This window comes from Dermacentor albipictus, chromosome 2 (assembly GCF_038994185.2).
Source record: "Dermacentor albipictus isolate Rhodes 1998 colony chromosome 2, USDA_Dalb.pri_finalv2, whole genome shotgun sequence".
Taxonomy (NCBI): domain Eukaryota; kingdom Metazoa; phylum Arthropoda; class Arachnida; order Ixodida; family Ixodidae; genus Dermacentor; species Dermacentor albipictus.
Genome location: NC_091822.1, coordinates 54,030,814 through 54,093,375, shown reverse-complemented (window position 1 = coordinate 54,093,375; position 62,562 = coordinate 54,030,814). Strand labels below are relative to the sequence as shown.

Here is a 62,562-nt window from a genome sequence, read left to right as displayed (position 1 = left end):
CTGGCGATCCTGATCTCTTGTTTCTTTGCCCGGCTATTTATCATTATGTTCATCTTCTGCATAATAATATTCAACCCCACTCTTACAGTCTCTCTGTTAAGGTCTCCAATCATTTGTCGTAACTCGTCTGCATTGTTGTTGAATAGAACAATGTCATCGGCAAACCGAAGGTTGCTGAGATATCTGCCGTCGATCTTTACTCCTAAGCCTTTCCAGTTTAATAGCTTGAATTCTTCTAAGCACGCAGTGAATAGCTTTGGAGAAATTGTGTCTCCCTGTCTGACCCTTCTCTATAGGTATCTCCCTGTTTTTCTTGTGTAGAATTAAGGTAGCTGCAGAACCTCTGTAGATATTCTTACGCGAAGGACGAGTCGGTAAGACGAGAAGCTATTTACAGAATATATTTACAACAACGGTTGCAGCGCTGACCGGTTAGATTCACAGCGCGAGCCCAGTTCGTTCTTCCTCCTCTTTTCTGGAGTGATGGCGCCTACGCGCCTCGTTCAAACAAACAAATACCACACGCATGTAGCAATATTTTCTAAGCTTTTTACGTAAGCGTTCTGTACTCCTTGATTACGCAGTGCCTCTATGATTGCTGGTATCTCTACTGAATCAAATGCCTTTTCGTAATCTATATAAGCCACATAGAGAGGCTTATTGTACTCTGCAGATTTCGCGATAACCTGATTGATGACATGGATGTGATCCATTGTAAAGTATTTCTTCCTAACGCCAGCCTGTTCCCTTGGTTGACAAAATCCAGTGTTGCCCTTATTCTATTGGAGATTATTTTGGTAAATATTTTATATAATACTGGGAGCAAGCTAATGGTCCCATAATTTTTCAATTCTTTGACGTCTCCTGTTTTGTGGATTAGTATAATGTCTGCATTCTTCCAGTTTTCTGGGACCCTTGCAGTCGATAGACACTTCGTATAAAGATCCGCCAGTTTTCCAAGCATTATGTCTTCTCCATCTTTGATTAAATCAACTGTTTCCACCTTCTCCTCCCGCTCTTCATCGTTTCATGTCTTGCAGGGCACTTCTGACCTCATCGCTAGTTATAGGAGAGTTTCTGCATCCTGTTCACTACTGTTTCTAAGTGAGGTATCGTGACTCCTCTGGGTACTGTATACAGGTCAGCTTAGAATTTTTCCGCTGCTTTTACTATATCTTCGAGATTGCTGATGATATTATCCTTCTTATCTTTTAGTGCATACATCATGGTTTGTCCTATGCCAGGTTTCTTTTTTACTGATTTCAGGATGCGTTCATTTTTTACGGCTTCTTCAGTCTTTCCCATGTTATAGTTTCGAATATAAGTGATTTTCGCCTTGTTGATCAGTTTTGACAGTTCCGCGAATTTCGTAACGCTGTGTGGCCGCCAGTCCCATACAACCGCGTAGAGCGCAGGACTCTGCGATTCTAGACGTACTGCGCTCACCGCGAAAGGTTAGAAAAACACCCACATAAGCACAGCAGAGAAGTGGCTACGTGAGGCGGTTCGACCATTAACTATAATAGCGTCATTCAAAACAAGTAATTGTTCTCCACTTCCGGCGGCGTTTTCCCTACTTCCTTTTGAAATAAAAAGATGTCGATCCATAAATATTGTCATAAACAACGGTTAACTTTTTTATTATTAGCTTTTGCTTGCAGTTTGGTTGTTGCCTTGGCTCTCTCCCTTAGTAGATCGCTTAATTTCTCAACTCTTTGCGTTTTTTGTTTCCAGTTGCCAATTTTGCCCGAAAAGTGCTATACAATTAGTAAAAAACAGACGAGGTAACGGGCGACAGTCATCTTGCTTATGGGTTTAAGGGTTATTGCAGGCTTTCATGATGGACGCTCTTTCACATTATTTTATTTCCCACCTTATCTAACCCATATCACGTGTATATGGTTCCGGGCATCTGCCAGCGTCGCGGCGAGCCGTAACCCAAGGAAATAATGAAGCAAAGGGATAAGTTAAACGCAATTGGCGTTTTCTCCGGCCGCAACTCGTTCCATGAGGGTACAGACCAGCTGAGTAACAGCCGCATCCCTCTCCTGGCCTCAGGATCAGCCTAAACAAAGAAGGTTGAACTAACAAAAGTAACAGCTATGCGCGTGACGGTTGAATAGATGGTGACAACTGAACGCATCTCGAGTTAATCGCGCGGGTGCGGAATCTATGAGAAAACTGTCCTTCACATTACAAGAGATGCCGATAACTACCGCCATCTAAAAGGAGTGAAAAAGGCAGCATAATGCTGACCGATGAACAGCTGCCAAGTCTCAACATTGATCCGGCGGCGCTTTAGGAATGTGTGAGAAGTGGTGGCGTGGGTGGGGAGGGGGGGTGGGGGGGGGGGGTATGCCACTTGATTTCGGGGGGGGCCCGGGCCCCCCCGGGCCCCCCCCTGGGTACGTGCCTGTGTCTAGAGCAGTTTTACAAAACCATCCCCCAATCTGTGAAACTGTGGGTGCAAGACAGAGGTAATGTAAACACTGTGGAAAGGGCGGCTGAATTAGCCGAAGAGTACGCAACCCGTAGAAAGTTGAACGCCGAGGAGGGAAACTGGGACGGTCGAAATGGACCGCGGAAACCATTTCCGTTCAAAAAGGGTGCGCAAACTAGACGATCCGAGCCTGTAGACATGGCGGAAAAGCCCGCAGAAAAGAGCGAGGAGAAACTTAACGGAGAAACCGCACAAAAAGAACAGAAAAGAAAATTCGAATCTGTTAGACCAATTCGCTGTTACAAATGCCACAAACTGGGACATATAGCTGTAAACTGCGAGAAGTCTAGCGTAGTTTTTTCCTACGTGGAGGAAAAAGATGAGAATATGGAACTTTTAAGTCCATATCTCCACGACCTGCAAGTTAATGGAAAACCATGCCGAGTGCTAAGAGACAGTGCCGCCACGCTGGACATTGTCCATCCGTCTTACGTGATGGTAGATGACTTCACCGGAGAAGTAGCATGGATAAAACAGGTTGTAGAAGAACGCAGCGTGTGTCTGCCCATGGCCAAAGTCAAAATCAGTGGACCATTCGGGGAGCTAGAGACTGAGGCTGCAGTTTCCAAATTTTTGTCACTGCAGTATCCCTACATCTTTTCGAATCGTTCGAATCAGTTATTGCGTGACAGAGGGCTCAAACTGGGAGAGGGCATAGTACAGGCATTGACCCGAGGCCAAGCTCGTAAGATCGCGGCGCTTTCGGCTGAAAATGCTCAAGCTCCTCCAGCGGAAGCAGAAAAGGGGATAACTTCAATACCCGAATCCGAGCTAGGCCCGAGGGACAAAAGAACAGTTGAGGAGAGCCTGCCAGCTGACCAGCTCAATGAGAGCGTAGCACTAGAGTGTCAGAGTTCTAGCCTGCAGGAAGAGCAAGCAGACGCGCTCACAAGCGAGACAGGGTCGTTATTATCACCGGCCTCAAAGAACTTTGATCAACTCTTACGCGTGGATAGAGAGTCACTGGCAGCTGAGCAAAAGAATGATGAGAGCTTAGCTAAATTACGTGACACAGCTAAAGAAGGCATTGCTAGGCGCAACGTAACGATACATGAGAGAGGAGGATTGTTGTATCGGCATTACAGAGATCGAAAGGGTAGGATTTTAGATCAGTTAGTCATACCTACTAAGTATAGGGAGGACCTTTTGAGTCTTTGTCATGGAAATGGGTGCTCCGGCCACCTAGGCATAAACAAATCAAAGGAAAGATTGCTTATGGAATACTACTGGCCTGGCTGTTTCAAAGATGTAGAAAACTTTGTAAGATCATGCGACGCCTGCCAGCGTTCTGGTAAACCAGGAGAGACATGGAAAGCTCCACTGAAGGTAGTGCCCTTAATAACAGAGCCTTTCAGACGACTTGTAATAGACACGGTAGGGCCTCTTCCAAAAACAAAATCAGGCTACAAGTACTTGTTTACCATGCTGTGTCCGGCTACCAAGTTTCCAGAAGCAATCCCTTTGAAAGAGCTCAGCTCCACCGAAGTAGTAGACGCGCTTTTGACAGTGTTTGCACGAGTTGGGTTTCCAGCCGAAATTCAGGCAGATCAAGGGTCAGTATTCACGAGCGCACTGACTTCCACATTCTTGCAAAAGTGCGGGGTAAAGTTAATACACAGTTCTGTCTATCACCCTCAGTCAAACAGTGTAGAGAGGTGGCATTCGGTGCTTAAGCGAGTTTTGCATGCGCTCTGTTACGAGCACAAGGAGGACTGGGAGAACTGTCTGCCGGCAACGTTGTTTGCTTTGCGAACGGTTCCACATGAGGCGACAGGGTTCTCACCAGCAGAACTAGTGTATGGGAGGACACTCCGTTCTCCACTGAGAATGTTAAGAGAGATGTGGGAGGAAAGAGGGGAGAGTCCAACAGTGGTTGAATATGTGCTAAATTTACTGGAACGGCTAAGCGCAATCCAAGAACTAGTCGGAAAGAACATGGCAATAGCTCAAAAGAACGCCAAAGTCTATTACGACCAGAATGCGAGGCTTCGTACGTTTAAAGTCGACTTAACGATGAAAGCGGAAAAGTGTAGGTTTGGTTGTTCGCAGGTTACTTATCTGGGCCATGTTGTCGGTCGGCTGAGCTGAAAATAGCTACGATTGGAGAATTTTCTCAGCCGCGCACGAAAACGGACCTTCGTTCATTTTTGGGACTTGTGAGGTACTATCAACGGTACATTCCGAATTACTCGCAATTGGCAAGTCCATTAATAGACGCCCTCCGAAAGGGAGCACCGAGTAACGTACACTGGGATAAGGACAAAGAGAACGTTTTCCAAAGTTTGAAAACGCTATTGGTTTCTCGCCCTGTGCTTCGCGCGCCAGACTACACAAAGGAATTCATAGTTCAATGCGACGCAAGCGACAGAGGTATGGGCGCGGTACTTAGTCAGGTCGGCGACGATAACGAGGAGCATCCTATCCTCTACGCCAGCCGTAAACTAAATGTAAGAGAGGAAGCCTACAGCGCTTCAGAGAAGGAATGCGCTTGTTTGGTTTGGGCCGCCCAGAAGTTGTCGTGTTACTTGTACGGAGCGAAGTTCATCTTCGAGACCGACCACTGTCCTCTGACGTGGCTCAATCAAATGTCACACAAAAACGGCCGCTTGCTCCGATGGAGCCTCACTCTCCAAGAGTACAACTTCTCCGTTAGATATAAGAAGGGAAAGTTGCATAGCAATGCGGATAGTTTGAGCAGGCTAATTTGAATTCTGCGTTTGGGGGTCCCGCCTAAATTTTAGGGTTACTAGTGTTAATTTTATTAAGCGAAGAAGATCCCCTCTCATTTAGCAGGATTCCCTCCATGATTGCTGAATGTGTCAGCAGGAATTTGCTTCAGAAATTGGCATAGCGAAATGCAGCCTTTTTTTTGCTTCTGCACTTATGTTGTTGTTTTTTTGAAGCCTAGCGAGTCTAAAGTAGGAGCCAATGCACGTCATCTCGGCGCAGAGCCGTGTTGTGGGGTTCATTTTGCAGTTGCCTGTCCTTGGATGTTTAGGGGCGGTGACATCAATGCACAAGTGGTCGCTGCGAGCCAAGACATCAATCCCCCCCCCCCCCCCCTGACCAGCAGCCGTTCTCTTCCTGCCTAGCGGTTGTCAGCGCTAGACAGTCGAGATTTTTCGGGCCATGGAGGCGCTGTTAAGGATGGCGAGCTACAAGGCAAAATTGCCACCCAATTACGACAAGGGGGCAAGACGCGCATTCCGCACTCTCCGTTGCTACAGCTAGGAGGCGTTCGAAGAAGCGGCCTTTGCGCTGTTAAGAATGGCGAGCTGCAAAGAAAGATTGCCACCCGATTACGACAAGGGGGGCAAGACGCGCATTCCGCACCCTCTCCGTCACTGCAGCTAGGAGGCGTTCGAAGAAGCGGCCTTTGTGCTGAAAACCGCCTCCTGCCTCCAGCCCCATCGACATTGTGACGGGACGAGTTCGCTGTGTGAACAATGGTTTCGGAGTTCCCCAACGTGGACCTGATATGACACGCATGGACAAGCTGCCGTGGGGAAGCCGTATTTTGGTGCTTCTCATGCTCGTCCAGGCGCAAGACAACGAGCTACTCACGATGGGCGCCGATACTTCGCGGAACGGCACCCCTCCAACGCCGGCGTCAGGCATCAGAACGCGGTTGCCCCGGCGGACCGAGTGTATAAAAACTGTTGTTGTGTGAATGCTGGGGACACTTCTCTTGAGCAGTCATGTTAGACTGATTCACTTCTCTTGAGCAGTCATGTTAAACTGATTCACTTCTCTCATGCAGTCATGTTGGACTGATACTCTTTTTCTCAAGCAGTCATGTTAGACTCATTTAATTTCTGTAAAGAAACCCTTTTTCCTCGTTCTCGATGAGAAACAGTTCTTCACTTCATCAACGATCTCAGCGTAAATAAGTTGGACGACGGCATGGGCCAGCTACCTTCGAATTCATGCCGTACTCCAATCTTGGCAAAGGACCACGAGCGATGGGATTGAGCCCCCAATCCTGACACCGTCTATTCCGTTAAGCGGACGATTACCGTTGTCGTCAATGCTGTTAAATTGTAGTGTTCGGGCCACCTCGTCATGGCTAGCTTCACCAGCGTAGTAGAGTAAATAAAAGAGAAGTCTTCACCACAAACGCCACTCCTGGCGTTGGAACCAGTGCCACTTCAGCAACGTTCATTTAGCAATCAGCTTCGCTAACCACTGCGCTCTCACGCAACTTTTTTTTTTTGTATTAGTATATGGAAGTCAGATGTAGAGCTCTGCAATATAACACTCTGGCAAACATAGAGTTGCGTCCGACAAAGACATCAACTCTGACGGCTGCTCTTACACCATAAACACACCAACTATTACGCTACAGTTTCAGGGAAAAATCACCTCGTAGACCTAAGAGTTTCAGCGTGTCTGTCATGCACTGGCGGTGCCGAGCAATTTAGTGCAAGGTTTGACGCTGAACAAAGACTCCGAGAGCGGTGGCGTTCGCGCATGTATTTCGGAGGCCCGAACAAGCGATACCACAGCGGACGAGGACGACATTAAGTGCATCGCATAGGATTCGTTCCTGTCAAGATGGCGATGTGTGGGCGTGCACTTCATAGTCATCGGGCTCGCGAAAACGGAACCGGCTGCACAAAACAAGGCGTCCACGACAACGGTGATGGCCCTCAAACATTGTTTCTGCAAAACAATCTACAGAGCATGGATGGCCGCGACGCCAGCAACGACGTCGCAGCGATAACGCCACTTAGTTTGCGCAGTAGCTCACAGGATGCGCAGCCGCCCAGTTGAGAATAATAAAGAAAGGTAAATGAAAGTGGGCGAAAATAGAACGTGTCGCCGGTGGGAGCCGAACGCACAACCATCGAATTAAGCGTGCAGCCTAGTGCCCTTGTTGGCACTCCCTTGGTCTCCCACCTATTTATATATAAGTGATGGACAGTACAGAGAAATGACCTTTCGACCACTCCACAACGTGCGGTATGCGTGTCACCTCTGCACCTAATACACTGGACGCGCGATCGCCAGTCGCGTTGCACGATAAAACGGTATGCGTCCCACTTGCGCGGCTCATACAACACAGACACCGGTGGCGGTGCGATCCGAGCTTTCCGCGCGTGGTGCAGGGCGACCCCGTTAGAGGCCGCCGCCGGAACTGTGCACATGCTCGCCGCCTAATCGCGCGCAAGCAATTAGAAAGGGCCGTAAAGAGACAGAGAGAATAAGGGACTCTCTCTCTCTCTCTCTCGGCAAGCTCGCGAACAAAGTCGAGTGCGCGAAAACCGACAGCGGCGCCGCTGCTCCCGTTCCGCGCGTACCTCGTCACATGCGGAAGCGGAGAAAGCGCGCGCTCTATCCGGGCTCCGGCAATGTGTGTGTGCGCGCGCGCGCACCTTAACGGCGTCGCCCTTTCCTTTCCCAAGACGCACGCCGTCTATAATTGTGGATCACTCTGCGTATCACTCTGCCGCTCTTATGTGAACGGCTCGGCTGGACCAGTGACGCGAGCAACGTAGCACACAGCGTATACCTCGTGATTTCGGTTCTCGGCGCAAGAGGCTGTCTGTAACTCACACCCTTAAGGTGTCCGTTACATTAATTACATCCTAAGGGTGTGGGTTAGGACACATTTACAGCCTTGTTTGCTTTTCAAGGAGTAAATTATTTTTCAGCGTACCACTCGAGCATTGGCTGCCGCAAGACCGCTGGCAGTATTAAATAAATAAATAAATAAATAAATAAATAAATAAATAAATAAATAGTAGAAATCTTGCATTATTTATTACTTAATTTGCTTGCTTTGTTCTAGATGTTCTTCTGTTTAGAGCTGCACAGATGTTCAACAACTTATATATTTCAGAACAGTAGTGTATATTACGTATTAATATTATTGTTACTACAAGAAATGTATTATTAGCCTTGCTCCTGCTGCGTATCTTTCTATACTCTTGTGGGAGGCGCGCGAAGCCGTCCAGCCACGATGCAGCGGAATCGCTTCCGACAGCGCGGCAGCGCACGTCGACCGCGTTGGCGCGTTCGATCCTCGCGCCACCAGCAGCCCTCCGTTTCGTCGCCGGATCTGGAGGCGATAGTGGCGCCGCTACTGGTTACCTAAATCGGCAAGGCATGGTGTGAAAAACTTTATTCAGGTCCTTCAGGTCGCGCTAGATTACTAGCCCGAAGCGGGCCGCCCCCACGTAGGGACCGAAAGCCTCTGGGCCGCTTCGCGGTCCCGACGGACTGCCCATGTCTCTTCTTTCTAGTTCGGGGCTACGAAGAGCCGCGTCCCAACGCTCTTTGGTGTTGTCCTTGTCGCTTCGTATCTAACATACTGAGTGTTGCTGTTTCACACGTAACTTTACTTATTTTGCTCTTGTGTTATTACATGTACTGACCCATGCTGCAATGTCTCTTAATGAGATTACAGCATATATAAATAAATAAAATAAACTAACACAACACGTGTTGCGTCATTTCTTTCTTTATGCGCTCATTTATTCTTCGTATGCAGAAATGGCCTCGACTCAGAAAGGAAGCACGTAGAGAGGCATCATAATCCGGTGGCCATATATTCACTCAGACTTTTACTTTCTCTTCCTTCGATTTTTCGCGGAAATGGGGCAGATATAACGGTCATCATCATCATCAGCCTGGTTGCGCCTATTGGAAGGCAAATGCCTCTCCCATACATCTCCAACTACCCCGGTCATGTACTAATTGTGGCCATGTCGTCCCTGCAAACGTTTTAATCTCAACCACCCACCTAACTTTCTGCCGCCCTCTGCTACGCTTCCCTTCCCTTGGAATCCAGTCCGTAACCCTTAATGACCATCGGTTATCTTCCCTCCTCATTACATGTCCTGCCCATGCCCATTTCTTTTTCTTGATTTCAACTGAGGTGTCAGTAACTCGCGTTTGTTCCCTCACCCAATCTGCTCTTTTCTTATCCCTTAACGTCACACTCATCATTCTTCTTTCCATAGCTCGTTGCGTCGTCCTCAATTTAAGTAGAACTCTTTTCGTAAGCCTCCAGGTTTCTGCCCCGTTCGTGAGTACTGGTAAGACACAGCTGTTATATACTTTTCTCTTGAGGGATAATGGCAACCTGCTGTTCATGATCTGAGGATGCCTGCCAAACACACCCCAGCCCATTCTTCTGATTATTTCAGTTTCATGATCCGGTTTCGCGGTCACTACCTGCCCTAAGTAGGTGTATTCCCTTACCACTTCCAGTGCCTCACTAACTATCGTAAACTGCTGTTCTCGAGAAATTGCTGTTTTGTTGTTGCAACCTGCTGTTCTCGAGGTTGCTCGAGAAATTTAGCGGGTATAATGCTTTTGTGACATCGTACTTGGTAATTCACTTTGTGGCCAGGAGCGAGGGCAGCCGCGTGAGCTAAGCTCCGTCAAAATAGCGTCAAACATTCTCGAGGCCCTCTGCTCTGCTGTAGAATGGCGTTTTCTGGTTATTTGTTCCAGAGTGCCTAAACACGAATAAAACTGGACAAAGTTACGCCTTTATTTATACTAATCGGGACACCCCTATTCTCGAAAAGAAACGTGTGCAATCATTGCATTCTAGCGGCGCTAACATATGGGGCAGAAACTTGGAGGTTAACGAAGAAGCTTGCGAAGTTAAGGACCGCCCAGCGAGAGGCGGTACGAAGAATATTAGACGCAACGTTAAGTGACATGAAGACAGCGGTGTGGATCAGGGAGCAAACGGGGATAGCCGATATTCTAGTTGACATTAAGAGAAAAAAAATCGACCTGGGCAGTCCATGTAATACGTAGGGTAGATAACCGGTGGACCATTGGAGTTACAGAATGGGCGCCAAGGGAAGGGAAGCGCAGTCGAGGACGGCAGAGAATTAAGGGCTCTGAGGAAATAAGGAAATTTGCAGCCACCACTTGAAATCAGCTAGCGCATTGCAGGAGTAATTGGAGACCGCTGCGATAGGCCTTCGTACTCCAGAGTAAATAAAAAAACGATAATGTTATGATGGTGTTCATGATCATGATGATAATGATAAATCGCAACCCCTGCCAGGCCCCATATACAGACGTATGTCTCCGTCAATTTCTAGAACTAAGTTTAAAGAAATCACAAAAGAAATCTTCCACGCGTAATTGCCGCAAGTAACAGTTTCTCCACGTTTCAATGTCACACATACATTCATTCGTTTATCTTTTCATTACCCGCCGTGGTTGCTTACTGGCTATGGTGTTGGGCTGCTAAACACGAGGTCGCGGGATCGAATCCCGGCCACGGCGGCCGCATTTCGATGGGGGTGAAAACACCTGTGTACTAAGATTTAGGTGCACGTTAAAGAACCATAGGTGGTCCAAATTTCCGGAGTTCCACTACGGCGTGCATCACAATCAGAAAGTTGTTTTGGCACGTAATTGCACAATTGCCCATAATTGAATAAAAAATAAAATTACCTTTTCGTGTACCATTGCAAACAGTTTTCTGCCCCTACATGTTATATACATACACTTTATTTTTGTGGTTTTCATCACAATTAAGTTACATACAGCTCTTTTTTACAGCATTTACCTCCCCGAAATCTTGCAGTTCCTGTCGGATCTATCGTTGTCGAAGCCAAGAACTCACAGGTGATTCGCCCAACAAATCTTTCGGTTGAAGAATAGCAGCGAAAGAAAATGAAAAGCCCGATAGACTTAAAGGAAAAGTGAAGAATAATATTAAACTGAGTTAATAAGCGTACTATTATAACAGCGCACTGAAAACGAGAACAATTGCATAGACACAGCACAAGCGGTGAGTATCAACTGGAAAATTTATTGAGGAAACGAGATAATATGCTCTTCAACTGCGCATGCGTCTGCAAGGCAACGAAAGACAATGACCGGGCATTGCAGTTGCATAAATTAACGCGAAATAAATATATACGAGAAAAAGACGTACTTAGATGGTCAGGGGCTATCAATTCTGTTTTGGTGTGTCGACTGGGTATGTGTGGTCAGACAAGTGGTGAAACATGACAGATAGTGAGGACGACATTAAGCGTTCCCAACAGCTTGCTCGAAGAGGGCGTAGAAGGAAACGCTCTCCTGAACATAGCTGCGTACGGGCTGAAAGGGGTAAGTGCTGTTTAGACCAAAAATATTTCTACAACGTTGTCTGAAAAATAGTAGAGATATTTGGCGAACATATCAGCAAACAATTAACAAGCACTCAACATGGGAAGCACACAACGTACAATAAGCAAACGTCTGCGTTCCTGTTCCTCTGGAAATCGTTTGCGATACGATTGTCAGAATCTAAGAATAACGGGCAAATAAAGCAACATCCTTTTCACCGATTGGGAAGAATCTGCAATGTGACTGGTGACTTAATCACCTCCCGTGTATACGTTGCCTAGCACCGGTAGGGCACAATGTAATTGCGGCCGAAATGATGCATTGCTATTACACTTCATAGACAAAATAAGTATGCCAATACATCTGGACAGGAATCGAAAAGCTCTAGGCGATACCGGTTGTCAGAAATAAAGCGAACAATGTTAGGGGCCGCACCATAATAACACTGCGCTCCTGAGGTCAACGAACAAAAGTGTGGCGACCGCGTATGCTAAAGAAACGATTGTGCGCAGCGCTATTATTCCTGTTACAAAGGTATAACGCGTGACTGCGCTCACGTGAGCAAGGTCGGCCGCTCACTGCACCGGCCGCACAACAGGTTTCGAGCGCAGAAAGAAATAAAACGTTCGATATCTATCGGCGATCCTTGCATAACGATGCGGTGAACTCGAGGGGGTGTCTATGAAACGAGCGATCTGCGCAGCTTTTGGTCGACAGATCGTTGCATAGTAAGTCTGGCCGAGCGAATCATCAACTTGCCGAAGAGAACTTATTTAAGAGAGGAGAGAAAAAGAAAGAAATATGCAGGTCCCGCAAGAACTCAGGTCATTAGCATGATGCGCGTATTTCGCAACTTGCGAAGTCCGGCTCAGCTTTTTCCATTGATCCCGATGAGTCAAAGCAGGGCAAGCGCACTTTTTCTTCGGGGTCATGGGCGAACTGACTGGGCACTGGAAGGCCTCGGAGAATGATCGGAAGCCACCGAGAGGCGCGTTGCAGAGTCTGTGCGCGTGGCGGTCGCCTTTAGGCGCGCTCAACACGTGGCAGTAGCTGAGGAACAACACCTGGTCCTCGGCGCATGGTCCTCCAGGTTGGGTGGGTGCGCCACTTCGACGTTGATCGCCACGTCTGTGGCGGCGGCGCGCTTGTAGGCGTTGCATAAGCGGCAACCTCCAGGGAACCTCCATGTGAGGGAACAACTCGTGCCGGTGGTCGCGCGACCTCTTCAGCAGAAACGTTGCCTGCTAATGGTGTCGTCGCGGCTGCGGTTCTGAGACATTTGACTTCTGTCTCGAAGTGTTCAACCACGATTCGGGCCGCTTAGTACTAAGACAAGCGCTATGCAAGCCGGCAATGCAGTAGGCTTTCCGCGCAATTCTTGCGCAAGTGGCGGTGAATAGTTGCGCAGTGAAAGACGAACGCCGTACAGAAGATGGGAAAAAGACGAGTGTTGTTGGCGCCCGCGCGGCCGCGTGGGCGCCTTATCTTGAATGCGACCTGCGACGTGGCTAAAGCGCGGGTCCGCGCAGGCCTCACCTCCAAAACGATCTGCGATTTTTTCAGAGTGCGCGTAGTGCCGGTAGCTTCGTATGCGGTGCGCTTTCGACGTTTCGTTCGCGTTGAAGCGAGAGAGTTTTGTCAGCGAGTTTCCGCGGTCATCGACCAAGATGTATTCATGTTTAGCTGTGCGCGCGTGACACGTGCGCGCGTGACACTTTGCTTGCTAATTTAGTTAGTACGCGAATATATACAAGTTTATACGGCCGATAAAACTACTATCCTTACTTCGTATAGCTATCTACTAATTTGCGATCGCAATCGATGCTTGGCCTTTTGGTTGAAACTGCAACTTTTTCGCATCATTGACGAGCTCTGTGGCTGTCCGGGGCGAGCATAATGAAGAACGTTAACCCACAACCCACTTGGAATGTCGTCCGTAGGACTGGCGCAATACGCTTGGGAACATTGATTTCTTGTTATTTTCGTTTTGCCACCTCAGGTTCTGGTATAATTACTCTTTACACGTGTGAAGTGCGCTCATACAGAGGATCAATATTTGGGGCTCAACGGTGATGATTATGTTTACATAACACTACTTACAACAAAACTACTTACATCGATGGTAGCAAGTTTACTCAATAGACCGTCGTTAATAAAAATTAACAAAAAGAGAGACATCAGGTAAAGCTGCAGTTCATCAGTACACTTGATACTTACACATCGCCTAACTAAAGGATAACAACATTTCTAAATAAAAGAGCTGTGTTTGCTTTTATTTTAAAGCTAAATAAACATTACGGGAAGGTACAATATACGGCGTTTTACAGAAGGGTGTTTCCATTAAATGTACGCGGTATGTGTCAACTGCCGGCAAAATTCCACTTGAAGTTAAGATAGCATGCTGCATTTTACACCACTTTTCTATACCAGACTTTATAGCATATCAAAGGCTGCGTACTTCAGGCGTTCGAACTCGCGCGAGAGTTTCTCCTCCTATTCTGCCGACTTGGGGGGCCCGGGGTGCGATGTAGTCCATCAGAGTCCACGAGAGTGCCGGCAACATCAAAACGCGTGTCAGCTCGTGTGACACGTGGGAGCCCAGGACACCGTAATTTACTGAGTGCATCCCGTCCGCACTCTATAGCGGCCACTCCATGGCAGCCAGAGAGACCTACAGCGGTGCGGTAGACGTACTCCGCCAGCCTGGTTTCCGGATCTTCGAGTCGCCCACACTAGACGTCTTCGTAGCAGTCACTGCCGAGGTGGCTTCGGCGCATCTCGGAGAACCGGATGAAGCAGTGTACGAAGTTCGCCTCTGCCGACGTGGTCGGGACCCGCATCGAAGTCGTGGAAGAGGTGCGTCGCTCCGTCGACGTCGAAGAAGCCGTCAGCGGGGAGCATGTCGAAAGTCAAATTTGGCAGCTTCAGCCGCGCCTGGCGCAAGGAGCCTTCGTCGATCCACGACAGATTCGTCACGCTCTCTCGCACTGTCTGCTCGAGCACGCCGAAGAAGGCGCCGCTGGCGGCGTGGTTGGTGGCGTTGAAGCTCCGGCGCTACCGGCCCGCCACGCTGCGCAGACCGAGGTGAGAGTCGACGAGGTCGTCGTCGTAGCTTGACCGCCTAGTAACAGCTTTACAGGACTGCTTTTGAAGCGCAGGCATGGCGTCTCGCCGGCGGCTCAGAGAACGCTCTCGACGATGAGCTACGCTATGCCTTCCATGAGCTTCTCGAGTACCTGAGCGTACGCGTCGAAGAGTGTAGAGAGCCAAAAGAAGGTGGCGGGTGTATGCCACGACTGCGTCGCTACCATCCAAGTCAATTGTGCTACCGGCAACGCGTTTGACGAACAGTTTGCACCAGAGGTCACAGCTGACCGTGGACATGTGGCCCTCGAAACCATGTAGCCGGAACCAGGGTCTGCTTGGTTTGGACGTGCGAGAACTGCACCTTCCGGACCACGCTCTACAAAGCCTCTTCAACCTATTTTAGCTCTGCCAGGGTGCCAGTTCATGGGCTTGCGTTGAGCACTCTGCGTGGTTGACTGAAGAAATTTACCTTGCGGATCGTTAGAAAAATTGACGGCTATTAGAACAGGAATGCGAAGTCGTACTAAGTGACTCACAAACGGCAGTAAAGAATTATGCCAAAGGTCGAATTTCCAAGGAAGCCATGTCCATTCTGGCCAAAGCGGGCAGATCCAAAACCGCGAGCTCGAGGATCATATGGTTCCCCGCGCACGTCACCACGGAAGGTGACGCGCTCCCGAACCTAAACGAGACGGCGCACCGGACGGCGCGAGACATGACCCGCCGCGCCGAACAGGGCAACGCCTCTCGTACGATAGCGAACGCTTCTCGAGCAGAACGGGACAGGCTCACAAGATACAACGACATCACCAGTGCATATTTGAACGCCAGAAGGATATACCCCCCGCCGAGTCCCAAATTGAACAGGAGGCAGGCCGTCGCCTGGCGACAACTCCAGACAAACACGTTCCCTAATCCATTCCGTCTCAAACGCATCTTCCCAGATAAGCATCAGGACGACACGTGCAAATTGTGCCAGGAAGGACCAGCAACACTCAAACACATGCTGTGGGAGTGCAATGTAGTTATAGGAGGGATGGCAGTTACTCCGGAGACCCTGTCGTCGAGGTGGGCCGCCGCTCTGCACAGCTCAGACCTCGGAATACAGACGTGGGCAGTCCAGCAAGCCCGTGAGGCGGCGTTGAGGCAGGGCCTTGACGTTCCTCCATGGGAGACCTGAGCCCGGGTCGCGTTAAACCTTGCCGGACGTACAAGAAAGTTGTATCCATCCATCCATCCATTAGATTTCTGAATCAAATCTAGATGGCCGCAGAAGCTGAGGCTCGCGACCGCTGCAGTAGCATTGAAAGTAATAGCATTGTGCGGCAAGGGTGCCATTGCGGTTCTACCTTTTTTTAAACTTGCATGGGAACGACATCATCGGCACTGGCGTTTGCAAGCACTTGTGCATTATATTGAGGTACAACTTAAAAGACACAAGGCAGCTAAAATTAATCCATAGGCCAATACTGCGGCTTTTCTTATTGCTTTGGTAGACAACATATATCAATCAATCAATCAATCAATCAATCAATCAATCAATCAATCAATCAATCAATCAATCAATCAATCAATTGATCATTTTGCAACTTTCAACGTACGCCTTTTTGTCAACGCATCTATATTACAAATTCAACTGGGAATGACGTCACACTCCCTGTCTCCCCGCCGCGCCGCTCCTCCTCTTCCGCTAGGCTCCACCCACCCTCACTGCGTTGCTATACTACGCGATGCTATATTTATACTCTGCTTTCGCTCTCTCAACTCTCTCTTCCCCAGCTCGGCTAAGCTGCGGACGTCAAGAGACACGCAGCGAGGTTCCAACAGCTCCACTGTAAAAGAAGTCTAGCACGTCTTAGGTGTTCAGGATCGCGTCTGCCCCACGGACTAAGCCTATCGAGCAAGCAAGGTGTCCTAGAATAAACGGGCTCATCGAATTCGATGCAACCTCAGAACAGTTGAGGTGGTCTCGAATGCACTCCTGGTCTCGTGAACAGCAATCAACACCACCGCGTGCAAACTTGCGGACCTCGGTGATCTGGTACCGCGAAGTTACCTTTCGAAGCTCGCGCTGAATCGCTTCAGCTGTATTGACCCCCATTGGTAGGCCCGAGAGCCCCCGGGACACTATTGATGCCAGTGCGTAAAAATGAGTCGATCGGTCACTCTATGACAGGGATAGAAGCTAACCAAGTGGAATGCCCTTAACCGGGAGAAGAAAGAGACATCAGGTTAGTTTGAAGAGTTGTACGTTTGAAAAAAGAAACTACGCGTGAAGTTTACAAATCTGTAACTCTGCGTCATCGCAGTGTTGTAAGTTTCATCCATTAAAATAACCTAAATGGACAAATATGAGGCATTAATATATATCTTAAGTGAACAGGTTACATTGTTTACAAGGACTTTTGAAAAGTCTCTCGCGCTACAGCGGCCAGCTGGTGTTCCCTTTCGGCCGCTCTGCTCCGTCGAAAGAGAAAGAGAGAGAGAACTTTTATTTATATAGCCGGCAGATTGGTGGGGGGGGGGGTTAGCTTATGGTTATGCTTTATGGTTTAGCCTATGGATATGCTTACGGTTTAACTTATGGGTATGCTTATGGTTTAAGTGATGGATATGCTTACGGTTTAGCTTATGGTTATGCTTTATGATTTAGCCTATGGTTATGCTTACGGTTTCACTTATGGATATGCTTTGGTTAGCTTATGGTTATGCTATACGTGTGCGTTGTGCAGTTATGCAAATAGCTTATCAATGATGTATACCACAAGTTATGCAGGATTATTAAACTTCTTTGTTCATCATTGTTCCGCACATTGTCTTGCGATTTCTATACAGCCACAAAGACAGCTCTCTGTATCGGTAGTATCACTCTATTCTCCTTCCATGTTAAATGCGCACGCCTATTCTCTGGCAAGCGTTTATATAGTCGGCCTCCGCGATAAACACGCGCTTGCGGCGAACGTCAAACGATGACGCATAGCGCGCGGCAGTGGCCACCTGCGCCGGCTCCGAACGCGCATACGGAGCCAATTCCGACATTCGCAGGCTCGCTCGAAGCGCGGTGTTGACTAGCGTAGTGAACCTTTTCGCTTCAAAAAGCAAGCAAGCAAAACCAAGCAAGAACGCAGTCATAGCCGAGCCATACAACGCTTACGCATTAGTAGACAATTCTCAGAATTTCTGTAATTCTTTCCTGTTACTAAGTGAAGTAACCTAATAGTTCACTGCTGGCTCTGATGCCGACATCAGTTGTATCTAGTTCAAATTCTTTACGTATTTTGTCATGTTGCCATGCTTGCTTGCAACATGTATTGCTTTATTACTCATGCAAGATTTCTTTAATATTGTTTTCCAATCTGCCCGTTAAAATCCACGGATGGAGTGGCAATATGAATAAAATGACCGAAAATAAAGATAATAGTTCAATAATTGCCGCCTGTTTGCTATGGTTCGTTGGAAATTGCGGAAAGGCTCATACTAAGCTAAACTTTCTCGTAATGATTTATCCCGTGCCTTGAAACAAAATTGTGTTACTGGCATGCTTATCGATCGTCCCTCTTTATTTGTGAGCGAAAGGGGTAGAGCGCATGCCCGCGTTACCTGGGACAAGCACTTATTGCCGCAACAGGTACCGTTCGCGCTCCGCTTGTTGTTACAGTGGAGGCAGCCAGTTCGGGTCGATCCAGGGCCCGAACGTCAGAGTATCAACTTAATGTAACCATGAGACTTAGCACACATGAAACTCAAATCACTTGAGCCACACAGAAAATGTTTCCTTTCATCCGTCACCGACATGTTCAGACGTGTCGTTTGATCTATGCTTTATAGAAACGATAATATTTCGTTGTGAAACAAAGAAAAAGTGAGTGATGAGACGCAAATAGCGCGTCGGTTACAGGAATTAGACTAACACATCTGGGAATCTCTCACACAATGCTGTCGGACTAAAGAAGGCAAGACGGAGCTTGTCAGTCAGTGGCACCAGGTGAAGTGTTGAACGCAACAAAATAAGGATAATAAACTACAAGGAACTCGCAGTAAATCAGCAAGTTTTGATACATCGTACGATGGCTCGTCACGCGAGCTTCCGCATAATACGCAGGGGCGCAGTAACTAAAAAAGGCGCCACATTTTGCGCAACAACACGACATGCCATTTGAGTGTCCTCGTAAGGGAACGGCAAAAGTTGCAGCCGACACGATGAGGATCACGTGGGCCGTTAGCGTGCCGCAGTGTGGCTAGGAGGCGCGGTCGAAAACCGTCAACTGTCGTCCTCGAAGAAGGTGCACTTGACCTTCGGGTTCATGCGCGAGCCAACCGGACAGTGGAACGCGTTCGCGAACGCCGCGAAGTTCGCTAGTGGCACGTTGCAGGCGTGCGCGGCGTCGCCTGCTGCCTCCTGGGCTGCGCATAGCACGTGACAGTAGGTCAGGAAGAAGACCTGGTCGCCCGACAGCTGTCCGAGCAAGGCCAACTCCAGCGCGTCCACCGTCTTGTTCTTCTCCGAGGCGTGCTTGTACGCGCGGTAGGCCATCTCCACAGCGGGCACGTGCGGGAACAGGCTGAACACCGGACGGTTGCTCGAGGGTGTCGTGCCGTCGAGGGCGCCTTGTCGCGTCCAATTGTTCATGCACGACATTTTCCTCAAGTACCCGCTTGACACCTTGGGACCCCACCAGAGCCGGTCAGTGCTCGTCGAATCGACCGTGCTGCCGATGGGATCGAATGAGCGGGCCAACACGCGGGCAACGTAAGACCCGAGGCCGCCGTAGTTCATAGCGTCCGTGCCGTCTACGGTGAACATCGGGCGTTCGAGTGCGTCCAACGACACGCGCAAGATGTTCCTGTGGTACTCGTAGAACAACAGCGGCCCGCCTCCTTCGCCCATCCGCCGCCGGTAAACGTCCTCGTAGGCGTCGGTCGCCAGGAAGCCGCGCAGGACGGCGCTGGCCTCGAGGAAGCGCACGATGAAGCTCGACTCTGGGTTCTTGGGAGCGAACGCTTCGTACAGCGAGCGCCGTTTTCGCTCGTCGAAGAAGTCGTCCGTGGGGAAGACGTCGTGCTTCATCGAGTCCAGCTTGCGGACGGCCTCCTCCTTGGCGCCGTCGCCTGCCCAGCGGAGGCCACCAATGCTCTCCTTGGCCGTTGTTGTGAGCGTGGTGAACATGTCTTCTATCTGGCCGCGAACCTGAAATGCAGAGGCGGGGTGTGCTCTAGTAACACTTGTACTCTGCCCCTACTAGAGTTACCCGACTACGGTGCGTCACTCGCGGTAGTGCTTCGAGAAAACAACACCCATCGCAAAAATTAAAAAATCGTGCATGGCCATACTCCGGGCCGCGACACGATATAACACTTGCATACGATTTCCTCACCTTTATCCCGCGCTTCGTCAGTGGTGCGAAAGGCTCTCTGCCTACCCTATGGGCAACCTGCACCGGTCAGGAGACGCTACAATAGCTTGAGTGTGCAGCTGAAATAAGTTCCTATACAGCATCCGATAGGGAGGCCAGTAAACTAGTACGTTGTTTTGGATGATAACATACGCGCGTTTGTATGAACGTTAGGTTTAGCTCTATGCGTCCAGCCAAGCTCTGGCCATACCCACGCGCGTACATTCTATGCGCTCATACAATCTAGCACGCCGGTTCCCAGCCGAGCCAGAATCTGAACACATGTACCTCAATATGAGGGGGAAAATCGACGACGTGAAAATTTATAATGTAAGAAAAACGCATCTCTATCGCTTAGCTAAATCATCTGCGAATCAAACACCTTCGGAAAATTATAACGCTGCTGGAACCTTCACGCTGAGTACATAATAAGTAAAGTTAACAGCATGCTTGGTTGCTTACGTCACCAGTTTTCCAAGACACCATCAGCATTAAAACTATTACCAGTGATTAGTGCGTCCTAAGTTAGGATACTGTTGCACAAAAAAACGTATATTTACAAATATCTACAAGTAAGGCGAGCAGCACAGGAGTCACAGCAGCCAATATGGCGAGGAGTCACCTCTACGTCTCCTTCATCGATGCTGGCGTAATGCAACATACATTCTTTCTCGCGGCATTACCCCCTGGGCGAAAACACTCGCACCATCCGTGTAGGCTAGAGTGCAGCATCAACGGACGGGTTATACACCTTTAGCTGAGCAACATGAACTACATCAGTGTGGGCCGGCGTAGAAGGCAGCATTGGCTTTGCTAGTGCAATCACATACGTGATGTCGGTAACTTGGCGCAGAACGCGATAAGGATCGTGGTGACGTGGTAGAAGCTTCGCTGTTAGAGCAACTCGTCGAGTTGGCTAACAGAGGAGCACTAAGAATCCTGGATCGTAATATACATCCTTATGACGACAGTCGTAACGCAGCTTCGATGATGCCTGCGACATCATAAGGTGGTCACGCGCGATATGACGGGCAGCATTCGCCTTTGCGGTGGCATGTTGTGCGCACTCCGATGGTTGTTGTGGAGCGGATGGGAGTAATGCATCCATTGGGAGCGTCGGTTCACATCCAAAAAGAAGATAAAACGGAGAACCTGCAATAACGTGGCGTAACGTATTATAGGCGAATGTAACAAAGGGTAATTAATGTAACATCCCAATCGCGGTTGTCGGTGCCAACGTACATGGAGAACATGTGGGCTATGGTGCGATGCCGTCGTTCGGTGAGACCGTTTGTCTGAGGATGATAGGCGGTGGTGACCTTGTGTTTTGCGAAACATGAGTGGAGGAGGTCATCGATTACACGGGACAAAAAGTAAGGACCGCGATTTTTCAGCAGCTGACATGGAGCTCCGTGATGCAGAATCACATCGCGGAGAAGGAAGTCGCTAATATCGGTTACACGGCTGGTTGGAAGCGCACGTGTAATAGCGTAGCGCGTGGCACAGTCTGCCGCGACAGCAACCCATTTGTTCCCTGATACTGATGCAGGGAAAAGCCCGATGAGGTCGAGGTCGACGCGGAAAAACGGCTCTACTGGGACATCGATATGCTGAAGATAGCCGGCAGGAAACGTCGGTGACCTCTTGAGTCGTTGATACAGCTCGCAGCTGCCAACATACTTCTGCAGGAAGCGATAAAGCCCAGGCCAAAAGAAACGACGCCGCACACCATCACAAGTGCGCAATACACCCAGGTGACCTGCTGTGAGTTCGTCGTGAAGCTTCTGGAGGACAGTGGACCGCATACGGGACGGTACCACTAGCAAGTGCTCAGGGCCTTCGGAGTATGCATTGTGGCGGTATAAAGTTCCAATATGTAAGGTAAACATCCGAAGGAACTGTTCAGAAGCGCCTGAGCTGAGACGGTCGATGATGGAACGTAACGCCGGATCACGCCGTTGTTCATCGCCGACATGAAGAAAGTCCGAGATAGAAAGAACACAAGCATCGGTTCGGGATGGTGGTGTCGGGCGGATAAACGGGATATCGGGACAAGCAGTCCGCGTCCTGATGTAATTGGCCAGACTTGTGCACGACGGAAAACGAACACTCTTGTAACAGCAAAGCCCAGCGTCCCATGCGGCCTGTAGGATCTCTCAGCGAGGAAAGCCATCAGAGGGCATGGTGGTCAGTCACTACCGTGAATGGGTGGTCAAAGAGGTACGGCCGAATTTTGGAGATGGCCCAAACAAGGGCAAGGCATTCACACTCGGTAAATTAATAATTGCGCTCTAGGGCAGATACCTAGCGTACGCTATGACGCAGTCACGACCATGCTGGTGCTGGGAAAGGACGGCTCCGATGCCATATCCACTGGCGTACATCCGAACTTCCATAGGAGCAGAAGGGTCGAAGTGCGACAACATACGAGAAGTCCTGAGGAGGCGTATGAGCGCAGAAAATACGTGGGCTTCGCTACGGCCCCATGAGAAAGGCGTATCTTTCTTGAGAAGTTTAGTGAATGGGCGGGCAATGTAAGGGAATTTTTTGACAAAACGACAAAAGTAGGAACATAAGCCAATGAAGGAGCGTCGTCTTTGGTAGATGAAGGTACGGGGAAATTATTCACGGCGCGAATGTTTCCAGGGTCAGGTAGGGTTTCTACGCAAGGTGCCCGAGCAGTGTTATTTCGCGGGACCAAAGGCGCACTTGGATGAATTGAGCTGAAGACCGGCGCTACGGAACACTTGGAGAATGTCCGACAGGCGCTGAATATGGCTGGAAAGTGAGGTTGAAAAAACAATAACGTCATCCTGGTAGCATAAGCAGGTCGACCATTTGAAGCCTCGAAGGAGCGAATCCATCATGCGCTCTAATGTGGCTGGCGCATTGCATAGATCGAAGGGAATAACCTTAAATTGGTATAGCCCATCAGGTGTTAGAAATGCGGTCTTTTCGCGGTCTATAGGGCCCACGCCAACTTGCCAATAGCGACACCGCATATCGATGGACGAAAAATAACTTGCTCCGTGGAGGCAGTCGAGGGCGTCATCTATACGAGGCAACAGATATACGTCCTCCTTAGTGATATTGTTTAGGTGTCTGTAATCGACACAGAAACGCCAGGTGCCGTTTTTTTTTCTTGATGAGAAGAACTGGAGGTGCCCATGGACAACTCGAGGGTTCTATAATGAAATGTCTTTTTCTGTCATCTTGTCGACTACCTTTTGTATAATCGCCCGTTCAGCAGCAGAAATGCGATACAGACGACGATGAATAGGGTTTGCGTCGCCGGTGTCAATTTGATGCATGACAACTGTTGTCTGGCCTAGCGGGCGGTTTTCGAAGTCAAAAACATCCAGATACGACGCTAACACACGGCAAAGTTCAGCAGCCTGTGCATGTGAAAGATCCGCAGCGATCATTTTGTCGAATTTACTGGTGGGCCAGCTGATGGATCCTGCTGCGCTCGTAGGACGTGAAGGAGCTTCAGATGTTAGCGTGGAAATCTGACAGTCGTTTAGGGATGACAACGTTGCAAGCGCAATTTCGGGAAGTGGCACATGGGTGGATAAACCGAAGTTGAGCACAGAGCACATGGAGATAAGCTTCATTGTGGACAATTTCGACAACCGTGTGTGGTAGGGTCACATTGTGTGCCAATGCAACGTCAATAATAGGGGATGGAACGTAATCCTCGTCAGCGACAGAAGGAGAGGGCGTCAAAACAACATAAGTGGTGGATTGCGGTGGCAGTGGCACAAACTCGAGAGCACACAGTTACGTAGGCCGAGCACCAATAGTCTCGGGGTCAGAAGGGAGTTTCAGTTGAAGTACACCAGCGCCACCATCGACAAGGCCTGAATGTGTGGATAACACGTCACTGCCCAAGATCATGTCATATCGGCACTGCAGAAGCACAAGAAACACAACACTTGTCCGATGGCCAGATGTAGTGACGCGGGCAGTACATGTTCCAACAGCGGTAGGTGTGCTTCCATCGGCGACTCTTACTGCACGTTGCGCGGCAGGTGCCTAGACGTTATTCAGCTTCTCGCGAAGACTAGCGCTCATCACCGAGATTTGTGCACAGGCGTCAATAAGGGCCGTAACAGTAACACCGCCGACTTGGACTTCCAGCAAATGAGAGAGAGTAGGGACAGTAGGGTGAGGATTTCGAAGCCGGGTCAAGAATGCAGTGTCACCTCCGGGCGCTGCACTCGTTAGTTTTCCGGTGCGTAGCGTCTAGGGTTGGCAGGCGACGGGAAGCGGCGGGCTTGCGGCGAGCATGATCGGCGGTCGCGCGGGGATAGTGACCTGCTATACACATAGGTGCGAGTGTCGACATCTGGCTTGTCAGTCGGCAGAGCGCGCGACGATGTCGTACGGGAGTAGCCTTCAGGACGAGGAATCTGGGTGCTCCAGCCAGTCGGCGACGTCCGACGACTCCAGCAGTGCCGCGCATTATGCCCAACTCGAGAGCACGCGAAACGTATTGGGCGATAATCTGGCGTCGTCCACTCGGCGGGATTGCAGTATCGCGAATAAAAGGGCTGGTCCCTTGGTGGGACTGGTGGAACTGATGGTGCGACTGGTGTAACTGGTGGAACGTGCACGGTGCAGACAGAGGAGGGTCCCAAATAAGCGACCTCATGTCGAACCACGGCTTGAATCAAGGAAACCATAGGCTGGTTAGCAGTCGAGACATCGGGTGCAAGACAACGGGTGACATCGCTTCTATTTTGGCGACGAACAATAGGTTTCAAAGTGTCCGAAACAGGCGATTGTAGAGACTGTGGCGGTTCTTCGCATGATGACGATGCGGCAGTATTGGGGAGCCTGGTGAGTTGCTGGACAATACGGCGTGACTTTGCTTTTTCGAATCGCTGACACTCTTTGACAATGGCATCCACGGTAGCACAGTTCTTGAATACCAAGAGGTTGAATGCGTCGTCGGCGATACCTTTGAGTATGTGCCCGATCTTGTCCGCTTCGGACATGTTACCGTCAACTTTGCGGCAAAGCGCTAGAATATCCTGAATATAGTATGTGTATGATTCAGTAGATGACTGGGCGCGAAAGAGCCAAGTTGTTTTTCAGCGGCCAGCTGACGACCCAAGGGCTTGCTGAACAAGTCGTTCAGTTCTTTGCATAGGTCCCAGCTGGTGAGATCGTGCACATGCGTCTCGTACCAGACGCGTGCAGTTCCGTTAAGATAAAATACCGCATTTGCCAGCATAAGGGTATCGTCCCACCTGTTTGCTGACACGGTCGTACCATGAAATCCAATCTTCAAAGTCCACGTCATCTGTGCCACAGAAGGTGCCTGCATCTTTTGGAAGCGATAAGATGACAGGCGGTGGGGACGGTGGCGGTGCGGTGAGTTCCGGCCCGCTGGGCGCTTCAGTGGCCATCGCCGAGGGAACAACGCGGCGGCCACCTCGGAGTTCCGTGCTGTGATGATGAACAGACAGCGCACCCGGCAATTCCACCAGGAAGGTTGCACAAAAAACGTGAATTTACAAATTTTTTACAAGTAAGGTGAGCAGCACAGGAGTCACAGCAGCCAATATGGCGAGGAGTCACCTCTACATCTTCTTCATCGATGCTGGCCTAATGCGACAGACTTCTGTCTCGCGACAATACACTGCAGCTTTGTGAGACTCGTACCATGAAAACATTCTTTGTTAACTTGAGCTTGTTCGAAATAATTTAGTCCGTTTCATACTTTCAAATTATCCCTACCGCTAGCACAACATCAATGAAAGACAATCTATCTCCTCTATCACTTGCATCTCGTATAACAATAGCCCGTTTGACTCTGTTTCACAAATTTTATGACCGTTCCTCCGTTCCCAGTAACTACATTTTTCTTACTCATTACTTCTGGAGTCGCATCGATCATTGCCTTAAGGTCAGATTTCAAACAGGCAGCAATAACACTTTCAGGCAATCTTTTTTTCCTAGATCATCACGGCAGTGGAACCACATTCCCCGCAAAATTGTCTGTATCCTTGACAACAAACGCTTTCGTGAGGGATTAGCTAAGATTGCATAATTAGGAATTATTAACATGTTCTTTCCTTTACATGCCATACTTGCAAACGACTAAGGACGACACTAGTGAACATTGTATTAACAGTAATTATCAAGATGCTATTTTGTTTACATTATTTGTCGTACTTGCAAACTACTAGGCAAGACATTACTTAACATTGTATGATTAGGAATTACTAATATGCTGCATTGTTTATTTTTCGTATTTCATTGCTATGCTTCCCGTTTTTACCACTCACCTCTGTAATGCCCTCAGGTCTTGAGGATACAATAAATAAATAAATAAATAAATAAATAAATAAATAAATAAATAAATAAATAAATAAATAAATAAATGGGCTCTGAAAATAGTTTCTACCACTCGCTAGGCTGTGTGCTAAGGCGCGGCTGTTGGCAAGTGAAGTTTCAGCGCTGGTTGCCCATAGAAGAAGGATCGTGCCGTTGTGAGCGGTGGATGATAAGGCATAGATAGGTTCGGCTGTACGGAGTCGCTATATTGTACTTGCCCAACATGAGCCTGACAGCCACGTCAACAACGTCGCTCTGAAGGCTGCCACACTAGAACATGACAAGTTGGCATGGAGTGCCAGTCAAAGGCTGCAGTTCGAAACGATTCATGTCATTTTCCAATGCTTTTTACCTTAGTTATTGGGCGGCATGTTCCAGCATACCAGTTGGCTGAAGCGCGTTTCCGGAGAAGTGCTTTGTAGAGCAGCTTGCAGAGAAGCCCATTTGTGAAGCAACCTGCTGTTGTTTAACCTGCTGCTCATCGTGCCAGCACCTTGCTGGTGACGCATTGTGCTGGAAAATTACGCTTGTTTTATTTAGTCCTCAATTTTCGAGAGACATAGGGAGTTAAAAGAAAATATGGGGACGGTAATCAGGCTGCCATTGATTTTCTACCTTAATATCGCGAAGGGGTAAGGAGAAAAAAAGAATGGTCGCAGTTTCTCCAGCAACGCGAATAATCGATTGCGATAGGAGATTAGTAGATAGCTCCACGAAATAAGGATAGCAGTTTCATTGGCCGTATAAACTTGTAAACCGTCGCTTACTAACTAAATTAACAAACACTGTGTTACGCACCCACAGGTAAACATGAACACATCTCGCTCGGTGACCGCGGAAACCCGCTGTAGAAACGCTGGAGTGAGGGATCGCTGCAGCAGCACCGAGGGAATTGACCTTCGTGCATCTCACGCTTCAACACAAACGAAACGTCCAAAGCACAGCGCATACAAAGCTACCGGCACAACGCGAACTCTGCAGCAATCATCGCAAATCGCTTTCAACATGCGGCCACGCGGGCGCGCACTTTGGAGCGTCGCAAATCGCTTTCAAAGAACGCCTCGCACATACAGCATGCGGCGCGCGGCGACGGTTTTTCGCCCTTGGACTTTATACGGAACATCACGGCGACGGCTGAAAAGTGCCTGGAATGTCCATATAATTGCTATCGCAATAAAATGTGACGAGAGGTTGCCAGGTTGCCAAGTGTTGCGAGGCTGCGCAGCTTTGCTCACCCCGCAATCAATGGTGGTCATACATTCCCATAATCATTTTACGTGAAACATACGTATTTCTCTTCGGTTAGGTTGAAGGGTGGCTTGATAAAATCGCCTGTAGCGAGAACAGGTTACATTATCAGTGTGTGTATTAAACCGTAGTACCCACACGCCTTACCTGGGCATCGTGTAGAGGGAAGACGCCATTACTCGATTATCTGTGGGTCGCCTGCACTGATGGCGCCGTTGTCGCGCAATTCATGACGCAATGGGAGATAAATTTAGCCTCTCGCTCAGCGAAATGTCAGGGAGATCAGTTCTGCAGGCATTGGCTGGAGGCATTAGCTCGGCGGTGCATTTTTCGATCCGCGCGCAGTGGTGGCGTTTGAGCGAGCGAGCTCAGCTATAGTAAATATGCATTAAACTCAAACCTGTGGTCATCAGGAGTTATAAGGCGTACAAGCGTGCAACTTGGTGCAGAAAGTTGGTGGTTGCACGGCAATGGCTCCCCTAGCGTTCGGCATGTAAGGTCCAGAATTAACGCGAAGAGGCCTGGGCAGCAAGACGAAGGGTTGCCGATTCCCACCCACCACCGTTGACCACGGCAGGCCCACTGCCAGTAGGGAGAAAGGACGTTTGCAAGATTAGGCTATAGCACCCCCGCCAGCTGTATCATAAGCTAAGCATGTGCGCTTTTTAATGAGTTAATACAATTTGGAGGACGTTTAAGCTTCACCTTTAAGAGTGGAATGCGAGAGCAGTCAAAGATCCCTGGCTGCTTCTCACGCTTGCTCGAAGGTGAGCGTGCGAGCTTTCTGGCAGAAACGCGGAATCTTGCGCGGGTCGCGGAGGAGAGCGCCATCTGTTGTTCGAGACGCTGGAAAAGGGGCTTATTTTTGAGTTTCCGCGTAACAGAATTGTTTTTTGGTATATTCAAATTGCAGTCCGACACTATCGTGGTGTAGGTTGTGTTTAGGTTGAACTTTACGATTTTTCGGACGCATCTTATATTGACCAATTTAATTAGTTCAGTAAGGCCTCTGCGCCACGTGGAGGGCCTGCGTGATTGTGGTTCGGAATGATTTTTCCACAAACTACGTCTGAAGCTGAGCAAAGCGTTGGTTCGCGCTAGTTAGTAAACCATACTTAATACCTTTGAAGCGCAGAACTTCCGAAAACCACAAAGGGACAGGAACGGAACAGGCGCTAATTTACAACTAGGGTTTAACGCAAGATGTTAATATATACAGAAAAACAGACAAAAAGAACAGGAAAGACAACAGATTACATAAGTAGGTATTTCATCGTACCGCCTGACATGCGTGCGTTACTAAGCAATTGTCACCAACTGACCTCAGGAGAAGTTATTTCTTTGGCAGATAAAATAAGAGACAGTGAGCTGACGCACTCATAAACATTACTCGTTACTGCAGCTTCCAGGATCTCACGCGTGCACCGATCTTTGTCTCTAAATTTAAAGACTGCAGTGTTGTCAAAGCATGGCTTGCACTTAGCATCGTCAGTGTAATAACACATGTCCTTGTCCTCCCTTTGTCATGGTAGGAAGAAGAAGCATGTGCTTGCTGCGGTAAAGCTAGGGAAACGATGGAGCATGTTTTATTAAAATGTGAAGACGTCTGCCCAGCAGTGGATTTGGGCACTACTGGCCTCCTTGAAGCCCTTGGGTTCAGCGAGAGCAGTGGAAAGTAAACATGTCCGCACTAGAGATTAGTAAGAGGTGATCGGAAGATTGGTGGAAGAAAGGTAGGGAAACGACAAAAAAACGGAGACGTACGAAAGCGAAATTCGCAATAGGGTATGAGAAAATTTGGTTGTGGGAGTTCATAGTGTTTTTTTTCTTCTTTAACCTAGGTAGGACATTAAGCAGTATAATAGCAAGAGCATGGTGGCGCAACCCTCGGCCTCGTTCCAAAGGGGACGCTCATAACATCCATCTCATTTTCCCCAATCTTCTTGAGACAATATGACGTCGTGTACAGATATGGAGTGACGGCCACCTTCTTTCGATCAGACTACTCATTTCCATACAACTGATGAGACACGCGTACTTGCGCAGAAGAGCCTTAGCCGCCGCAACTGTCAACTGTTTAGGATAAGATGCTAAAGCTAGACGCTGATCTTGTATTTCAACGCTTTCGTTTACACGATGAACGCACGACTTAAGGCGATTATGCACGCACATCTGAGCGATTCCCCTTTTTACCACCTTTGTTTGAGCTGACGGAAACGGCAACAGAAACACCTGTTGCCGTTTCTGTCCGCTCACACGAAGCTGCATGGTAAAAAAGGGAGTCACTCAGATGTGCCTGCATATATCCGTTTGTTTTCACAAAGTGCATTCTTTCACCGTGTTCCTCGCTCAGGTTCCCCGTCCACCATTTATGCGGCGGCTGCCAATTCTCTGGTACGCCTCCGAAAGGTTCACCACGGCATCGATGCAGTTTCAACTCTAATTCAAGAACTTGTCGATATCCTCACCCCAAGTCTCTCACCCCCCCCCCCCCCCCCCCCCCCTCCATGCCAAAGGTACGACCTGTCCTTACACAAGCCAAGTTGGAAGCTCATTACGGCCAGCTTCCTTGACGCCAGGTGACCTACGTTCATGTACCGCCTGGCGCGGGGCTGTCTGACGGTGAGCTGCAGATCCTTTGCAGCCATCTCGACTCGAGGGGCGTGCCCTTTTTGCGGTGCTCGGGAGAATACGCTCCACGTCTTTTAGCAGTGTTTGCTTCCCGCAGCACTCTTTAAATGGATAGCTAATATTTAGCATCCCGGGTGTTCTGTTGCGGACAGTTCGTTTTTGCACCCTTTGCCGAAGCAGGCGATCAACCAGTTCGTGCTTCTTCTTGTCCATTGCTCATGCGAAGTTTGGTTAGCACGCTGTGATGCAGTTTTCGGGGGGTGGGCGCGGGGCCTTCGCGAAGTGCCTGCGAAAGCACGGAAGGAGCTCTGGTTCCGTCTCACCCAGGAGCGGCATCACTTGGGCGAGAAAAGGCTTCTCGAAGGGTGGGCTCACCCTCCCGTAATTTTACAGTAGAGCTGCTAGAACCGCGTTGGGTTTCTCTTGACGTCCGCAGCTTCCCCGAGCTGGGGGAGAGAGAGCTGAGAGAGAGTGGAAGCAGAATATAAAAATAGCATTGTGCCGCATAGCGACGCGGCGAGGGTGGGTGGAGATTAGCGGGGGAGAAGGAGCGGTGCGGCGGAGACGTAGGCGGTGTGAAGTCACTGCTCTCCGATAGAAACGCGCGCGCTCGCTTCGGTGGTCCTCTTAGTGGAAGTGGAAAAACGAAGCGGCTCTGGCAGACAAGATACCAGCGGAGCTGGGGGAAGCGCAGCAAAAGTTAGACTGAGTGTGCGGTTTGGCACTACATTGCTGGCCTTCCCTCAGCTCCGCTGGTCTCTGGCGTTTGCGATAGCAGAGCCACGCATAACTTTTTACCGAGTCAAGTGGAAAGCTCTCCATTTATTTATGAAGTGTGTGTCTAAGGTAGCTCGACTTGGCCGCGTGAACCAGTCGATCCACGTGTTTTTGTTCGCCCGAGTGGAACCCAGATCCAGAGCCGGCCCTTGCGCCCCCTCGTGCGGTCGCGCTGCACCACGGACGGCTTTGCTGGTGTCCATGTTTGTTTGCCTTGCCCTCTTTTGTATTAGGGCAATCCGAGGGTCTGTCGTGCTTGAGTCCCGCAAGACCAACACGCCTGTTTTTGTGTTGAGTACAGTAGCTCAGTTCGAGCCGCTCCACAGCAGCCCCCTTGTCCGGGATGGACCGTTGGCCCGAACGTTAGCCCCCCCGCCCAGTCAAGCGTGGTGAGTGGGGTTGGCACCGTCAATGTACAGAATGATGCTGGGTTGATGAGTACATGTAAGCTCTGAGACGCGGCACCTCCGGGTGACAAGTTCTCTTCCCATCACGGAACGATAACGTATCACGTGAAAACGTGCGTTAGTTTGGTGTCGTTGCCTCGAAGGAAGAAGCCATTACTCGATCACGAACGTGTCGCGTGCCCAAATAATAAATGACGCCATTGTCGCCGCATGCACTGCGTGCCCGCGTACCGCGCACATTGTGACTCAATTTTGCGTGGCCTGCCACATCGAAAGCGTGTTACCATTAATGTATTCCACTTTTCTTGAGAGCAAATGGTCACGAGCTCTCCTTCGGCAGCTGGTACACGCTACTACATGTCATTAGCTTTCCTTTCATCCCTCCATGGCCCTTTCTTCCTCTGTCCCGCCTTGCCTTTTCTCACATTTCTCATGTTACTTTTGCATGTTTGTTATTCGCCATTTGCTCTGACCAAGCGAAGTATGGCGGGGCCTACCCCGCGCCAACCTCCATGAGGTTGCACTTAGCAGGAGTAGCTGGCCTGCTTCCCGCGATTCCTGTATCCTGACTCTTCAATTGACTTCGCTGTCTCGTGAATGACCACAGGCCTTTTCTGCTGGAGCCAACTGCTGCTTATCCGGATTATCTTTTAATAAACGCGCGGCATCGCGATAAAACCGCATCCTGCCGCTCCGCAGCAGATTATCTATTACCGGAGATCGAAACTAGGCTCCTCATCGCTGCTGTACCCTGCCGCCCCATTTTACTCCTTCTTCCCACTCTACCCTGTCTTGGTTCATAGGCTTGAAATCTGAAATTGTTTTTTTTTCATTAACTGACTTGTGGCACTATATTTCTTTTCGGTTCTCGGTATTGACAATCCCTTTTCATTTATTTTATGATTCGTCTTTAATACCTGTTATACATTCATGGTGGTGCCAGCCTACCCGCATATTTCTTTTTACTTTCTTTTTTGCAATGCAGAAAAAACTAGGCAGTGGAGGTAGACGACGAGACCAGCCTGTAAGTACCCACATGGAGCAGCCAGAGCACAGCCCAACAGCACAGTTGCGGTCTGTACATCCAGAGCAGGTTGCAGCGTGCGTCGAGTACCACAGAGGCTGTGAATTGGCTACGGCGCGGTTTAAATCCATCTTCATCGACAACGAGTTGTGCATTACAGCGAAGCCGTAAGCCTCTACGTGGTCGGCGTTTTTCGTGTCTGACCGTGAAAAAAATTATCATCAGCAGAATGGCTCATTCCTCCCTAAGCAAGAAAAATGCAATGGCCTATTCCCTTCGTAATGCAGACGCTACAAGCACTCAGCAAAATGAAGCGAACAGTGCATACATTCATTGGAATCACGCATACGACGTACTAAACAGCGTACGTTGGTATAAATAACAAGCTCTAAACAACCATCTGTCACCATCACCAATCGCTCATACCCGCGTAAGGAAGCAAAACTGTAATGGTAAGGAAGAACCTACAAGTGGTCAGAAAAGTGAAGTGTGCATACATTAATTGAAATCGCCCATACAGCCCAGAGAATAGCATACGTTTTGAAACAAGCATCCGAACCATAAATTAAGCATTGAATAGCCCCCTCAGGAGTTGTAGAGGTGGTTGTGCAACAGCTTCGGTGACATGCATTTTCGAAGGGGCGGGATGGTGAGTCCCTTTTTTTTCTGGTCACCCATTTATGTGCCCTAGAGCGCAAGTTTCACGTAACCCTCAGCAGCTGTGTCGCTAATAACGCCTACAAGACATTTTAGAAGCTCCGGCCTCGAAGGTATAGTTGTTAGTCATGGCGCAAACCTTAATAGTGTGGTGAGTGCCCTCCCTCACCTCGCTCGTGTATCGCGCTACCACATGCGGAGCCGCGAGCAGGAGTCCGAGGCGCGAGTCGACCAGCTGCTGGCAGGCCTCGGGTGCGGAAACGATGGCGCCGACGTCGGCGCTGTGATTGCCGAACACCGTGCGTGGTGATGCAGCCATGGCCCACAGGTACTTCTGCACCAGGATCCACGCTATGGCGTCCAGCAGCTTCTCCGCCCTGTCTGCGTAGTCCTTCAGCAAGGTGTCAAGTTCCGTGAGCATCTGAAGGCTGTGCGCCACCATGAAGTCATCGCGGGTTAGCAGCACGTGGCCCGCCAGGTGCTTGTGCAGCAGCTGGAGCCACAGGTCGGAGGGCCGCAGTGACGGGGTCACCTTCACCGAAAAAGAGCCGAGGGAGAGGGCACACAGACTTTTCAAAGCAGGCCTATGTGGCGCCCGAATAGCGCGTCGCGCAGCTTACAGAGCGCAAATTTTGGCAACGGCGTCGCTTGCGTTCCTTCCCAGCAGCAAGACATGCGGCGCGGTTAGTGCGCGATCGCTTGCAAACGGTTCCTTTTTCTTCGTCCAGCACTGACCTTCTCTAAATTAGACAGCCTAAAGCCGATCTGGATGCCAGAGACGCCCGCCAGGAGCACTCGCAGCAGTCGTCCCTCGGTGTGGAAAAGCTCGCGAAAGCTGCGGTCGTGTCCTAGGAAATGCTGTGCGCCGAGCAGCTTGAGCTGGTCGTCCAAGTAGTCTACGTACACGTTCTGCCGCATCAGCTCCTCGCGCAAATGCTGCCAGGTGGCGTCCATATCACCGAGAGACAGTGCCAGCACAGTGATCGCGCTGGGGCTGGTGGCTGCGTACACACGTACCTGCAGGGAGAGGCGTGCACAGCGGCACACACAGGAATGTCCAGGATACCAAGTGCGAAAGACGAAAACAAACAAAAAATCGGTAGACCCCCCTTAAGACTGTTTACATGTGGGAACGCGAAAGCATAACACCGCTCTTAGAGCTCGCAACGTCATGAAGGCGCCCATGAACGCAGCAACTAGGCACGCCTTTAGTTCGCCAGAACAGCGCAGCCGCCTTGGCATCGGGGAAGCGTGCTTGTCTCGCACCCGGAGACCTGGGTTCGATTCCTACCCCGACTCAAATGTACCAAATTTTGTTTTCAATGCCATTCATCTACTTTGCTTACAGGAACTTCCCTGAGAAATTTCGCGTTACTCCTAGCACTTATATGTTTTTACTCTTCGCGCTGTTGGCAATTTTTTATAGCATCTCCCGCGGTCACTGCGACACCAACGGATGTTGGCGCAATGGGGTACACACTGTTATCATGCGGGAGCATTATGTACCCCATCAATGCTTTCGCACGAAAAAAGTGTTGTGGAGCTATTATGTGGAAAATAGCAACTGCTGTATGGGTGAAAATATCCTTAGAAATTTCTGCCGGCAGGCTTAGATTTGTTCCACATGATTTTCAAGCGAGATTTAGTTTTACGACTCATATGAAGTGCTGCCGGTGGCCTCAATGGAGACCGTTTAGGTTACAGTTTTATGGACTGTCACGAAGGCGAAGGCATAATAAAAAGAAATAAGCTTGTCAGAGTGACTCGGCCAGAACCAGTGAGAAATAGCACTTATGAAAAAGAACTTTTGGGAGGTCGGCTCCAGCTTAATTTATTGGTCCACGTGGCAAAATGACATTGCATATGCCTGAAGTGAAACTCCCGGTATTACTTTTAAAGACGAATACACAATATATATATATATATATATATATATATATATATATATATATATATATATATATATATATAGAGAGAGAGAGAGAGAGAGAGAGAGAGAGAGAGAGAAAAGAGGAATGACTTATCAGATATAGTGGTAATAAAGACGTGGGGAATAATATAATTGTAACAAAAGTTGGTCGGTTCCTCTGCATGTTAACCACGAGATCTGGTTGAACCAGGAGGAGTGTGGATTGCGCGCCGCGCGCCGTCTGCTTGGCACTACGTGTTTACACGTGCGTGAGCGGCGTGAGAGCATTTTGAATAATGATAATAAAGTCTGCGGTTTTACTTGCCAAAACCACGATTTCATTATGAGGCACGCCACAACGGGGGACTTGGGATTAATTTCAACCACCTGGGGTTCTTTAACGTCAGTGACTTACCAACTATTTCTCGAGTGGGGGGGGAGGGGGGGGGGCAAACCACAAGCTATCTGACCCGCCACCCTCTCTCTGTTACATATATATTATATATATTGTCACGTGGTGACGTTGAAGAACACAGGAGCAAATACTGTGAAAGACAAAACTAACTTTTATTGGGCGAACCTGTGCCCACAAAACAGGCTACACTTATAGCACAACGATAGCGGCGAACACGGTCGGAAATCGTCGAAAATTTGATCCGCGGGTTAAGCTCGTCGGCTTTGACACAGCAGTCGTCGAATCTTTCATACTAATCTTTGGGACCCGGGTGCTTTCCACAAAGTTCTACACAATTCGCGTCACGTGATGAAATCAGATAACACAAGGTTTGGCGACAACAGACAGTGGATAGAAGCATAGATAACTTTCCAGAAACTTCGGATACATGTAGGCGCGTCCCACGCTGTGCGATAACATTTGTTAGGCGGCGAAATGTGGTCGCCCGATAAAGACAAGTACACGTGTCAATGTAGTCCTTCCGTCAACATGAGATTCTATACAACTTCAGGGAAGAAATTGCAATCAAAATATATTTCCGGTTCCACATGGTTCACAATGCGTCATTGATAATTTTGCCTATGTCTGTCAATAATAAAAAAAACTGACAGATGCATTCCATTGTGGCATTTCATTTCATTGGCATGAGTCATTGTCCACATGTAAAGCTTTCCAGCACTTCTTGTTGAGAACTCTTAAAAAAGCCAGTTACTCATCAACGCACATGATAATTCGAAAGAACAATAACCATGCCCCCAAATTTTCCCAAAAATAGACAAGATGCATTGTTTAGTTCAACGAGGACATTGGAGAAACAGTCTACAAACCTAGTATGACGCCTGAAAATAAAGGGAAAGAATGAGCGTTTAGTACTTATCTGGAACACTTCCATTAAAGTCGGGAACGTGACAATTTCACAACGCATTACGTTTAAATTGCTCCCTATTTTTAAATAATTTGAATTTGATATCTCTTTTGCTCTTGCTTCAGGAACATGGGAAATATTTTGATTAATGGCTTATCGCACCTTAATACACTTGAATGAGTAACTTTCTACAAAGGACATAATGAAGCTGCACAGAGTAAACATTTATCGCTCGTCACTCAGAACATGCTTTGTACTTCAACGAAAAATAAACACCGTGCCTCGCCTAGTTTACTAAGAATGCCAAGAAAATAGCTAAATGCGATGCATAACGCACACAAATTGAGAGAAAGAGGGTATTCAGTGACTATTTTCGAAGTACGTAAATAACCTGCACCAGTTCGAACTTTCGGTACACGTCACCAAAAGGTCGGCCTCATTTCCTCAAAATGGGAAATTGCTGCTGTTCTTGCTCCTGCAATGAAACAAGTGCAAGTCTAACTCCTGTGTAGAAACTGCCTAAAATTAAATGGGCAGCTTCACAAGTGACACATGCCATTAAAAAAATTCAAGTCGGCTTTATATTGGTATAGTAATGGCACTTCACGCTCGACAAGGGCGTTTTCACCAACATTTAATTTTAATTTTATTCTTTAAAGACCCCGTGACGGAGTATTACATAAGGGGTGGGTTACGCGGAAATAAGCAGAAACCACGTGTTAATCTATCGTGAAAGGTGATTGGTTACGGTTTCTATGAAGGTTGATGTCTAGGATAAATCGTGATTGCACAAAGAAATGTGGCTGCCAGACCTATAAGAGGTATTATCATTATTATTATGATTATTATTATTATTATTATTATTATTTTGTGGTGATAGAAGACAGACTGCAACGTTATGTAGACTCTCTGGACATAGATTCAATAGTTCCTCTACCTGGTAATCCAGCGATTTCTTGCCGTGGGGCAGATAATCGTTGGGTGCGGTTGATTATGATACTTTATCTGTACCATTCTTCTCGCTATTAGTTTTAAAATAGCCAGCTCATTTTGTTCTCAACCGTGGTAACGGTGGTTCCAAAAAAAATTGGCATGATGCAAGCATTGCAAGCTGCAATGTGTTATGGCGGAATTAATTAATTAATTAATTAATTAATTAATTAATTTCAGAATACGGCAGGCCATTGCTTGGCCCAAGCAGGAATTTAATTAATGACCAGGGCCAGCGTTCTCCACAATGCAAACATGTATGGCGCATCGCAACGAGGTACCAAAGACAGTCTTCGCTGCCCAAGCAGGAGATACGTGCTAGAGAAATGCATTGTTACGTAGGCAATTTCCCAAAGAAAAATTGAGCAGATCCAACCCACACGTTGAAACCTGTGAGAAGCGAAGCTTTCGGGAAGCGGCTCATCAAATGCTACAACTTTGACCATTTTCGTCTCTCGCGTAAAAGCTACGGATTGGCGTTGGCAACAAAGTAGTTGGCGATGGCACGACAGGAGCGCACGTGCGATTGTGACCATTTAATGGATAGAGCGTCGAGCTGCTCTGCTTGGGGACAGTAGTGCGATCCCACCGTCGGGTGCATAAGCGAACATGTTTTTTTAAAGTAAGATCCATTCGGCAAGAGAGCGTCCAGCGGCCTCCGCCAAGAGAACCCGGCAGGGCTCGGAAAGAAAGCTCCGCTCTGCAAGCGAAGGTTCCCGCACCTTGAAGAGCACGTTGATGTTCCAGCGGATGGCCAGATCGAGCAGCACGTCGAGCGGGTGCGGCGGTTTCTCCCAGGTGGCCCTGCCGGGCCACGGCAGTCGCAGGGACTTCTTCCAGGCCAGGAACTGCCGCACTTTGTGGCTGACCTTGCTCGGTCCGGAACTCAGGCAGGTGAAGTAAAAGCTGTTGGCTGTGCTCACGTACTCCTTGCCGGTCGACTCCCTGATGCGAGGAGGAAGCAAAGTGACGCGCTGAAGAAATAAATTAGGCCGCATTGTCGAAGCCTCCTCGTTAGCAGCGTCCATGCATATAACAGCCGTTCGACGGATAAGTACTAAGGGAAAGCATTGCCACTTCCTGTTCGTGGCTTAGTGCCACTTATATTGAGGGACACTATAGTGAACTTTAGTCCCATAAAGGACTCGTTCAAAACTATATTTGCGATAATTTCGTAATAATAGGTTATTTATTAGAAGAGCAATTGAACGGGGAAGCTTCAATTAAAAAGATCTTCCCCAACAGCACACCGCCGGCACGTCAGTGGGACGTCACAGATTTCAAAGTACCTTTCCTGTTTGGACGTAGCGGGAGCTCGGCAGAATAAGCAGACTTTCACTCGCTCATCAATATTATTTATTTTTTTTGCGGGAGGGGGGGGGGAGGTGCAGGCTGTGCAACCACTCGCCTCATTGTTCGCTCACACTCATTGGCGCTCAGTCACATTGCTACTTACACCCATTCATACTTACCGGCGTTCACTCATGTTCTCACTGGCTTCCACTCAAAGTTGCGATCGCATATACTCGCGCTCATACTCGTGTCAGCTCACTCAACGGCACTCATTCACATTAATACTCTCGTCTACTCACACGCATGTGTGCTCATTCCCGTTCAGGATCACGTCCGTCATCACTGATACTCAGACTGTGCCAGGAAACATTGTGGTTAACTGCGCCCGACACCGAGCACCGCAAAATAACAGCGGCCACAGACAAATGAATAATAACACGTTGTGGCTGCGATTACGTTTTGTTTTGCTCGCTGGCCAGTCGCCGACGACTCAGGCGTTCGCAGCAGTGACGCTGCGAAAATAGAGGACCGAAGGTGTCGAATTATCGGGAATGGCTGCTCTTACAACGGAACGTTGTGTTGAATATGTTCAACTCGGAAAGCCACAGATGGGTTTGAAGCCAAAAGCATGAACTTTAGGTAAATCCACGTGCTGGCCACCCTTCCATGCTGGCTGAACCGTCACACTTCCAGCTGCAACACACACTAGTTTCTTCTTGCAACCTTTCACTCGCGATAGCGTTAAGGGCCCCGCGTCGCACAGTACCCGGCGTCCGCGGCGCTGTCCGTCAGAACAAAAAATCATCCCGAACCACAACTACCCAGGCCCTCTGCGTAGCGCAGAGGCGTTACTGAACTAATTGAATTTATCAACGTAAACGTCAGAAAATTCGCAAAGTCCGACTTGAACACAACTTACAGACACGCTGGCGTCGGACTGTAATTTGAATATAGGAGAAAATAATTTGAATATTCGAGAAAACATGATTTTTTTTTACGCGGAAACTCAAACACAAGCCCCTTTTTCCTTGCTAACGGGCGTATGAGCCATTGATAAGTGACTGCATGCAGCCTCTGCCTCAAGGGAGTATGAGACATCGCTCTGCCCTATACACTGCCGCCGGGATCTTGAAACTATGGTTTTGTATCGGGCCCCGTGTCGCAGAATATCCGGTGTCGGTGTCGGCGTCAACGGGGCCCGATGACGCTATCGTGTTCCACTCTTAAGAGGAAGCTTGAGCTCGAGGCCTCCTATCTAAATACACGAGGCGAAATCGTTTTCTCGGCAACCACTGCACCAAATTTGATGAGGTTTGTTGTATCTGCAGGAAAATGTTAAAATCTAGTGACCAATGGTACCGAATTTTCGACTTACGCCGTCAATGTTTCAATAAAAATTGTTAAACATCGCAAATCTTCAGAGAACGAAACTCTAAAGCTTACAACTCTAATTCAGCAATGAAAAACAACATAACGATTCTCTAAATATCATATAACAATACATCTAAAGCTGACAACATTGCTGTATTACACATGACTTTCAAGTTTATCACTAATATGTGAGTGGGACTATTGTATAAACCGTGTAGACGATGTAAAAAATTCACATTAGGACGAGAACTGACATGTCAAATGTGTCCGCTTTGAATGCTCGAGTGGATGCAGTTTACCGAACTGCGATATCTGTTCTGGTTGGAGAGCGACGAATCTGTAAACTTCCTGCTTTTATTTTTCCAAACTTACCACTTATAGACATTTTTTAAGATTTCAGGTCTTCAGCCGGAATTCTGCTCCCAACAGTCACTAGAATTTTGCCTCCTATCGCAAATGTAACAAATTTCATTAAAATCGGCCAAGTGGTTATCTCAGAAAAGCGTTTTCGTGTTTTACTTGTACTTGACTAGGCGACATCGGAGTTGGGCCCGAGGTCAATCTTCATCTAAAAGGCGAAGCTTAGGCGTCGTCTCAAGCTTCTTGTACGAGAGTTGATGGTTCGAGTCTGCCTGCCTCTGTACGGCGGTGGCTGCGAGCCGGTGCATGTGCTGGTCGAACGGCATCTCAAACGAACGCTTCCATTTGCCGCAAGCGTAGGCGAAGAAGTCCTCGCAGGGTTTGGCCGCCGGGTCCGCGGCGACGTTGAGCCAGAACCCATGCCATCGGCAGCCCTCGGTTGTGCAAAGCGGGATCGACGGGGCGCCGGTCGCCGAGTCGTCGGCCCCGAGCCAGATGACCAGAGCGAGAAGCACCAAGGCGGCCGCGAATAACAGCGCGAGCCGGGTGCGGCGTTGAGCGCTGGACTTCGATTCTTTCTTCTTCCTTTCCTGCACGAGGTTTGCGGCAGCAATTCCTGTAGTGGTAACTCTGCTGCTACTGTTTTAGGGCATGTGCATAGTAAGGAAGCGGTTCAACAAGCTTCGAAATTACGGCATAGTACGGGGTTGCACTGGAAGCATAGCGCCGAAAGGACGATCGACAAAGACCAGACAGGACAAGCACTTGTCCTGTCTAGTCAATCGTCCTTTCCGCGCTATGCTTCCAGTGTAAATATGTATTTCCAACCAGTCCAAGCCTATACTCTTCTAGAGTACGCGGAGTTGCCTAAACTTCATCCTCCTGACTTCAAGTAGCTTGGCAACATTGGCATTGGATAATTTTCAACAAAGGATTACGCTGCCGACGCAGTAGACTTGTTGTCTTGCCGTGTTTAGAAAACTGCGATTGCTCGGAAATCTAAAACAAATTAATGAAAGAACAACTAACGTCACAAGAACATCAGAAGACACATGCACAAAGATTAGACAAAGCATATCTGTCGTTCGCATGACAGCTGAAGGATCGTAGTGCCAGTGTGTCCTCTGGTAGCGTTCGTAGGAAAACCTACTGATTCTAGCCGTAGCATTAGTAATGCTATTCTAGACACTGCTGAGTTCCACCACATCGGCGACTTAAGCCAATTGGTGAGGGCGTCGCTGCACTCTTTTTCAACTATATACTGAGCAGGTGGCGAATTTGACAATACCGTGTAATTTGGCAGTGTCTAAAGTAGTAGCCACGGTGAACGTATTCCTCAGGAAGGCACCATCACAGATATAATTAAAAGCTCCGTCGAGTTCAGATATATGCTAGTACTTAGTGCTGAAAATTGGGAAGCTTAGAAACAAGTAATTTCAGAGCAAAGAAGGGGACAGCAAGAGTGCAATGCTAGACATTGGATGTTGCTCCTTATTCTTTGTACATCTGCGTACGCTGCTGACAACCAATAATATCCCACTCGCTCACTTTACCATCCTCGTATAGTTCCTCCTGTCCTCTTACCTTCCTATTATTTTACGATTGCGATTTGGGTTGCTCATTACTAGGAGTGGAAGTAACCTTACTTTCGCTCTCGCGGAAGAATGCTCGCCTCCCATGTGGCGCACCCAAGTTCAAATTCGACTATCTTTGCATGGCCTCTGAGGACCCCAGCTCGAGTGTCACTGGATCTCGGAAACCATGAGCCTTGGCGAGGTATTTTTAATGGAACTAGGATTTTTTGGGAACCTAACCCTGAGGGCTATCTGTTTGTGTCTGCGTTTGTCCGTGTCTAACTGTTTACCCGCCAACATCAAAGGGTCGATCGGCCTGCTGTCCTGAGGGAGCCAAGTTTTAAACCAACCGTCAGACTTTCTTGGGTCACTCGGCCTGTGCCACTGTTTTTGAACCACTTTAGGTCAATATGGGCCACCGACTATGTGCCACAGGTTATGGGCCGGTCTTCAGTGAACCATTGCTGACGCCATCATGGGTCTCTACTCCTTCAATTTTCTGTAGCCGGCTTCGCTCGTTGCCTTCGAGCTGCTTCGAGCCGTTGCATTCGAGCCGCTACCCAGTGGCACCAACCCATTCTGGTAGAGTGGTCAATAATGCCCACAAACGCCGTAGCCCAAATTGTCAGCTCGGATATTTATCCAGTGGTACACATCAAGCTTAACATACTCAGTGGCTGCTGACTCAGCAGCGAGCACTCTCATGGTGGTGGGAAGAGCAAAATAAAGGTGTGAATGCGTAACGCCACAGCTAAACGTGCGCGTCGTTGCAGAATGCACCCTGCATGAAATGCGCCCTGCATGGGATGTGCCCTACATCCTTGGTCCCCGTGAATCAGCGGCCAAGGATGAAGTCTCTGCCCCCGATGCCACACTTCACTGTAGCGCTGGTGGCGTCCTAAGACGGGCGAGCGGAGCCTATGCAGATGTGAACTCCAGCTGGTTCCTCACCTCTTCCTCTCGATGGGCTTCCTCCTGTTGCTGCTGGATCTGCCTTCGCCGGTTGGGCAGAAACACCACCATTCTGGCCGCCGCCAGCGCCTTTCGCCACCGGCGCAGCGTCGTAGATGGCAACTCCTGATGCTGCTTTTCCAAGGCGCTGCTGGTGTCGCTCGGTCCATTTTTCCGGGCCGCGTGCCCGGTCCTGATCACCAGCGCGTACGGCTGCTGCGCGGCTGTGCGAGACGCCGAGGTGTCCTTCGAGTCGTCGCTGTCGAGCGCCTCGATGCCGGGCAGCTGGGCGTCGTTCCCGCCGGTGGACTGCGCGTCCAGCTGCGCCAGCTCCACGAATTCCCTGCCGACGCTGGGCACACCGTCCATTCGATTGGCCCACTCCGGTGTCGGATCGGCGCCCCCTGGCAGCGGTTTGTCGATTCCCCGTTGCGCAGCTGCGACTGGAAACTCGCTCGAGGAGACAACGGGCTTTGTTATCGGAAGCTGGAATTCGGCGTATCCGCGCCCTGGCGCGGATTGGGCGAGATGCTGGGCAACAGGTGGCGACGCTAGCGGAGTCTCGGGCCTGGCAAATTTGGCTTCCGATGGTTTCGCGTGTACGAGATCGGCGTCCGGCAGTCCCTGGCCTGGGAACAAATGGAAGAAATGGAACTTGCAGCTGGACTAATTGGTAATCCAACTTCGTTAAATTGCTTCAAAGCTAACAGGACACACTCACGACGCGCACGCACGCGCTCACATAATCTGAAACAACCCAAGAAAGAACGACACCCCCCCCCCCCCAGCGGCACACAATTACTTTTTCACACAAGCACTCACTACCAACCGTTTCCGCATATATGATTGCTGTGCATGCTCAATGCATCATGAAGGCCACCTACTGCACCGTGTTATCTTACGGAACAGCTATCACAATAGGGACTCTAAGAAGCTGAAATTGGATGAAAAAAATGGCAAATGGAAGCTTCACTGACACACTGCTTCTTATTTATAACAAGCGCTTCTAAAGAGAGACGTGCCGTTCTTTTCATGATTTTGCCGAAGAATACATGTTTCGCTAAATCCTGTTTCATACCCACATGAAAGAACACGCGCAACAAGATGCGCAACTTTTTCTTGAACGTAGTAGTCACTCCGTAAAATCCAAGTGATATTCCTGAAAGACCTTTCTGTAACCAGGCACTTTGGTGAGAGACTGGGGCCATTGGCCAAGTGAGTGGTAGTGAGTAAATAGTTCCTCCTTAAAGGGCCCCTCATAAGGTTTCATACTAAATTTCGGTTATACGCTGGAAGTTCTGGGCGAGAAAAATATTTCAGTGCCGCGAACCCGTGACTGCAGGAGACGAGCGCCACTGCCAAGAGATGCACTCTCTCCACTTTCCCCGTCTAGCCTCCGCAAGAGAAAGTTTCCCATACCGGAGCTCACGTGCCGCAGACGTTACGGGCGCCGCCTTCATTAGACAGTTTTAGTTACACGTACGTAGAGGCTTTGCGTACGTACAGCTTCTACGTGAGAGCAGTGCGCATGCGCAGAACGTAGCGGGCGCGCGCGCGTCTCACGGACGTACGTGAGATTCAATTCTTTGCGTGCGTTTCTTGCGCACGCAGACAGCTTCGCGCGGGAGTTCTGCAAGATCACGAACAAGCGATAGCGGGCCGCGCGCGCGCGCAGACGGCTCGCATCGAAACACGGCGACAGGATTGAATTGGCTACCGCCGTGTTCACATTTCCCGATAGATGGAGCTACGGGGTCCCCCTTGGCGTGCGTCGCGTACGTGTAGCTAACAGCGTTTCAGATGGCCTGCACGTAAGGTACGTAGGCTTTTCACGTTTGCGTACGTGAAGCCTCTACGTACGTGTAACTAAAGCTGTCTATTTTTAACCTCGCTTTCTTGCGGCGCGGCGCACTTCCGCTGACGGCGTCGAGCAAGCTGTTGCGTTTGTCTCGTTTCGCGCAGCGCACGATTTTGCGCGCTGTGCACGAGAATACCTCAGTAGTGGTATAAGTGAGTGCTACACGAACACTGAGGCAGACACAGGTGGATCACAGAGCATGATCGCGCGCGGGAACTTGGTAGAAAATGGCCTACTTTCGCTGTCTCTACGTGCGACTGCTCGACGTGGTAACAAGCAGGCGAAACAGAAGCACATCTTTCTTGCTGCGGTGCAAAGTAAAACAACAACACGCAGATATTCGGTTCGTGTGTTTTATTAGTTCTCTAAACTTTAGCCCGTCTATTGCAGCCACACAAATAGCAGTTCTGCAGATAACGCAAATAACAGATGTTGCCTTGAATAATATTCGAAGTCAGGTGTCACCATGAGCAGCGTCACAGCGCTGCCATCTACGTAGGCGCACTTGTGCGATATGCGTCGACTCTCCGGTTGGGAGCGCTGCGCCGGCGAGGAGAACCGCAAACGGCGCTCGATTTGAAATTTCAGTTCTTTCTACGGCGCGTAGCGATGTATAGTGCTTAGCAGACATGATTGTTAGTGTGCATTGTATGCACGGCGCTTGTCCGCTCAATGTGGTCCGACCTAGTGAAGATTTCGTTAAAGGGTCCACACTAGGAGACCTAGTGAGGACCCTTTAACATTTCACGGCAATTCCTGAGAGACGCTTTTGCAACCAATAACCAAGCACTGTTGGTGGCTATGCCAATGCACTGGAATGACTTTCTCATGTGAATCCTCATCGCCAGACGGATCTTCTGTATGCGTGGGTTCTACGATAATCGCCCACGCACATACTAGAGATCGGACGCCTGATCTTCAGATCATTTACAAAGATTACAGCGAAGAAAGACCCGAAGACTGCAGCGGTGGACATATTAAGAGGAAGACTAGCTTTGGCGAATCGCGCCGCTTCAACAGCAGGCCCTTCATTCAAGAGGTTCAGCCGAGAACAGGCACATAAAGGGAGATTCCTCGCACATACTGTTGCGAATTTGCAGCACTACGAATAGGTTGTTTAGAAGTTCAATTTCGCCATCTAATGTTCGCCAGACATTATCTCCCTTGGGGCGTCTTCGATGGGATTCAGTCACAGGGACACTTCTATTGTCATTTATAATTTATTCGTGACACGAAACCACTACCAGATTACAATTTCCAAACTTCGTAAATTGCTTTTCCTCAAAACACTTCATTTACCTTAAGGTTTAGCTAACGCCTTAGTATTAGAAAATGCCTCAGTATTAAGCGCACAAATGCTTTATTGACGCAATTTATCAATTTCCTTCATATGTTATTTACCCACACACGCGCGTGCGTGTCATTGCTTGGGAACTACAACAGTCGCCGTCTACGAATGTCAGTGTTGCGAACTTCGGAAGAAAGTGCTCACATTTCCTTTCTTGGCGGATCTTTGGCGGCCACACTGATACCTTTAGGGAATTCTCGTGTGTTTGGTTGATTTATATTATTGGTGTACTCTTACACAGAAAAAAAGTGGCAACGTCAATTTCTTGTGCTTGTATTTGATAACGGCCACGTCACGATGAGTTGCATGTTCATATAATTTGTCCTGCACATTATGTAGTCTAATCGGAATAATCTTCTAAGGGCGTCTAGAAATGAGTACCCGTATTCACAGAAAGTTCTTGCACTTCGAACATTCGTAAGAGAAACTTTCAGCTAATTCAGATGCTAGGCAGATGACTAGCAAAGGCGGTCAGCAAATGGCAAAGGGCACTCAAGAACGAGAAGCGTCGTGAATTCGCCGCGATACCGGATAATGGCGTTAGTCCTGGTAATGCTTACAATTAGGCAAGTCTTCACTGCGGCTCTGCTTCAAATGTTGCTCGAGTGAAAGTAAATTTACCTTCCACAGTCTACATGATTCAGTATTGTCATACAAGGAGTAACTGCGGGTAAGTCGTAATACATACTTTCAGAACTGAGCTTCTGATTTTAAATTCCATAAAAATAAATTATGCGCGTTTATGGTGCGATGCGGCATAGATAATTCCGGCCTTCCAGATGTACTACATGAAGGTAAGCTTCTGACCGAAGACGCTGCAAAAGCACCACATTAAATTTTTTTCTAACCCGGATATCTACCTGAAATATTATGGTGACGTTCCACTTTGTGAACACGGGCCGCGTGCAAGCATATGTGGGCTGTCCCGAGGTTTCTCAGCTATGCCGTCTTTGCTAACACACCGGTATTGTCGCAAGCCGCCTATAACGTTTTTCTGGAGTCTCCTGGAGACTCCAGAAGAATTGCTCCGGATTCTTCAGGAGGTTAGGTTATATCCTTCCAGGACGGACTTGTTTATGCAATGCCCGGACCATCGAAGAGCGGAATATTTGTCATGGGAAGTGGTGGACTGCAAGAAGGTTGACTTGTTCTACGAACAGTTACCCGCGATAAGGCCTTAGTGGCGCTGAGGGACCCACTGATAAAGAATAAAAAATAAAGAAAGCTATGTAAGTCACATCTGACTGTTCACCCACCCTCCGTATTTTCTGCATCTCATTCAATGAGCTTAACGAGTGCACTCAATGTGCGCGATGCAAGCAGACGCGATAGCCTAGTCGCTGTGGCGTCACGCTGTTGAGCGCATGGTCGCGGGTTCGATCCCCGTCGCGGTGACCTTATACTCATCGGGAAGCAATACGAGTAACCTCGCGTACGCACAGTACGTTGGGTTCGCGTTGAGGAACACCCCATGGTCAAAATTAATCCGGAGTCCCCCAGTGCGGTGGCGTGCCTCGTAGTGAGATCATGGTTTTGGCAAGTGGAACCGGGAATTTAACTCTTGCATTGTGCCTGCGCCACTCCATCATAACCATCATCATAATCATCATGATCATCGTCATCGTGATTGCTGAACTCGCACTGAACTTGCCCCACCTTTAGAAATGTGCGATGTCTTCGTGGGCTCCGACGACGTGGAGGTGGGCAAGCAGGCGCCCGGTGGAGAAGCCACGGCCTGGCCACACCCGGTGGGACGAGCAGGAGAATGCTGTCGCTTTCGGGAGACGGACGCGCGAAGCTTGCTCTGGTCTCGCTCCCCGCCACTGCTGGTGGTCGTGAGCTCGACCAGGTCGTCAGCCTTTCTGCTCTGCTTTTGGTGCTGCTGGCGCAGGGGATGCTCCCGAGGGCTCTTGTGGCGGCCGCGCCGCCTTCCATGCCCGACACCTTTGCCGCCGCCAACCGCCGAGGCGTCGCGATGTCGCCGTCTCTTTTGGACGGACATCGCGGCAGCCGCGTCGGCGCCTTCTCGGTTGGACTCTGGGGGCGCGACCTTTTCTCGGGCAGAGGACTGAAACAGAAAAGCCCCGTCCAGAAAGAGAAGCCATCCACTTCGTCACCGAGGACGGCAACGGGGAGTGTTCCCTCGCGCTGTATAACGTCTCAGAAAACAGATCATCCTGATTCGTAATGTCGTTGCTTCGAAAGGAGGATCGTCTTTTGTGACTAGTTTGGTTATCGTAGCGTTCGCTCCCCACTTATTCGCCGAATCCGCGCATACCGGCTTTCCATATCTGCCAAGCGCACTCGGTGAATTGCGACATGGTTAGCAAACTTTCTCAACGAGACTCCCGGTGTCGGTGGCCGCATATACAAGAATGCTGTTGTACCGAGCGTTCGGGTGCATGTTACAGAGCCCGGAATCATTAAAATTCATCCGGAGCTGCACAGCATGGCTTGTCTCAATGCACCCATGCGTCGATTTGAGGCGTTAAACGCGGCGAAGGAGTAGACAAAGCACGAGAAACAGAGTTACCGGACACTCACGCTAGGTTGTGCGTCGGCGTATCCTGGCCGCCCGTGGAGTTCGTCCGCCGTGGTGGTTGCTCGGCTGACTCTCTCGACGCGAACTTGCGGGCCGTTCGTTCGCGGCTGTAGGATAATGAAACACGAGGAAAGTGACCCTGAGCACAGATGTGACACGCACGCAGCCAAGCGCTGCTGCGAACTTCATGTCTGTTTCAATGCCAGAGACGGTGAAAAAACAGTGTTCCCCCTGTCTCCATTCCTGATCGCGTGCAGTTCGTGCTCGACAACCTTCCGACTGCAAAGAGCTGCTTTACGAAGTATAATAGTGTTGTACTTCTCAGCCATATCAGGGAAGACGTTGTAGAGTGAATGTGAAAGTGCAAGCAACAGAAGAAGTGAAGAGATGCTGAGTCAAAACTTTAATCTGGGTTAGTTATCTCATCCCTCTGATGGACGTGTTTTGAAGAAACGAATCAACAGTTTGTAACCGTGTGTGTTTCGTGTGTGTCCTTTAATGTCGTGCTCCTAGTTTTTCGCGCCGCTGGTACACCGATTACATAGGGATTAGAAGGTCTGCATGCCACCCTGTGCGATGGCCATCATTGACCAGCTAGTGTAAAGAAGCTAGTTTTGTCAGTAGCAGCGCATTCAGGAATGTGATTATCGAAGACATGCGCAGTCTTTATTGTGAAATGAGAGAGGGCAGAAAGAAATTGGTGGAGCTGGGCGTGCGGTACACACTGAATGGGCACCGTACTGTACTTTGCCCTTACACGCACGTCCCTGAGTGGCCCACTAACCGTGCTCGCTATTGCGTTAATTCGTACCTTCGACCACAAGTAGTCAGAGTAGGGGGAGCCTATTGGGCTTATGGTTACCAGAAAAGTTTTTACCCTAAAAAAGCACAGATTGTTTCATTGACAGCCATGCTGAAAGCCAGAACGTTCATAAAGCGCCCTAACGATTCAAGCGTAATGTCTATGATAGAAAGACAAAACGATGTTGAGGCAAAATCTGAAAGCAATAGTTCCGCCCAAGAATATGACAATATTGGCATGAAGTAGGAAAGGGGACGTATACATCAGCAACAGTAAACCTGACCTCATGCCCAGAAATTATACAATGGCTATGCGTCCAAAGAAATTTCGATGCAAGGCCGTAGCTTCTCCCTCAATTGTAATAAGCACAGGTACTCTTGATGAAAATGCAAAAACATGCATTTATAATGTACGTCACGAGAAGGGGTAGCGGCTTGGGCTAGTTAGCATGTCATGATTACTCGGGAGAGCGGTAGCGTGAAGCAAAAGAACAAATGGATGACGAGACAAGCAAGGACGCGCGCTCGTCCCCGTTTGTGACGTCATTCAATGGTTCTTTTGCTTCGCGCTACCACTCTGCTCAGTAAGCATATCAAGTATTTGAATACCTTGCGATGGAGCAGTCCTTTCTCTAAAGTAAACAAACATATGACTACTACAGCCTACTAAAGAAGGTAACCGACATCACAAGCTTCTGAACCTAGAGTAGCTTGCTTGAAAAAGTGTATTTACAAATGTCGTGATATTCCGAGCGCTTATGAGAGCGTTCTTTCGAGACAAGGTCGGGGCACTAGAAGCTGGAAGGACCAAGTGCGTGCTACTTCGCAGTTCGCTTTCTTTGCCACCTGCATAATTCCTACAGTAAGTGACCTTGCTGCCATTACTGTGTAACCTCGCAAGACAACCGACGTGAGCACATGTAAAGGAAGCTCCAGAGTTTAGTAAATTGCAACTCGGGTCGCTCTTTAAAGGCACTTTTTGCGGCGAGCAGGCATCCTATTTTGTAGTTTCGTTTTAAATGGAAGGCGTAAAATGCGCAGACATAATGCAGACGAAAGGCACAACACATTCACTATGTTAGCTTTTTTGGTCTCTGTTGTGTCTGCGTTCTTAAGCCTTCATTTGAAAATAACGAATCATTACCCTATGCTTCAGTTCTCAAGGTAGATTTTTTTTATATCTTAAAAAAAGGGGAAAGTTTAGGCACAAGTGGAAAAATGAGGTGGGTATTCATTTGGCTGCAGTAAACAGCGCGACGGTGCGCGCCCTGCCTGCGAGAACAGCGCCGTTTACCGCATTTCGGTGTCTTTGTTTTGGGTCTGCTCGGTTAACTTTCCGGACAGAAAGCCCACGGATGTCTACCCGTATCCAAAAGCGTGTTTTGGGTACGAAAGAAAGGACAGCAGAGGACGATGGGCTGCAGATGTCGACTTCGCAACTCACGCAGCGATTATTCCGCTATGACAAGTGCAACAAGACTGCAGGGTATTAACTTGATCGTTTTTTTTTTGTTTTGCGTTTTTCATGCACATGAATGAGCCGCATTAGAGGGTTCTTGTTCGCGCAATGAGAAAGAAGTGTATGACAAGCGTGCACAGAAAGCTGGCGGTGCACGCGTCAATAACCCAGTTGATTTTTTTTTTTTGCCTTCACGCAATGCTGAGGTGCTTGAACTGCGATAATTTTGCGATGCTCACACTCAGCTGCACGAGCAGCATGTTAAGTTTTGTGGAAGCGGCGCGCTTGGAAACAAGGCGTTCACGGAAACCTGTATGACAAGGACGGCTTCCATCTGAACCGCACAGGAATAGAGCTAGTTTCCCAACACATCAGATCCTTTAGTAAGGACAAGTACAGAAAAACACTCGTCAAATCTACTTCAGAGACCACCCCCACCAACTCAGCCAACCATGCCACCCCGAACAACACAACTGCGACCGTCACATCGGGAACACGCGGAACACAGACAGCGGCATGTGGAACGAGCCACTTGACACACACTACTCCAAGGACGAAATTGACGGCAGTGCAAGCAGACACAACCGTCACAGACAACACGAAATCCGCCACGGAAGTATTCACACAGACATCCACACGCCCACCTGCACACGCGCAAAGTCAAACACAAACGGATCTGGAATTAAGTAAGGCATGCAGGAAGAAACCTGGACAATAGGAGCACATCCGTGCATATCTACCCGCCAAAAGGGAAATAAATGACAGCCATTACAAGTTAATCACCCTTCTCAGCAACGAAGCGCCGAATTTGTACAGGCTAGAAAACTTATCAAAAGACGCGCGAGCTACACCTTCCATTTGAAAACGTACAAAGACTGCACACAGAACAATATAAGCCCTAAAGGACTAGCACTTAAGGCTGTACCAGCTATAGGAACATTCCACCACACCAGTGTTCAAACTAGCAAACAACATTGAACAATGCCGGACTCTCACTTTTAAATATACCGGAGGAACACTGCGGCGAACAACTCGAGAGTTTTGGCTACAGACTTCAGAACATTGCTCTGACACCGGACGAGATGAAAGGTTTAGAACATTACCACGAAATGCAGTGACAAAAATTGGTTCAAGAACAGATGAAAAAAAACTTTAATAAAAAAAAAGAATCTTCCATGCAAATAGCCACCTCGCGCCAACAAGAAGGAGCTCGAATCTAGAAATACCAGACGTGGCTGAAGTCTAAAATAAACCAGTCTAATGTTGTAGACATTTCAAAAACATTCAGTAGGGAAGAAATAGGCGTGCTTAGCGAGGCCCTAAACTTTTGTACCTCGAATAACACAATAAATAAATTCGAGCTTCATAAGGACCTTTCGAAATTTTTCCTGCGAATGCGTATTGGACATTTTTCAGCAGACAACAACGCAGCAGACACCGGAACGACTTCGCGCAGAGCGCAATCCACTTAGGTTCCCGAACTAGAACAAGCCATAGAACTCGACCTGTATCTTAAAACTGCCACTAAAGAAATTATAAGCCAATCCAAGAGAGTTAATTAGGCGACCTAAAAAAACGTAACTTCTTCAGAGAGTCGTATCATTGAAAATCTTATTTGCTGGAACGACAGTGTCATTAAGGAAGCAGATAAAGGTGTAGGTGTAGCTATTATTTTGCTAAGAAAGAAGTACAAGCGCGAGGCTTACAGACAGCCAAACAACTCAGAACATTAACGTAACCTACACAACGAGCCGACATTACCACATATTCACAACATTTACCAACAAGCTGAAATCACTTTTGGCTGATGAATTGATAGCACTGTAAGAATTCACATTTCTTAAACTAAGCAACAAAATTGCCGCACGCTTCTACCTCCTTCCAAGTATTCATAATATTACACCCACTGAACTACACACCGCTAATAACCCGGGACGTCGGGTAGTTTCAACAACACCCAGACAGAGAGCCTCTCCACATTTCTTAAACACTTCCTCGGCGACTTTGCCAAAGCACCTCCGTAATTTCTACAAGACATTTCTACCAAGTGAGAATTATGTAGGACATTAATGCTGAGGGCACACTACCGCAAAACCTAATTGTCGCAACACTACACGTCATGGCCCTGTACACCAACATCCCAATCCCTGATAGTTTACCTTCGATAAAAGAAACGCTGTTCAAACACAATGCACAACACTCTATTGAAGTCTATTTGTTTCTTCTTGAATTAGTTCTAACATATAGCTAATTCGAATTTGAGGAAAATTACTGCCTACAAATACACGGTACAAGCATAGGTATAAGTTTTGCATCAACCTACGCGAACATATTTACAGACAAACCCCATACATACCTACGATATATAGACGACATACTCATAATATAGGGACATGGTCAAGGCAGTCTAGGTAAATTTGTAACATTCCTAAATCGTTTTCACCTAACAATAAAACTCGCATCGGAATCCTCAACTGAGCGCATAAACTTCCTGGACACAATATTTTATTGGCCTCGAGCTCCACCACTGGAAAAGCTGGCGCCACCGTCGGCGTGACGTGCTAGGAGGGATCACGTGGGCATAGCGGCCGCGTCGTCTGCTTCGGGCGCGCCGAAGCGAGCTGAAAACGAGCTTAAATTCCCTCGTACGCTGCGGTTTTCATTTAGTGGCGAAATTTTCACGCTTCGAGTGTCTCCTCTACAACGCTTGAAAGCACTACAATAGGTAGTGGCTGCCTTTGAAGGCGCGCGACATGGTAGGCTACTGCTCGGTGTCGCAGAGCTGGACGCACGTAACGGAGGCCGGTGTCAGCCTTATTCGCACGTAGCCGCAGGACAAGAAGCTGTGTGAAGCTTGGCTCGCGAAACATAAAACCGGCAAACAGTCATCGGCTACAACTCGGGTATCCAGCAAGCACAGACGCAAGGAAGATTTCTGCTACGGTGCCGGGCCTGCGATGTTCTGGAAACGCGCACTGAGACGCTCGCCCGAGTCCGCTGTCCGACTAATGTCATGACGGTTTAGTCTATGAACTTGTCGATACTATAGCTACTGGCAAGTTCAGTGGAGTGGAAAGGCAGTGGTAAGAAGCACATTTAAAGAAAGCATGGCATATGGTCATGTTTGTGTTATGAATTAATGCACTGGATTACAAAAAAAGGAGCAGCGGGAAATTGCACGCTGAGAACGCCGATAAACATACAGTGAGACGCAACTAGAGAAATAGTATTGAAAGATCAAAGAATTTAGAAGAAAAAAAGATTGAATCGTCGCGACGGCACATCACAGTCCCGTAGGCGTCGAAGTCTCTGCAATGAAATTATTTTTGAACAGCTCTGATAGCGCCCACGCAACAATGGTTGCTTGTATACTGTCAAATGCTCATATTCTGCGGCCTTAAGCTCATGGCACGGTGCGAAAACGCGCGCGCGCAGAAAGCGAAACAGTGCGCGGACAAGCATGCAGACGCGCAGTCGGTCGCTGCGAATCTGCGCGATCGCTGCATTGAGGCTTCATTCTATTACGCTCCATTTAGTTATACAAACACTATAAGAACATATTTCACATAGTTTGCTCTCAGCGTTTACCTACCTTTCACGCAAGAAGCCGGTTCGGGAGACTCCATCGCGGCGACCGCGCGCAGTGGCGTTCACTGTACGTATTCAGTAAAGAGATAGCGGCTGTAAACGATTGTGTGTTTTCAGTTTGCCCAAGATTATTATTTGGACAGTAAGAAACTTCTCTCGTTTCGAAAGTACTCACAGAAATGTCCGGGAGAGCTCACGCGTGGTGTTTTCAGTGAGCGCTGACAGCAAAACCTATGAGGAGCGCGCCACGTGATCCCTCATACTACGCCAGCGAGGCGCTTCCTATAGAGGGCGACTCCGTAACTCCTCGCCGCCAATATTGACAATGCGACACTAAAGTCAACGCTTTATAGGAACGCCTTTGATAAACAACGGTACCTAGAATCCACAAGCCACCACCCCATAAATTGTAAACAAGGCATTTCATTTTCAATGATAAAGCCACGGGACTACGTCGCATTTGCGTTGAAAATCATGATCACATAGATAGAGTCGATCACCTTAAAGAAACATTTCACCTATCAAACAGCAACCATTCGAACACTGCCCTTCAAAAAGCCTACACGGATGCAACCAAACATGATCGAGCCGAGGTACTCAAACACCGCCCAAAGATCACAAGAACAACAGCGCGTCTTCTTACTATTAAATTCTCAAACGCACTCCCAAACGTGAACAAAGTCCTCAGTTAATACTACCCAATTCCCACCAGCAACGACAAAATGAATCAGATCTTTCCTGACTCACCGAGCGTAGGCTACGGACGCAACACTAGATTCAAGGACGTTCGTGTATATGCCAAACTAAATACAAAGACGAAGAAACAGTCATCTGGTTTCTGTGACAGCCCCAGGTGCTCTACATGCAAACATATTCGATCTACTACTACAGTAAAAAGTGCAGCTTCCGATTATCTTCACAAGGTGACTTCGGGTTTCAAATGCACGTCAAGCAACAGTCTACTGCCTAAAATGCGCCGCTTATAACAAAAAATACATAGGCGAGGCCGGACAACAATTTAGTACAAGATTCAAAGGTCATTGCGCAGGTACCAAACACAATTTACCTAAAGAAGTAGCGGACCACTTCAATGGATATGACCATATATTAGATAAAGCAAGTCTCTATATACCTACTACAAATTTCCGTTTACCTCGAGAAAGGAAATATGCAGAATCATACCTCATACGCAAATTTAAATGCCTGCACCCGACCGGAACCAATATGCCACGTGGCAACTTAGAATAGCTAAAAGCTGTAACTTGAACCTGAAATTCTCATATCACTAACAAAGCCACAAAACACGTCATGTCAGCAGCTAAGCTGGATTCTCAACCTCACTTATTTCTCCATTTTCCTACGTTTCCTGCCTCTCCCTTAACACTTAATTTATCATTCTCTTCCACACTTTTAGGTACATATAAACCATGGGAGCCCTTTTCTTTTCTATACTTCCCCCCTCGCTTTCTTGCTGCTGTCACCCTCATATTTGTTGTTGTTCTGTCTTTTAAAAGCGCAGCTCTTAATAGCCAGTTCCTGCGGTGAGCGTCGGCGGTGAAGGCGTAACCGATCAAAAGAGTGCCGCGAAGAATGAAAGTGAACGCAGAGCGCAGCGGTAGGTAAAAGAAAGGCCACAGCGAAGAGAGGACGAAAGCGCAGGAGGAGGGTGCAGCGGGACCAGGAGGCGGAAAACGGAGGAAGAGCGGAGGGGAGACGGCTTGCGCATAACCCGAGTTTCCGGCACCCACGGCATCCGCAACCACTTGGCCAATCTCGACTGCACTTCAGGGGGGAGGGGCAGAGTGCTATGATGCGGGGAGCGCTACGCTCGTGCGAAAAAAATAAAGAAAAGCCCGCATGAATGGGCACATATGGTAGAAAAAATAGCTGGCCCAATGCGCGACGCTGCAGCTCCTCTCAAGCATACAGAGCTGCCGCGTGCTCTCGCTAAATAATATCCGTGGTATAATTTTGCCATCTGAAATGTGGTCGCGTTAAAAAAGGCACGTGTGCCAGCCTCCAGAGATGACCCGACGACCGCTGCACTTTCGCAACCCGTCCTCGCAGCTAAGTGACAGCAGCAAACGGATGGTGGCCCGATGTCGGAAGCGCCGTCCTAGCAATCCCGAGGCGATTCTGATTATGGTCGTTATACTCGAATAACATAGCAGCCGCCTACACGCACAAGGAATCCAGGGGTCGAATTCACAAAGCTTTCCGTTCGTAAGTGCTGTTTGTGATTAATTGATCGCTTTCGCGAATATGTCCTACATCGCTAGTGGCTGGCACAGTAGCATGCATCAGTAAGAGCGCTTCTGAATACAGTCCCACATTTTCATTAGCGTCAGCTTTAAGCTAGGGAACAGAAAACGCAGATTCTTACGTACTAATAATATAAGATATCAAACACATAATTCAGTAATCGGTGAATGTGAAACCATTGCACGTTTAGGCTACTCACATTCAATAGCTGTTTCCAAGAAACCGAAAGCGTATCTGCCCGACTACTCAGCGCAGTAACACATGTGCAGAAGCTCCGCCCCCGTAGCCTTTCCTTCATTGCTGCTGAAAGTAGTACGCGAGTGCGGGAGAGACATGCGTGACAACGAGGCTTAGGGCTACCAGCACCGCGCTTCGGGAATACTTGCTCCACATAAACGCTTCTTCGCTTATAAATGCGGTTCTTTGCATTTTCCAGCACTTACCGATGTCCCTGAGATGCGGTCCCTATGGGCACAGCAGAGACGCTGGTCGATTTTCTTTGAGGCGAAAAAGCTGTTGCCCTGACACGGTAGTGCTGCTCGTCCCGATCAAAGTGCTTCTTCTTCTTCGTCTTCTTCTTCTTTGGTGTATTTGAAAGCACGCGCGGATGAAGAACGCTTCGTGAGACTTGCTTCTGGAGCATGCGAATTGCATAACACCATGAGCCTGGCGCCTAATCCGGACAATAAAGGGTGATAATCACTCCCGAGGGAAAGAACAGATAGATGCGGTGAGGCTGCACAAATATTAGGCAGTCGAGGTCAAGCGGGTTTTCACTAGAAGTAGCAGTACTAAAGAAAAAAAGAAGTTGCGTTATTGCGATTCACAATATTTCGTATGACGGGTGCGTGATTGGTGGTGATATTGCCGCGGAGAGCTCTCCACATGCCAGTTACGAGCACTCTCGTGAGGCACCTTTCCAAGCGTCTCATCGCTGAAACCCATTACTCGTCGCATCGCCATTAGAAGAGCGCCAGCAACGCTTCGCGCATGGCGACACAGCGCGTGTCTCCCGTGCACGCGCTCACGGCAGCGCCCGAGTCCGCCGTCCAATGAGAAGCCACGGCGTGGCTCTTGGCCTTCGGGGCGAGTGAATAGTGCGTTCGGCGGAGAGACGTGGTTGACTGTGGTATCGGCTCCTGTTAACTCTTCTTTTAAAGTGTTAGAATGCTTAATATTGAGTTTCCGGGCACAAGTTCGCCCACAATAAACCAGTGTGTTTAGTGCGCTTCATTGAAGAGTGCTACAATATGTTTTGTATATCATGTTGATTAATTTGGAGAGTGGAATGCGTTTAGTGGCACGTACCCAGTGGACAATGTTGGCGTGGAAAAGGTTAGAAAGGAACGCATCACCCCGAGCCGACACAGCGGACACGCGGAGTGGCGCGAGCCAACGGGGCGCTACGAGGAAGACGACCTGCCTCAATGTGGATGAATGTTTATTTCTACCTTTCCCGGAAAGTGGGTGCAGTTCACAAAGAATTTCGTTCGCATTCAGAATTGTAGAGCACACGAATTTGCACACGGTCGGTTGCTGGAGACGTGACCGTGAAGGCCTCAGATTAATTTTGACCACCTGGAGCTCTTCAGTGGGCTCGCAAATCTAAGTGCACGGACGTTCGTGAATCCCGCTTCAGTAGTAATGGGGCTGCCGTGGTCGAGAACCGAAACATAGACGTCGTGCTCAGCTATAGTCCCTGCGCCACCGTGGCGCGTCGGGATGGGCATCTCATCGCTGTTGGGCAAAAGGTTTAGTTAACGAAACGAAAGAAACAAAGTGGAAGACCGCCAATGCCCCATCTGGTAGACTTGCACCACAATCATTCGGAAGACCCCCACCACCATGATGCAGTGGTTTAGCTTCTCTGCTGTTGTCCCGATGGTAATTAGGCAGTCTTCTCCACTTGAAATTGTAGTACTAGTATTACCAAACATTTATTGAATCTGGTAAAGACAAATTCTGAAGCTGGTGGAGTGTCTTCGATCACCTGGCTGTACCTGCACGGGAATTATGATTATGGATACAACTTAGGAGGGGCGACCATGTCACCGCGGGCCTTTGAGCAACGTCTACCCAATATTACAAGGTCGACTATAGTACCAATACAATGATGGGTACATGGTCGACTCTTCAGTTGTATTGTTCCCAGCACCATCCGTCCTTGTTCGACAACCGCGGATTTCCATCATACAGTGTGTCCCAGCCAACTTATTAGAAATTAGAAACTGCTGTCAAGGAAGACATTGGATGTGCGCATGCTCACCTTATCTACCGCACATCTCTCCGCCTAATGGCCGAAGTGGTCTCTCCCAGTTCTACAGACACGTCTGGCAGCATTTGTCGTACCACATAGGTCGACGACCTGGCAAACATGTCGCAGATCCGTGCCACCCCTGCGCGAGCTCATCAGCACAAACTACCATTTTTCTACCGCAGTATAGCCGGGAGAGCAGGCACGTTTTTCTCCGTCGTGCGCTTGAGGCGCCACACAGCGGCTCGCACCCAGGGGTTTCACGCGGTAAAAAGACTTTCACGCTACGAATGAGTCACCGTGACACAGATGTTTTCATCCCCAGTCTGAAAACTGCCTGCCTGTCTGGAACCTCAGACCATAAACTGCATTTCAGCCTGTACAACTCACTTCCACGTACAGGTGGAAATGGTGCATTCCTAACGAATCTCATCGCCAGCGCAGTCATCATATTTATTCACACACGGGAGCTTTGCTACGGCGACGCTAGATGACAAAGCGTGTCTAAGGGGAAGCGCGAGAAAGCAGCCCGGTGTCATACACGCCTGATAGATTACTATACAGTGCTTCAATGCTTCAATACAGTGCTTCAATGCTAGCCACATTAACGTGAACATTCATCCTAAGATAGCTCCCGAAAACAGTTTTCTTTTTCATACTTAGGGGCTTTCTTTAAACGCAGCAAAACTGATTACGTAAGAAGTAGGAAGTTCTGAGTTGCTGACTTAGATGTTTCTGGGAGTTTTCTGAGAGGTTTCTGGAAATGAGGGGCAATTTTGTTTCACTAAGCCGAGTACTGCTACACGCAACCACGCTGCTGAAACCCACCATGGTGGCATAGTGCCTATGTTGTTGCGTTGCTAAGAATGAGGAGAATGAGGTGGCGACATCAAATCCCGGTCGCGGCGGCCGCATTTCGATTGGGCTGAAGTGCAAAAACGCCCATATACTGTGCATTGGGTATGCGTTAACAACCACATGCACTCAAAATTTTTCAGGAATGCCCTACAAGCTGGCGTGCTTCATAATCATACCGTGGTTTTGGCACCCAAAATCCTAGAGTTCATTAAGATTACGTTTTACGTTACTGAAGGCAAAACATCGTTTCAAATGATCTTCAACGTTCCACGTTAAGTAAGCAATAACGAAAGGATTAGATTTTTGTTGATTACAATTCGTGCAGCCAATATTTCACTTCTGTACCTGCTTCAAGTCAGTGGTTACACTTTATCGCGAAAAGAGCCAGCGCGACTAACATTACAATAAAGAGACAATTAACTGTTCTGTAATTACAACGAGTCCCTAGAAAAGGTGCAAAGCATTTCGAATGTAGGACCTAACCTACCTTAACCTAAGTTAACCTTGTAACGCATTCTCCAGCGGCTACGAATAAAATTATGCACCTCACATTTTTGTCGACGTTCCTACATAATTTTTAGCGACTGGGATTAGGTTCAATCGCTCCGCTTGTGTCAACGCTAACTGGCTACATTGCGAAGTACTGGAGAAATCTACAAAATAAAGTTAATTTTGGGACGAACATTTGTCCCGCCAGAGGTGTCGCTCGCCTTCGCTTTGTCATTAGAGTGAATGTTAGAACATTGGGGCAATGCGGAGTACCGTATATTACACTATTAAAGGGGCACTGTACCGCCCCTCATGCTTGGTGAAAAAGCATAGTCGGCGGATAGCATACGCTGTTGTGAAACATGTCAGCCAAATTTTGCAGTCGTGCACAACGCGTGGAGCTCACAAGAGGAGTGCTAAGTCACCTTTTTCTCAAAAGCTATTTTTTAAACAAAAGCCTGCTTCTCACTCTTTTCAGGATGCTTTATTTCGTCATATCTTAGATTCCCATACGTGGCTGCTATCGGTCAATAGCTGACATCAGGCGTTTAGATTGGTGCACTTCTTCCTACTGCTACTGTGCACATCTATTGACGCAGTCTAATTAAGAGGCTGACGTAAGCCAACGTATGCTTTCGAATTTCGATAATAATGTCGTGCTTCCAGTCGAAGCCGACTATCGTCAGTTCACGCTCGGTCGCTCGCGTAGGACCTAAACAGTGGCCACCCTGCTTATCGGTGTCGTAGGGGTCCAGTCTCGACTAATTTTGACTAGTTTTGAATACTCGACGAGCTTCAAACCACGCGAAACTTAGATTCAGACCGCACGCGCACTTGCCAGCGCGCGCTCCGCTCCTGACCGCTTCTGGTTAGACTCCTCGGCACATCTCTCTCCGTACTGAGTTATTGATGGCGCTTCAAACTGCGCAAGTGTGATGTGGCTACTATCCGTCGGTCAAGCTGGTGCAGGACAAAGCCGGTCCGCACCACGTAGCACGGGCAAAGTGGAGCATACGAGCGCGAACGGGCACTCCAGCCCTGACGTGCACAAAGCAAGCGCTGCGCACACGCACTGCAGTTGCGTGCCCATAGCTGCGGTCTGCTGCGTGGCGCAGATAGCGCGGCCACCGCCGGGTGCCACGACGAGTCCGCTGGTTGAGCGCACTGCAGCTCGCTGAGGGCAACCGCGTCTGGCACGTCGTAGGCGTCAAAAGCGTTAGTTTAGTGGCGTCTATGTGAATATTCAAAATGTAATTTGAACTACTCACCACGGTGACGTTATGTAGGCGGAGGGAGCCCTGTGAGCACGCCCCGCTCTGCCGTAGCCTTCGCAGTTGAAGGCATTGAAGACGGAGCGGATGCACCGCGAGCGGAATCATAGACGACCTTTGATTGCCAATAACTTCGCCCCTGCTGAATGCATTGAAGTAATTTTCCCGCAAAACATTTATGAAATAGCCTACTTTAATTTCAAATGCATTTCGAGATTCGGATAGGAAGTGGTTCCGAACCCTCCATGGTTCCATTGTGGCTATGGTGTTGGGCTGCTAATCACGAGGTCGCGGGATCAAATACCGGCCATAATGACCGCATTTCGATGGGGGCGGAATGCGAAAACACTCGGTGTACTTAAGCCGAGACCATACGTACGCTTGCGGACGTGCGCAAGCTCGCGTCTACGCGCCTTCCACAGGCCGCGGCTCGCGAGGAATGGTGGCTTGCATCCACAAAAACGCGCTGGACCGCGCGCTCACTTGGCTCATTCACAGGCGCCCTGGAAGACCCCACTTTTTGTTATTGACAGTGTTTCATGATACTTCGATATCTATAAAAGTATTTTAGGTAATTGTTGTATTTTTAAAGCTCTTAGATCAGCGCAAAAAGGAAAGATTAAGCACTGTCTTGCATGATACACAAGATGTTTTCAAATTACGTGTGCCAGCTGCCTCCTGCGCCCGTCCTGTTTCTTACTGCTACCTGCGAAAGATAGCGGCAGTAAAGCGGGCAACACGGGCTCACGAGGCACGTGCGGTCGGAGCAACGCGTCATCAGCGAGTGACCCGAGGGAAGAACAAGAGGTGCCGAACTCTTGCGAAAAGACTGTGGCCGTTGTAGTTAGAGTCTCGCTTAGCTGTTTGTCGGGCGCAAGTTCACCCAACGTAAAGTGATTAAAGTGC

The 62,562-nt window shown here is 48.7% G+C and overlaps 1 protein-coding gene across 1 annotated transcript; it reads right to left on the bottom strand.

Annotated features, from left to right (window-relative positions):
* Window positions 1-18,481: 18,481 nt before the first annotated feature.
* LOC135901810 (neprilysin-2-like) lies at window positions 18,482-57,385 on the bottom strand. The gene is made up of 9 exons (XM_065431652.1): window positions 57,228-57,385; window positions 48,677-48,781; window positions 47,789-48,200; window positions 42,927-43,555; window positions 40,678-40,991; window positions 38,100-38,322; window positions 33,895-34,176; window positions 33,329-33,691; window positions 18,482-19,865 (listed from the first exon to the last, which is right to left on the bottom strand). Exons 3-9 carry the CDS (start codon window positions 48,132-48,134, stop codon window positions 18,939-18,941), a joined length of 3,084 nt encoding a protein of 1,027 aa, XP_065287724.1. The 5' UTR covers window positions 48,135-48,200; window positions 48,677-48,781; window positions 57,228-57,385; the 3' UTR covers window positions 18,482-18,938.
* Window positions 57,386-62,562: the final 5,177 nt, after the last annotated feature.

Bases quoted from the DNA above. Each gene is read 5' to 3' on its own strand.
- LOC135901810 (XM_065431652.1), bottom strand. From the start codon at position 48,134: ATGTCCGTCCAAAAGAGACGGCGACATCGCGACGCCTCGGCGGTTGGC. The intron at 40,992-42,926 runs GTGAGGAACCAG...AACCTCGTGCAG, and splicing joins AAGCCCATCGAGAGGAAGAG to GAAAGGAAGAAGAAAGAATC. The intron at 38,323-40,677 runs GCAGGCAGACTC...TCCTCGCATCAG, and splicing joins GCAGCCACCGCCGTACAGAG to GGAGTCGACCGGCAAGGAGT.